The sequence below is a fragment of the Bufo bufo genome, chromosome 3 (genome assembly GCF_905171765.1).
Source record: "Bufo bufo chromosome 3, aBufBuf1.1, whole genome shotgun sequence".
In the NCBI taxonomy this organism is placed as follows: Eukaryota; Metazoa; Chordata; class Amphibia; order Anura; family Bufonidae; genus Bufo; species Bufo bufo.
The window spans coordinates 268,131,156-268,203,244 of NC_053391.1; the positions used below are offsets into that span (position 1 = coordinate 268,131,156).

The window sequence follows — 72,089 nt, forward strand, 5'->3', positions numbered from 1 at the left end:
GCCGGGTGAGACCCTCGGTCATGCTCTGCCAAACAGCCCAATATTCACTGGTACTAATACAGGAATTAAACATTTCAGTCAGACGTTAACTCCGCATATCTCAACAAAGAAAACGTGGCATTTATACGATACCAAAAGCTTAATATCGAAAGGGGAGTCCAGCTTTGAATAACAACGCAGGGCAACGTCCTTCTCAGGCCCACTCAAGGTAATAAATCAGCACGAAGATCTCAAGGCTGCTCAGGCCTGTGTCTCGGCCTTCCAGCTGCCCACTCGTCAGCCTCTCTCGGATCCGTGAAGAACAAGGATTTCCCGCCATCTACAACTCGGAGCCGTGCAGGATACGACATGGAGTACTGAACATTCATCTCCCGTAATTTCCTTTTGACAGCCACAAAGGTAGATCTTTTTTTCTGCAGCTCCGCCGAAAAATCAGGGAACAGAGAGATCCTGGCGTTGTTAAAAGAGAGGTTCTGCGCTGTTCTGGCAAGATTAAGCAGCATATCTCTGTCCTTCCAGTTCAGGAGCCTGGCTAGCAGGGGTCTGGAGGGAGCCCCCGGTGGGGGAGGTCTAGCTGGGACTCTATGGGCCCTTTCTACAGCATATGTCGCTGAGAACACAGCCTCTGGGAATGTAGATTTGAACCAATTTTATATGAAGGACGACGGATCCATACCTTCAGCCTTTTCCGGAAGACCCAGGATCCTGATATTGTTGCGTCTCGATCTGTTTTCTAAATCGTCGCATTTTTGCTGCCATAGTTGAACTCTCTGTTCCAGATCTGAGAGTTTGACCTGCATGGGTCTGGTGATATCTTCCAGCTCAGACACCCTGTGCTCCGTTTCTCTCGCCCTCTCCCTCAGCTGCTGTACATCATGCCTGAGGAGTCCCACATCCACTTTCACCTCCTCTATCTTACTTGTGAGGGAGGTCTGGCACATGGATATCGCAGTAAGTAGCTGTTCGTGGGCCGCTTTAGGCGAGAGTTCTGGCTTTTCCTCACTTTGAGGATCTTGCTGCAGTGACTGGTTTCCGCGGGTCGCATGAGTGCGGGCGTTAGAAGGAGACGCGGCGCCATGTTGTGTCTCGGCCCTAGCATATTCCTTGAGCCGCTCCGCTGCCGCCTGCCCCTTGCTTGGGCTCATTTTACTCCTCCGGGTGTTCCCCCTTCGTTTCTGGACCTGCCACTCTATGTTTGCGGCTGATTAGCAGTCAGGATTGATGAGGATTAAGAACGGGTCTTGGAGCGGCGCTCAGAAGCGTGCGCTCATACCGGAAGTTGGTCACGCCCCCACCTCAGGAATGTTTTTAATGCGACATGGCACCTAAAATCCATGTCTGCCAATTCGGGCCTGCCTGCAAAATCCATATTTTGCTGTTTGCATGCTGTGCACCCAAGCACATATGGGGTGTTGCCATAATGTGGAGAAAATGGGTAACACATACTGAGGTGCATTTTCTGCTATTACCCCTTGTGAAAGTGAAAAAATGTTGGCCTAAAGTCAATTTTTCGAGAAAAAAATAAAATGTTTCATTTTCACAACCAATTCCATGAAAAGCCTTTGAGGCCAAAGTGCTCACTAACTGAATTGGTCTTTTAAAAAAATGGGTTTTGGAAACTTTCCGGAAAATCTAAAATTTGCATCTACATTTCAAAGCCATCTGGCATCCTAAAAAAATTTAATGACATTTACAAAATGATGCCAACATAAAGTAGACATATGGGTAATGTTGATTGATAACTATTTTATGAAACTTTATTCTATTAAACTTTTGTGAATTTCTCCTAATTTTCGGTAAATTTTGATGTTTTTTCTAAATAAAGGAAAAAAATATTGATTCAAATTTACCACTTACATGAAGTACAATGTGTCAAAAGTAAACAATCTCAGACTTGGTTAGATAAGTAAAAGCATTCCAAGTTATCATAACATAAAGTGATCCATGCCATATTTGAAAAACAGGCCTGGCCAGGAAGGTTAAAACAGGCCTGAGGTAGAAGGGGTTGATTTCAGCAAAATACCTCTGGCGTCAAAATGCTCACTCCTCCCCTTAATACCTTGAGTCATTAATAGCATTTATTATCTCACCCCAGAGTCTCTACACTTGTCAGCACAAGATGCATAAATCACCACATTGGACCTCAAATGCTCATGGTGCTCCTTTACTCCTGAGCCCTGTTGTATGGCCAGGGAAAAGATTAGGGTCACATGTAGGGTGTTTCTAAAACCAGGAATCGTGATCCGTGTCCGTTTTTTCATCCGTGGGTCTTCCTTGATTTTTGGAGGATCCACGGACATGAAAAGTGAAAAAAAAAACTAAGTCAAGTTTGCATTGAAAATGATAGGAAAAACGGACACGGATCACGGACGACTATCTTGTGTGCATCCGTGATTTTTCACGGACCCATTGACTTGAATGGGTCCGTGAACCGTTGTCCGTGAAAAAAATAGGACAGGTCCTATTTTTTTCACGGACTGGAAAAACTGATCACGGACGCGGAAACCAAACGGTGCATTTTCCGATTTTTCCACGGACCCATTGAAAGTCAATGGGTCCGCGATAAAAAACGGAAAACGGAACAACGGCCGCGGATGCACACAACGGTCGTGTGCATGAGGCCTAATACTGTAAGAGGGCTTACTTTTCACACTGGCAGACACTGGGCACAAAATATTGGGCACTTGAAATGACACCTGTGGTGTCAAAATGAATTTTCTATTCAGTAAAGAATAAAATTCCACTACTAAATTGAAATGACAATATGAATAATAAAAAAAAAAGTTTATAAAAAAAAAATTCTAATCACCACCTTTCCTCAAAATTAAAATGAATAAAAAAATTAACATCATAGGCAGGACCATGTCCAAAAACGCCCATGCTATTAAATTATAAAAATCTGTATCCCATATGGCAAATGGCCTAACAGAAAACAAAATGGTCAATTTGCTGTTTTTTCGTCACTTCACCTCCCCCCAAAAATTTAATAAAAAGTAATAAAAACTGGTATACATAACTATTATAAATTATATGGCAATGAAAAGAATAAATTTATTTTTTACCATTTTTCCCTAGTATTAAAACACAAAAAAATATATAAATGTGGTATTGTTGTAATTAGTGATGAGCGAATCGACTTCAGAGGAAACATCCAAAGTCGATTTGCATAAAACTTTGTTCTAATACTGTACGGAGCAGTATTGCTCCGTACAGTATCGTGTTCATTAAAGCATTAACCCCTTAGTGATCACCCGTACGCCTTTTTACGGCGGCCCAGTCTAAGCGGTGCACGGGTCCCCGACTCTCACGTGAGAGCCTCGGCCCTGCTCTAACGGCCCAGACCGGCAGGAGTGCCGATCCAGGCTGTTTAACACTTTACATGCCCTGGGCAATGGCGCCCGCCGCATGTAAAGTGCTGCCAGAGGGAGAGGAGTCCCTCTGTCTCCAATCGGCACCCCGCAAATGCAATCCATGGAAAGAAAAATAAAAAAGTTATGGGTCATGGGAAGCGGCAATGCAAAAACATTTTTTTCATTAAAAAAAAGGGTTTTATTGCAAAAAAGTTGTAAAACGTAAAAAAAAAACAATATGTATTTGGTATCACTGTAATCGTACTGACCCAGAGAATAAAGATATTAGGTTATTTATACCGAAAAATGAACGCCGTTATAACGTAAAAACGCAGTAGCAGTATTGCTGTTTTTCCCATCTCCCTCCCAAAAAGAGTTAATAAAAGTTAATCAGAAATCCATTTTGTATGAACATGTTCTCCATCTTGTACATATGTGGGAAAATTAATGAACCAGCTGGCAGGACGTAGGGAGTCTCTGTGTATATAAATCAAATGCTCCTAGCTGCAAAGCCAAGGTAGCAGCCCCCTCGCTTCCTTATCAGAGTCTGACATACAAGAGAGAGTTATACTCCTTGTTAGTTTGGAATGCGCTGCTAACCAGTACTAACTTTGAGATGAGATGCTTCAGAGTCTTAATTAAACTATTAGAAGTGTTTAACCATTAAAGACTAATTCTGTTAGTATGGTACGGAAGTATTGCCTTTTATGAATAACCAATCAAATCATTAGTTTCGCTTTCCACCCCCTTTGGTGGTGTGCCAGATTTGTCTGTTATCCATACTGAAATGTATGCTTTTTAGGGAATAAAGTAGAGTAGTTGATTCAACAAGTGTGTCTGTGTCAGCTCTCTCTTAGTGCTCATAAAACTTAAATTTGGAATCCTGACAATCATAGGAGGAGGGGGGGTTGCCCTAACAGTCAGTAAGACCCAAAACAGGCTGGTCACTAAGGGGTTAAGATGCCATAATCAAGTGTGATTGGCATCTAAACCTTGAAAAACCATGTGGCCAATGGGTCTCTCTGAAGACCTGCAATTCTTATGTTGGCCAGCAGGTGGCAGGCCACCATAAGAAAGGAGCAATTCACATATGAAACATGGTAATATTGAATAAAATAAAAATGATTGAGTGTTGTAGCCTCCTACACTGGCTACAAAAACATAAAAAAGGGGAAAAAAAAGTTTAAAAAAATTAAAAACATAAAATTAAGAAAATATTAAAATTTAAAATCACCTCCCTTTCCTTAGAATAAAATAAATACATACAAAACACAAAAAATATAAACTTCATGAGCATCACCGCGTCCGAAAATGCCCATACTATTAAAATATAAAATATTTTTCCAATAGGGCGTAATGGAAAAAAAGTATCAAAATGGCAGATTCACCATTTTTCCATTGCTTCTCATGTAATAAAATGTGATCAAAAAGTCACACATAGAAAATTGTATCAATAAAAACTACAGATCTTCCCGCAGAAAATGAGCTACACACAGCTCAGTAGACATAACCATAAAAAAGTTATGGGGGTCAGAATATAGTGATATAAAAAAGATAATTATTTTTCAAAGTTTTAATTTATTTTTACAGTATTTAGATATATAAAACTTATACATATGTGGTATCTTTGCAATCTTACTGACCCAGAGTAAGGGCATGGGTCAGTTTTGCTGCAAAGGGAACTCCCGTAAAATAGTGGAGGAATTGCGTTTTTTTTTCTCCCAATTCCACCTGTGACAAACTGTCATTTGCCACTGGGCATTGTAGAAAACTTATGGCTAGCCTCCTGCCCTACGACTATGGCCCCAGGACATATTACCCTTCAAGAACAGTGTAACAGAACTATGCCGCATGTCTGGACTGTTAATAGGACCGAACGCGGTTGGAATTTGTGACAGACCCATCCGTATGGACTAAAAAATGGCACCCAGATAGCTAATTTTATTGTATTTGTGTACTCTGAGCGGCATTCACCTAATGATATGCCCTCAGACTTGAGCTATCTGGGAATATGTTAAATGTCTGTGTTTGCTGTGAGGGTGTGACATTGTGTGTTTGGGTGGGGATTTCTGTCCTGTTGTTCCCACATGTGTATTGGTGATTTCCCTTTGTCCTGAGAGATAATTGAATTGCTCTTCGGGTGTCTCCAGGGCAGAGAGGAGGACACCATGATGCATTGTGGGGATGTGTTGTGTCTGTGTGTCCTGGGTGCTGCGTGTCTGTCCTGTGTCGCAGTCCTCCTTCTGGTCCCCTAGGGGCTTGTACACCAGATGGGGACCTGCATAAATACGGGCGGGTAGCCCTCAATAAAAGTTTCAGTTCTTCTTGATCCCTCAAAACGTAGCCTTGTCTCGTTATTGGAGGGAATTGCTGTATCACGCTGGGGATTGCTATGCTCTGCATATTCCCTAGAGCAGTGGTTCTCAACCTTTCTAAAGCCGTGACCCCTTAATACAGTTCCTCATGTTGTGCTGACCCCCAACCATTAAATTTATTTCCTTGCTACGTCATAACTAATTTTGCTACTGTTATGAATTGTAATGTAAATATCTGATATGCAGGATGTATTTTTATTGCTACAAATTGAACATAATTAAAGCAGAGTAATTAATCACAAAGACAAAATGTTATATATTGTCAAATATTTATTTCTAATTACAAATAAATGAAATTTTGTATTGAAGCATGGTGTATAAATCAGTGGTGCTTCAAGTCCCCCCCAAATAAATAAATCAGAAGTGCTCAGGGTCCCCCAAATAAATAAATCAGAAGTGCTCAGGGTCCCCCAAATAAATAAATCAGCGGGGCTTCAGGTCTCCCCCAAATAAATAAATCAGCGGTGCTCAGGGTACCCCCAAATAAATAAATTAGTGGTGCATCAGGTTTCCCCCAAATAAATAAATCAATGGTGCTCAGGGTCCCCCAAATAAATAAATCAGAAGTGCTAAGGGTCCCCCAAATAAATAAATCAGCGGGGCTTCAGGTCTCCCCCAAATAAATAAATCAGCGGTGCTCAGGGTACCCCCAAATAAATAAATCAGTGGTGCATCAGGTTTCCCCCAAATAAATAAATCAATGGTGCTCAGGGTCCCCCAAATAAATAAATCAGAAGTGCTCAGGGTCCCCCAAATAAATAAATCAGCGGTGCTTCAGGTCCCCCCCCAAATAAATAAATCAATGGTGCTCAGGGTCCCCCAAATAAATAAATCAGAAGTGCTCAGGGTCCCCCAAATAAATTAAGCCTTGCTCAGCCAAATAATTAAAATAAAATTAGCCAGGCTCAGCCAGGCTCAATTAAATCATTGGTGGCAGTGGTGCTCAGCGGCGGTGTCATTAACGAAAAAACTCGGACCTCAGCAGACAGGCGGCCCGACTTACCCGTCCAGACGTCAGGCTCCTTCAAGCACAGGCAGTGATAGGACATCACTTCCTGTGCGCGAGGATAAGGGGCCGCTGCCGTTGTGCGGGCGACCCACAATAGGAAGCCTCAGGCGACCCCCCGGAAAGGGCCGATCGACCCCCAAAGGGGTCACGACCCCTAGGTTGAGAACCGCTGCCCTAGAGCTTTAATCTCTTTCTTCTTGTCCCTGATACCCTCTCCTGGAGGAGAGATCTTTCCCACACGATCCTGAATGCTGGAGGTTCATTCAGGGTGGAAGGAAGACGGCGCGGCTCCAGTTAAGCTACGGCGGTTGTGGAGTCTGCGGTGGTTGTGGTGTCCAGTGCGGTGCTTGTGGTCCTCGCCGCAAGCTAGGAAGCGTCCATTAACGGAAGGTGATCCGTTACACCACCCCATTAGGAATTTTGTTCCTGCTTCCCAGTACATTGTATGCCATATTAAATGGTGGCATTAGAAAGTACAACTTGCCCCGCAAAAACAAGCCCTTATATGGATATGTGAACGGAAAACTAAAAAGTTATGGCTCCAGGAAGATAGGGAAGAAAAATAAAAAAAGGAAATACAAAAAAAAACTCCGGTATCGAAGGATTTAAAAAGTACAATTTGTCCTGCAAATAACAAGCTAAAAGTTATGACTCCGGGAAGACAGGGAGTAAAAAACGAAAATGCTAAAATGGAAAATCACAAGGTCCCAAAGGCGTAAGTGTACTTTCACACTAGCGTTTTTCTTTTCCGGTATTGAGTAGGCGCTCAATGCCGGGGAAAAACTGAGTTTTATCCTAATGCATTCTGAATGGGGAGCATTCCCATCAGGATGCATCAGTTCAGTCTCTCTTACGCCTTTTGGCCGGAGTCTCTCTTACGCCTTTTGGCCAAAAATTCTGAACACTTGCCGGCATGTTCCGGCATGAATTTCCATTGAAATGTATTAGGGTCGGATCCGTTCTTCCGGTCCACGCATGCGCAGACCTTTAAATCTGTGAAAAAAATGAATCCCGGATCCATTTTTGCCGGATGACACTGGAGAGACGGATCCGGTATTTCAATGCATTTGTCAGACCGATCCGCATCTGGATCCATCTGACAAATGACATCCCTTTGCGTCCGGATTTTCGGATCTGGCAGGTCCTCTGCCGCAAGTGTGAAAGTACCCTAAAACATATCCAAAGGCCCCCATTGAGAAAAGTGTCCTTTGGTCATGTTTGTGTACTTCAGAATTTCACACACATAACAATCTAATTTAATTGTACGCAAAATATATTTTTTTAAGTTCCAGAAATTTGCTGCAGCACAGCATATCTGCATCTTGTAAACACACCAAAAAATGGTTATAGAACCCAAAAATGTGCATAGTCTATATTTACAATCAGTTTCATACAGGCATAGTCAGATAAATAGCACATCCCAGGACTGACTGAACTAAGAACTGTGTGCAGCTCCAATCGGACACAATCGGCTGGGCAGAGAGGAGAGAGACCAGTATGGTAACACACGGAACGTTAGAACAGTAAGAATAAAACGCCAGAGACGCAAGCGCAGGGACTTTGTACTCAGTTGCTTTCCGTAGTCTGCGCTGACGTGTCTGTCTGACGTCATCGGTGTGTTTGGCAGTGGAGCAGGAAGAGAAGGCTGAGTACCATGACTAACGGTAAGCCGGTCTCTGTAACGTGGAGAATGGGACAGTCACTGGTCACACATGCTCAGTCCTATTTCCAGCACCCTCCTGTGCATGCGGTCATTTTGCAAAGCAGCCGATAAGATGGCTTCTTACCAGTTCCCGGATACATTAGGCCTCATGCACACGACCGTATTTTGTATGTGTCTGATCTGCATTTTTTGCAAATTGCATGCGGACACGTTCATTTCTATGGGCCATGTGCGTGAGGCCTGAGGTGAAGAAGGAATTAAAAGAACTATATCAAGTATGTAACAGCATATATGGTTTATGTGATCTACTCCTGTTGGGAGTAGCTGGGACCCCTGTAAAGTAAATCCAGAAGTCATTTGGCAGATGTTAGGATAATGACTGATTCCTCTACGTTCCCCAGATCCCTCTGCTCTGTTTATTCCTTCACCGTGACAACAAAATGAAAACTGGTAAAAAGTTATTTAGACCTTTAAAGCGAACCTTTCACCTCATTTTCACTTTATAAACTAGCAACAGTACCTTATAGATTATCTTCAGTGTGTTCTTATACATGTTAGTGCCTCTTTCCTGCGCTGTTTATTCTTGAAAAAATCGTCTTATAAAGTTCACATTTCCTGCTCCAACAGTCACGCAACAAGTCAAGGGGGTATCCCTTCCCTCACCTCTGGCTGTACCTCCCCTGCCCTAACCCCGCCTCTATGCTCTGTAATTGACAGCCGGCGGGACCGCGCTTGTGAATCCTGCGCATGCGCCGTCCTCCTCATTCGCCGCGCGATCCCGTCTTTCTTGCGGACACAAGCGCGATCCTGTAACAGAATCGCGCATGCGCCGTACGCGATGCCTGCCTGTCTGCTCTCCCTCCCGTGCGCGCGCTCCCCTATCTTCAGGCTCCAAGTGCCCCACGTGATCACTGTAGACTTGCCGCAGATGGCAAGTCTACAGTGATCACGTGGGGCACTTGGAGCATGAAGATAAAGGAGCGCACGGGAGGGAGAGCAGACATGCAGGCATCGCGTACGGCACATGCGCGATTCTGTTACAGGATCGCGCTTGTGTCCGCAAAACACATACGGACGTCTGAATGGAGCCTTACAGGTGGGTGATCACCCCATATAGACTCCCTGATCACCCCCTGTCATTGATCACCCCCCTGTCATTGATAACCCCCCCCCCCTGTAAGGCACCATTCAGACATCCGTAGATGGATCGGATCCGCAAAACACATACGGATGTCTGAATGGAGCCTTACAGGGGAGTGATCAATGACGGAGGTGATCACCCCATATAGACTCCCTGATCACCCCCCTGTCATTGATCACCCCCCTGTCATTGATCACCCCCCTGTAAGGCTCCATTCAGATGTCCGTATGATTTTTACGGATCCACTGATAGATGGATCGGATCCGCAAAACACATACGGACGTCTGAATGGAGCCTTACAGGGGAGTGATCAATGACGGAGGTGATCACCCCATATAGACTCCCTGATCACCCCCCTGTCATTGATCACCCCCCTGTCATTGATCACCCCCCTGTAAGGCTCCATTCAGATGTCCGTATGATTTTTACGGATCCACTGATAGATGGATCGGATCCGCAAAACACATACGGACGTCTGAATGGAGCCTTACAGGGGAGTGATCAATGACGGAGGTGATCACCCCATATAGACTCCCTGATCACCCCCCTGTCATTGATCACCCCCCTGTCATTGATCCCCCCCCCCCCCCTGTAAGGCACCATTCAGACATCCGTATGATTTTTACGGATCCACTGATAGATGGATCGGATCCGCAAAACACATACGGATGTCTGAATGGAGCCTTACAGGGGAGTGATCAATGACATAGGTGATCACCCCATATAGACTCCCTGATCACCCCCCTGTCATTGATCACCCCCCTGTAAGGCTCCATTCAGATGTCCGTATGATTTTTACGGATCCACTGATAGATGGATCGGATCCGCAAAACACATACGGACGTCTGAATGGAGCCTTACAGGGGAGTGATCAATGACGGAGGTGATCACCCCATATAGACTCCCTGATCACCCCCCTGTCATTGATCACCCCCCTGTAAGGCTCCATTCAGATGTCCGTATGATTTTTACGGATCCACTGATAGATGGATCGGATCCGCAAAACACATACAGACGTCTGAATGGAGCCTTACAGGTGGGTGATCACCCCATATAGACTCCCTGATCACCCCCCTGTCATTGATCACCCCCCTGTAAGGCTGCATTCAGATGTCCGTATGTTTTTAACGGATCCACGGATACATGGATCGGATCCGCAAAACACATACGGACATCTGAATGGAGCCTTATGGGGGGGGGGGATCAATGACAGGGGGGTGATCACCCCATATAGACTCCCTGGTCACCCCCCTTTCATTGATCACCCCCCTGTCATTGATCACCCCCCTGTAAGGCTGCATTCAGATGTCCGTATGATTTTTACGGATCCACTGATACATGGATCGGATCCGCAAAACACTTACGGACATCTGAATGGAGCCTTATAGGGGGGTGATCACCCCATATAGACTCCCTGATCACCCCTCTGTCATTGATCACCCCCCTGTAAGGCTCCATTCAGACATTTTTTTGGCCCAAGTTAGCAGAATTTTTTATTTTTTTTTCTTACAAAGTCTCATATTCCACTAACTTGTGTCAAAAAATAAAATCTCACATGAACTCACCATACCCCTCACGGAATCCAAATGCGTAGAAATTTTTAGACATTTATATTCCAGACTTCTTCTCACGCTTTAGGGCCCCTAGAATGCCAGGGCAGTATAAATACCCCACATGTGACCCCATTTCAAAAAGAAGACACCCCAAGGTATTCCGTGAGGGGCATATTGAGTCTATGAACTCGCCATGCCCCTCATTGAATACCTTGGGGTGTCTTCTTTCCAAAATGGGGTCACATGTGGGGTATTTATACTGCCCTGGCATTCTAGGGGCCCGAAAGCGTGAGAAGAAGTCTGGGATCCAAATGTCTAAAAATGCCCTCATAAAATGAATGTGGGCCCCTTTGCGCATCTAGGCTGCAAAAAAGTGTCACACATCTGGTATCGCCGTACTCAGGAGAAGTTGGGCAATGTGTTTTGGGGTGTCATTTTACATATACCCATGCTGGGTGAGATAAATATCTTGGCAAAAGACAACTTTTCCCATTTTTTTATACAAAGTTGGCATTTGACCGAGATATTTCTCTCACCCAGCATGAGTATATGTAAAAAGACACCCCAAAACACATTGCCCAACTTCTCCTGAATACGGCGATACCACATGTGTGACACTTTTTTGCAGCCTAGGTGGGCAAAGGGGCCCACATTCCAAAGAGCACCTTTCGGATTTCACCGGCCATTTTTTACAGATTTTGATTTCAAACTACTTACCACACATTAGGGCCCCTAGAATGCCAGGGCAGTATAACTACCCCACAAGTGACCCCATTTTGGAAAGAAGACACCCCAAGGTATTCGCTGATGGGCATAGTGAGTTCATAGAAGTTTTTATTTTTTGTCACAAGTTAGTGGAATATGAGACTTTGTAAGGAAAAAAAAATAAATCATAATTTTCCGCTAACTTGTGACAAAAATAAAAAGTTCTATGAACTCACTATGCCCATCAGCGAATACCTTAGGGTGTCTACTTTCCGAAATGGGGTCATTTGTGGGGTGTTTGTACTGTCTGGCCATTGTAGAACCTCAGGAAACATGACAGGTGCTCAGAAAGTCAGAGCTGCTTCAAAAAGCGGAAATTCACATTTTTGTACCATAGTTTGTAAACGCTATAACTTTTACCCAAACCATTTTTTTTTTTATCAAAGACATGTAGAACAATAAATTTATAGAAAAATTCATATATGGATGTCGTTTTTTTTGCAAAATTTTACAACTGAAAGTGAAAAATGTCATTTTTTTGCAAAAAAATCGTTAAATTTTGATTAATAACAAAAAAAGTAAAAATGTCAGCAGCAATGAAATACCACCAAATGAAAGCTCTATTAGTGAGAAGAAAAGGAGGTAAAATTCATTTGGGTGGTAAGTTGCATGACCGAGCAATAAACGGTTAAAGTAGTGTAGGTCAGAAGTGTAAAAAGTGGCCTGGTCATTAAGGGTGTTTAAGCTAAGGGGGCTGAGGTGGTTAAAGGGAGTCTGTCACCTCCATATGGCCATATACAGTGCTTACATGGCTCTGTAGCACACCTATACAGGATTGTAACGGTACTTTTGTTCTTTTCTTTAGACTTGCACCAGCAGGAAAAACGAAGTTGAATTCATATGCAAATGAGCACCCACAAGTGTCCAGGGGCGGCGTTCAGTGTGTAGGTGCCCAGGCTGCTCTGCCTCTTCCTTTGCCCGCCCTCCAAGTCCAGACCTATCAATGAGGCAAGAGACTTGGAGAGCGGGCAAAGGCAGAGGCTGGGGTGGAATAAAGTGAAAAGAAGGCAGAGCAGCCTGGGCACTTACACACTGAACGCCACCCCTGGGCACTTGCGAGTGCTCATTTGCATATGAATTAAAATAAAGTTTAAAAAATTATAATTTAAAGTTTCAAGTAAAAAAAAAATAAAAAAAAGTGTCCTTTTCGCAAAATAAAGTACAAAATAGGGAAAAAAAGAAAAGTAGACACATTAGGTATTGCCGCGTCCGTATCGACCGGCTCTATAAAAATATCACATGATCTAACATCTCAGGTGAACACCGTCAAAAAATAAAAACTTCTAAAAAAAACCCAACTTTTTGTCACCTTACATCACTGAAAGTGCAACACCAAGCGATCAAAAAGGCATATGCCCCCTAAAATAGTACCAATTCAAAAATACTTTCATTGTGTTAACATAGGCGTGCCGGATGTGCCTGGGCCAGCCTGTGTGGCGAATACTAATGAAGCTCTTCCATTTTGGAAGCGCTCATTAGTACCGGAGGACCAGGAAGCGGTGAACGCTATGTACTTATCGCTTCCTGGTCGTCGACTGTGCAGGGCTACGCATAGCATGAGGAGCTTTGTGACGTCACGTGGGTGCGCCAGTTCAGAGCACAGCCAACAGCAGGAGGAAGAGGATCACGGGCGGCGATTAGCGACGGCATCCAGGAACAGAGAGGTAAGTGTTTTTTTATTTTATAAAAAATGAGGCTGCTGGAGGCATAATGGCTAATGAGAGGCATAAGGGCTGTAATGAGAGGCATAATGGGGGCTAATGAGGCATAAGGGCTGATAATGTGGGCTAATGCGCAGTGTGTGTGTTTGTGCTTTAGGGTGCACACCTATGTGTGTTAAATGTAAAAAAAAAAGTAGATATATTTGGTATCACCGCGTCTGTAACAACCTGCTCTATAAAAATACCACATGACCTAACCCCTCGGGTGGAAACCGTAAAAAAAAAAGTGTCCAAAAATCACCTTCCATCACAAAAAGTGTAATAGCAAGCGATCAAAAAGTCATATGCACCCCAAAATAGTGCCATTAAAATTGCATCTCATACCGAAAAAAAATGAGCCCCTACATAAGACAGTCGCCCAAACAATAAAAAAAAAAAAATATGGCTTTCAGAATATGGAGACACTAAAAAATTTTTTTTTTTTCAAAAATGCTTTATTATGTAAAACTGAAACAAACAACCAAAAAAGTCATATTTGGTATTGTCGCATCCATAACAACCTGCTCTATAAAAATACTACATCATCTAACTTGTCAGATGAACATTGTAAATAACAAACAAATTAAAAAAAACTGTGCCAAAACAGCTGTTTTTTGTTATCTTGCCTCACAAAAAGTTGTAAAATAGTACTAACAAAACTGTCACCTTCTCCCATAGTTCCCAAAATGGGGTCACCTTTTTGGAGTTTCTACTCTAGGGGTGCATCAGGGGGTCTTCAAATGTGACATGGCAACTTAAAATTATCCCAGTGAAATCTACCTTCCAAAAACCATATGACATTCCTTTCCTTCTGCACCCTGCCGTGTGCCCGTACAGCAGTTTACGACCACATATGGGGTGTTTCTGTAAACTACAGAATCAGGGCAATAAATATTGAGTTTTGTTTGGCTGTTAACCCTTGCTTTGTTAGTGGGGAAAAAAATTATTAAATTGGAAAATCTGCCAAAAAAGTGAAATTCGGATATTTCATCTACATTTTTCATTAATTCTTGTGGAACACCTAAAGGGTTAACGACGTTTGTAAAATCAGTTTTGAATACCTTGAGGGGTGTAGTTTCTAAAATGGGGTCATTTTTGGGTGATTATTATGTAAGTCTCACAAAGTGACTTCAGACCTGAACTGGTCCTTAACCACCTCAGCCCCCTTAGCTTAAACACCCTTAATGACCAGGCCACTTTTTACACTTCTGACCTACACTACTTTCACCGTTTATTGCTCTGTCATGCAACTTGCCACCCAAATGAATTTTACCTCCTTTTCTTCTCACTAATAGAGCTTTCATTTGGTGGTATTTCATTGCTGCTGACATTTTTACTTTTTTTTGTTATTAATCGAAATTTAAAGATTTTTTTGCAAAAAAATGACATTTTTCACTTTCAGTTGTAAAATTTTGCAAAAAAAACGAGTTTTTCTCTAAATTTATTGTTCTACATGTCTTTGATAAAAAAAAATGTTTGGGTAAAAAAAAAATGGTTTGGGTAAAAGTTATAGCGTTTACAAACTATGGTACAAAAATGTGAATTTCCGCTTTTTGAAGCAGCTCTGACTTTCTGAGCACCTGTCATGTTTCCTGAGGTTCTACAATGGCCAGACAGTACAAACACCCCACAAATGACCCCATTTCGGAAAGTAGACACCCTAAGGTATTCGCTGATGGGCATAGTGAGTTCATAGAACTTTTAATTTTTGTCACAAGTTAGCGGAAAATGATGATTGTTTATTTTTTTTTCCTTACAAAGTCTCATATTCCACTAACTTGTGACAAAAAATATAAAATTCTAGGAACTCGCCATGCCCCTCACAGAATACCTTGGGGTGTCTTCTTTCCAAAATGGGGTCACTTGTGGGGTAGTTATACTGCCCTGGCATTCTAGGGGCCCTAAAGCGTGAGAAGAAGTCTGGAATATAAATGTCTAAAAATTTTTACGCATTTGGATTCCGTGAGGGGTATGGTGAGTTCATGTGAGATTTTATTTTTTGACACAAGTTAGTGGAATATGAGACTTTGTAAGAAAAAATAATAATAATTTCCGCTAACTTGGGCCAAAAAAATGTCTGAATGGAGCCTTACAGGTGGGTGATCAATGACAGGGGGGTGATCAGGGAGTCTATATGGGGTGATCACCCCCCTGTCATTGATCACCCCCCTTTTAAGGCTCCATTCAGATGTCCGTATGTGTTTTGCGGATCCGATCCATGTATCCGTAAAAAACATACGGACGTCTGAATGGAGCCTTACAGGGGGGTGATCAATGACAGGGGGGTGATCAATGACAGGGGGGTGATCAGGGAGTCTATATGGGGTGATGACCCCCGTCATTGATCACCCCACTGTAAGGCTCCATTCAGACGTCCGTACGTTTTTTGCGGATCCGATCCAATCATCAGTGGATCCGTAAAAATCATACGGACCTCTGAATGGAGCCTTACAGGGGGGTGATCAATGACAGGGGGGTGATCAATGACAGGGGGGTGATCAGGGAGTCTATATGGGGTGATCAGTGGTTGATAAGGGGTTAATAAGTGACAGGGGGGGGGTGTAGTGTAGTGTAGTGGTGTTTGGTGCTACTTTACTGAGCTGCCTGTGTCCTCTGGTGGTCGATCCAAACAAAAGGGACCACCAGAGGACCAGGTAGCAGGTATATTAGACGCTGTTATCAAAACAGCGTCTAATATACCTGTTTTGGGTTAAAAAAAATCACATCTCCAGCCTGCCAGCGAACGATCGCCGCTGGCAGGCTGGAGATCCACTCGCTTACCTTCCGTTCCTGTGTGCGCGCGTTCACAGGAAATCTCGGCTATCGCGGAGAGGACGCGTATATGCGTCCATCCAGAAGAGCAGGGCCGCCGCCAGGACGCAATCCTGCGTACGGCGGTCCTGAGGAGGTTATAAAGTGGATTTTGGAAATTTTCTGAAAAATTTCAAGATTTCCTTCGAAGCCTTCGAACGTCCCCAAAAACTAAAATGTCATTCCCAAAATGATCCAAACATTAAGTAGACATATGGGGAATGTAAAGTAATAACTATTTATGGAGTTATTACTATCGATTATAAAAGTGGAGAAATTGAAATTTGGAAATGTGCAAAATTTTCCAAATTTTGGGTAAATTTTTTATTTATTTTTTATAAATAAAAAGTACAAATATGTGATGAGAAAACAATCTCAGAATGGCCTGGATAACAGGGAAAGCAATGACGCCATGATCCCAGTAGGAGGAAGATTAAAATTCTTCCTTCCTGCTTGGGAGAAGATGGCAGGAAAATGGTTGGTAGGTCTTCTGCGGGAGGGTCTAAGATTGGAATTCTTAAGATATCCCGCAGAAAGATTTGTGATTTCAAGATCTTCTCTCGTAATGCTGCAAGAAAAAAAAAATTAACAAGCAAAAACGTGTTAATTCCTGTCCCAGAGTCAGAGCTAGGGAAAGGTTTCTATTCTACCCTGTTCCTAGTGAAGAAACCAGATGGGTCATACCGGACAATAATAAATCTCATATACCTGAACAAATTCCTGAAAGCCAGAAAATTCAAAACGGAAACCATCAGGTCAGCAATATATCTTTTATCTCCAGGCTGTCATATGGCGGTTCTGGATTTAAAAGATGCCTACCACCATATTCCGATACATCCAGATCACCAGAGATTCCTCCGGGTGGCTGTAAGAACCAAGTCGAGTCCTCTTCACTTCCAGTTCCAGGCGCTTCCCTTTGGCCTTTCCATGGCGCCTCGGATCTTTACCAAGGTAGTGGCGGAGATGGCTTCCTTCATCAGAAGGGAGAACATCACATTTATGCCTTACCTGGACGACTTTCTGGTGGTGGCCCAATCTCAGGAGGCGTGTGTCAGGGCGCTGAATCGGGTGATGGAGGTACTTCAGTCCCTAGGGTGGCTGTTAAACGTCCAGAAGTCCAGGATGCAGCCGTCAACAAGCCAGGTTTTCTTGGGTCTGGTTTTAAATTCCAGGCTGGAGAAAAGTTTCCTCACCAAAGAGAAGGTAGCTGGGGTTCAGGAAGTAGTTCAGAGGGTTCAGTCAGGAGAAGCCTTGTCCATAAGGAAAGCTATGTCACTGTTGGGAGTTCTGACATCCTGCATGCCAGCAGTCCAGTGGGCTCAACGACATTCTCGACAGCTACAGGGGAAGATCCTGGCTGCCAGGAAACGGGCAGGGACATCCCTGGAGTCGATTATAAAATTATCAGACGTAACTCTTTCATCCCTAGACTGGTGAAAGTAGGTAGGGAATTTGACTCAGGGAGTTCCCTGGTCCTTTCCGGAACCAGTAGTAGTAACTACAGACGCCAGCCCCTGGGGATGGGGGGCTCACGTGGAAGATCAGAATTTTCAGGGAGAGTGGTCCCAGGGTCAGAGACTGTTTTCGTCAAATCGGAAAGAGCTACGAGCCGTTTTGCTGGCCTTGAGAGCAGCTCTTCCAATGATCCAGAACAAACATGTGAGAGTGATGTCCGCCAATCGGACGGTTGTCTCATATCTCAATCATCAGGGAGGAACCAGGTCAGATTCCTTACGAAGAGAGACGGAATGGATTTTCGAGGAGATAGAAGGGAGAGTGCTTCATCTATCAGCCATTCACATCAGAGGAGTCGAGAATTCTCGAGCAGACTTCTTGAGTCGCCACAAGTTGCGTCAGGGGGAGTGGTCTCTGAACCCAGAGATTTTCTCCCAGATAGTGGAGTTATGGGGTCTGCCATCAGTAGACATGTTCGCCACGAGGGAGAACAGAAAGGTAGAAAAATTATTTTCCCTCAGTCCAGAGGAGTGCCCATCTGGAGTGGATGCCTTCCTTCAGAGATGGGACTTCCCACTAGGTTATGCCTTTCACCCTCTACAGTTGATTCCGCTAGTGATAAGGAAGATCAGATACGAGGGGGCAAGAGTGATCCTGAAAGCACCCTTCTGGCCGAAGAGGGCATGGTTTTCCCTGTTGAGAGCCATGTCAGTTTCGGATCCGTGGATCCTGCCAGGAATTCCGGACCTGTTGTCGCAGGGTCCAGTGTTCCACCCGGAAGTAGAGTCTCTACATCTTTCGGCGTGGAATTTGAGAGGTAATTTTTAGCTAGTCAGGGATTCTCAAAGGAGGTCATTTCCACTCTAATGAGAAGTAGGAAGGAGGTGACGAACATTATCTATGCGTGAGTCTGGAGAAAGTTCCTGTCCTTTATAGGCGCAGAAGGGGTTTCCTGGGCGTTAGAATTTTCAGTGGTTCAGGTGTTGGATTTTTTACAGAGAGGGTTGTCAAAAAGTACACTGAAGGTGCAGGTGTCAGCATTGTCGGTCTTAGGGAGAAGGAGTTTAGCCATGGACCCTTGGGTCGTTAGGTTTTTTAAGGCAGTTGATAGAATTACGCCAGTGACGGGCTCTAGATTTCCTCCCTGGGATCTTAACTTAGTGTTAAATGCCTAACCAAACATCCTTTTGAGCCTCTAGTTTCTTGCTCAGTTAAATTGCTTACCCTTAAGCTAGTTTTGCTGGTAGCCTTAACGTCAGCCAGGAGGGTTGGGGAGATTCAGGCCCTCTCCATTAACCCCCCTTTTATGTCCATCAGAGAAGACAGGGTAGTTCTCAGACCAGATCCCGGTTTTATGCCGAAGGTTCCTTCTAGGACAAATAGGTCTCTGGAGGTAGTTCTTCCAGCTTTCTTTTCAGGACCAAAAGATGACAGAGAGAAGGAGCTGCATTCCCTTGATGTCAGGAGGTGTATTTTGCAGTATCTGGAAGTAACTAAAGATTGGAGAAAATCTTCCGCCCTATTTGTTCTGTTCGGTGGGGCTAGAAAAGGTAATACAGCCTCTAAGGCATCTATTGCCCGCTGGATCAGAGAAGCTATATCCTTGGCGTATTCAGTGTCCGATGTTTCTCCCCCTGTTTCGGTGAGGGCTCACTCCACGAGGGCAGTGTCCACTTCCTGGGCAGACAGGGCCAGCGTTTCCATTGAACAGATCTGTCGGGCTGCCACCTGGTCTTCTCCGTCCACTTTCTATAAGCACTATAGGCTTCAGCTTGATTCTATTTCTGACCTTCTCTTTGGCACAAAAGTCCTGAGTACTGTCTCCCACCCTGGGGATGATCTCTGAAATCTCTCTCTAAGGTGCTGACGTGGGGAGGGGAAAAAAATTATGATTACACTTACCGGTAATCGGATTTTCCTGATCCCACGACAGCACCTTTTTATTCCCTCCCCCTTGGTGTAGGGCTGTGTGTTCACGGGTGTCGCATAAAAAAAAATAAAAAAAAATGTATGTATAACAATTAAACTAACGTAAAGGGGAGTCCCTCTCATGCTCTGGAAACTCACTGAGGTGGGAGAGTGGCTCCACCTTTTTATGCTGCAGGTTTCCTGTCCTGGGGGCGGAGCCATCTCTCTAAGGTGCTGTCGTGGGGTCAGGAAAATCCAATTACAGGTAAGTGTAATCATCATTTTTCTTGTTACCTTGCCTCACAAAAAATGTAATATAGAGCAACCAAAAATCATATGTACCCTAAACTAGTACCAACAAAACTTCTACCCTATCCTGTAGTTTCTAAAATGGAGTCACTTTTTTGGAGTTTCTACTCTAGGGGTGCATCAGGGGGGCTTCAAATGGGACATGGTGTCAAAAAAAACAATCCAGCAAAATCTGCCTTCCAAAAACCATATGGCATTCCTTTCCTTCTGCGCCCTGCCGTGTGCCCGTACAGCAGTTTACGACCACATATGAGGTGTTTCTGTAAACTACAGAATCCGGACAATAACTATTGAGTTTTGTTTGGCTGTTAACCCTTGCTTTGTAACTGTAAAAAAAATATTAAAATGGAAAATCTGCCAAAAAACTGACATTTTGAAATTGTATCTCTATTTTCCATTCATTTTTGTGGAACACCTAAAGGGTTAACGACGTTTGTAAAATCAGTTTTGAGTACCTTGAAGGGTGTAGTTTCTAGAATGGGGTAATTTTTTGGGTGGTTTCTATTATGTAAGCCTCGCAAAGTGACTTCAGACCCAGAAAATTGGGTTTTTGAAAATTTCAGAAAAATTTCAAGATTTGCTTCTAAAATTCTAAGCCTTGTAACATCCCCAAAAAATAAAATATCATTCCTAAAATGATCCAAACATGAAGTAGTCATATGGGGAATGTAAAGTAATAACTATTTTTGGAGGTATTACTATGTATTATAGAAGTAGAGAAATTGAAACTTGGAAATTTGCAATTTTTTTTACAAATTTTTGGTAAATTTGGTATTTTTTTTTATAAATAAAAATGAATTTTTTTTTACTTCATTTTACCAGTGTCATGAAGTACAATATGTGGTGAAAAAACAATCTCAGGATGGCCTGGATAAATCAAAGAGTTTTAAAGGTATCAGCACTTAAAGTGACACTGGTCAAATTTGCAAAAAATGGCCTGGTCCTTAACCAGCTCAGGACCGCCGTACGCAGGATTGCGTCCTGGCGGCGGCCCTGCTATTCCTCCTGGATGCGCCAGCGCGTCCTCTCGCGATAGGCGAGATTTCCTGTGAACGCGCGCACACAGGAACCAAAGGTAAACGAGTGGATCTGCAGCCTGCCAGCGGCGATCGTTCGCTGGCAGGCTGTAGATGCGTTTTTTTTTTAACCCCTGAAGGTTATATTAGACGCTGTTTTGATAACAGCGTCTAATATACCTTGTCCTCTGGTGGTCCCTTTTGCTTGGATCGACCACCAGAGGACACAGGCAGCTCTGTAAAGTAGCACCCAACACCACTACACTACACCCCCCACCCCCTGTCACTTATTAACCCCTGATCACCCCATATAGACTCCCTGATCACCCCCCTGCCATTGATCACCCCCCTGTAAGGCTCCATACAGACGTCCGTATGTGTTTTGCGGATCCACGGATCCGCAAAACACATACGGATGTCTGGAGCCTTACAGGGGGGTGATCACCCCATATAGACTCCCTGATCACCCCCCTGTAAGGCTACAATCAGACGTCCGTATGTGTTTTGCGGATCCGCAAAACGCATACGGACGTCTGAATGGAGCTTTACAGGGGGGATCCACGGATCCGCAAAACACGGACGCCGCGGATCTGCAAAACACGGACACCGGCAATGTGCATTCTGCATTTTGCGGATCCGCACATTGCCAGAACTATATAGAAAAGGACATGTTCTATAGGCTCTACAAAAAACGCAGTGTTCGCCCGATCAGGCCTGATCTTGTGCGCACACTTGTGTTCAGTCCGCCCCACCGCAGTGACAGAAATTATTTTTTTTTCTGATCACTGCAAAAACACAGTAAAATCGCTGCGGCGCTATAAAAAGACTCACTTTTGAGGGGCATGGCGAGTTCATAGAAGATTTTTTATTTTTTTTTTGGCACAAGTTAGCGGAAATTTATTTAATAATTATTTTTTTTTTCTTACAAAGTCTCATATTCCACTAACTTGTGACAAAAAATAAAATCTCGCATGAACTCACCATACCCCTCACGGAATCCAAATGCGTAAAAATTTTTAGACATTTATATTCCAGACTTCTTCTCACGCTTTAGGGCCCCTAAAATGCCAGGGCAGTATAAATACCCCACATGTGACCCCATTTCGGAAAGAAGACACCCCAAGGTATTCCGTGAGGGGTATGGTGAGTTCATGTGAGATTTTATTTTTTGACACAAGTTAGTGGAATATGAGACTTTGTTTAAAAAAAAATTAAAAAAATAAATAATTTTCCGCTAACTTGTGACAAAAAATAAAAACTTCCATGAACTCACTATGCCCATCAGCGAATACCTTAGGGTGTCTACTTTCCAAAATGGGGTCATTTGTGGGGTGTTTCTACTGTCTGGGCATTCTAGAACCTCAGGAAACATGACAGGTGCTCAGAAAGTCAGAGCTGCTTCAAAATGCGGAAATTCACATTTTTGTACCATAGTTTGTAAACGCTATAAATTTTGCGCAAACCAATAAATATACACTTATTGCATTTTTTTTTTATCAAAGACATGTAGAACAATAAATTTAGAGAAAAATTTATATAGAAATGTAGTTTTATTTGAAAAATTTTACAACCGAAAGTGAAAAATGTCATTTTTTTGCAAAAATTTCGGTCAATTTAGATTAATATCAAAAAAAGTTAAAATGTCAGCAGCAATGAAATACCACCAAATGAAAGCTCTTAGGCCTATTGCACACGACCGTATGGCTTTTTCAGTGTTTTGCGGTCCGTTTTTCATGGATCCGTTGTTCCGTTTTTTGTTTCCGTTGTGTTTCCGTTTCTGTTCAGTTTTTCCTTTCCGTTTTTCCGTATGGCATATACAGTATACAGTAATTACATAGATAAAATTGGGCTGGGCATAACATTTTCAATAAATGATTCAGCAAAAAACGGAACGGAAACGGAAGACATACGGATGCATTTCCGTATGTGTTCCGTTTTTTTTTGCGGACCCATTGACTTGAATGGAGCCACGGAACGTGATTTGCGGGCAATAATAGGAAATGTTCTATGTTATAACGGAACGGAAAAACGGAATGCATACAGAGTACATTCCGTTTTTTTTGCGGAACCATTGAAATGAATGGTACCGTATACGGAACGCAAAAAACGGCCAGTAAACGGGAAAAAAAAAACGGCTGTGTGCAGGAGGCCTAAGTGAAAAGAAAAGGAGGTAAAATTCATTTGGGTGGTAAATTGTATGACCAAGCAATAAACCGTGAAAGTAGTGTAGTGCAGAATTGTAAAAAGTGGTCTGGTCATTAAGGGGGTTTTAAGCTAGGGGGTCTGAAGGGATTAAAAAATGTCCACCTTTAAAACCAGATTTTTAGTCTTTCCCATTTTGGTGATTTTATGAAGATATGTGCATGTAACTTTAGGCCTAAGGTTGGGCTCATATCACTGTTCTGGTTTCTGTTAGAAGAACAGAAAAATAAATTTTTATTTTTAAGGGGTTATCCAGTTCTAAAAATGGCCCCCACTCCCTGTCACTCCTGATCCCTGCACGGCCGCCACTACATCTTCCCGTCACACGGATGAAAACATCCGGCGATAGGGAGATGCGGCTGTGCAGGGATCAGGAGTGATGCAGGGAGTACGGTAAGTATGATCTATTTGAGGGGCCCGGGCATTGTGGGGGCTATTTTTAGATTTGGATAACCCCTTTTAAGCATCCATTGTGCTCATTTTGCTTCCTTTTTTGTCACTTCCATCAGAGATCCATTATTTTAAATGGGGGGGGGGGGGGGCCTTGAGCACAACAGATGCCTCAAAATGCAATACATTTTGGTGTAAAATGTGCCTGTATGTGTATATAAAGCGCTGAGTAGCATTTTTGGCAAAGGGGTTAAAGTTGTTTTGGGGTAGAATTTAGAAATTGCTCTGGAAGATTTTAGTGTTCAGTTTTAGAACTTTCATTATTGATGAAATTTTTTTACTGCCTTTCAGCCTACACCTTGGATGGACTTCTGGTCTTTGCTCTGCTTTTTGTCTGTACATGTGCTTATTTCAAGAAAGTTCCACATTTACGTTCTTGGCTTTTGTCTGAGAAGAAAGGATTATGGGGAGTTTTCTATAAAGGTAAGTGTTTGGATTTTTATTTTAAATCACTGTTTCTTGAAATTGACCACCTGTATCTTAAAGGGTTTCTCCAGATTTGGAAAAAGAGCCCCCCCCAAAACCTAACCACACCTGTCTATGGACATCGTATGGTATTCCAGTTTTAGGCCGCATTCACACGACTGTGATAAATGGCCATTTTTAGAGACAGTCGAAGTCTATGGGGCTATCTACATGGCTATTTCTTTCCCTTAACAGCCAGTGAATAGCAGCTGTGACAGAATAGGGCATGTCCTATTTTTTCCGTTTCCATAGCCAGACGGACCCCATTAAAATCAATAGGACTGTTTTTAATGGCTGCTTATACAGGAATGCACCCATCTTAACAGCTGTACACTGTGTGAAAATGGACCTTTCAGAGGTTAAAAAAACAAAAAAAAAACACTTGAATGTGCCAGAACACTGGCTCCTCACCTGAGGCAGCAAGACCTGTGCTCCCATTGTGATGTCACATGATCTTGATGGGCACGCAGGTCCTGCTGCCTGAAGTGAGGAGCGAATGTTTCAGCGCATGCAAGTGGTTAAGATAAGAAGTATTTTTTATTGTTTTTTTTTGTCTGCACTAAAGGGGGCAATTTATAATACCAGGGCCACAAAGGGGGCAATTTATAATACTGGGGCACGATAGGGGCATTGTCTATACTGGGGTCACTTGGGGGCATTATACTGGTGGGCAATTATATACACTGCTCAAAAAAATAAAGGGAACACTTAAACAACACAATGTAACTCCAAGTCAATCACACTTCTGTGAAATCAAACTGTCCACTTAGGAAGCAACACTGAGTGACAATCAATTTCACATGCTGTTGTGCAAATGGGATAGACAACAGGTGGAAATTATAGGCAATTAGCAAGACCCCCCCCAATAAAGGAGTGGTTCTGCAGGTGGTGCCCACAGACCACTTCTCAGTTCCTATGCTTCCTGGCTGATGTTTTGGTCACTTATGAATGCTGGTGGTGCTTTCACTCTAGTGGTAGCATGAGACGGAGTCTACAACCCACACAAGTGGCTCAGGTAGTGCAGCTTATCCAGGATGGCACATCAATGCGAGCTGTGGCAAGAAGGTTTGCTGTGTCTGTCAGCGTAGTGTCCAGAGCATGGAGACGCTACCAGGAGACAGGCCAGTACATCAGGAGACGTGGAGGAGGCCGTAGGAGGGCAACAACCCAGCAGCAGGACCGCTACCTCCGCCTTTGTGCAAGGAGGAACAGGAGGAGCACTGTCAGAGCCCTGCAAAATGACCTCCAGCAGGCCACAAATGTGCATGTGTCTGCTCAAACGGTCAGAAACAGACTCCATGAGGCTGATATGAGGGCCCGATGTCCACATGTGGGGGTTGTGCTTACAGCCCAACACCGTGCAGGACGTTTGGCATTTGCCAGAGAACACCAAGATTGGCAAATTCGCCACTCGCGCCCTGTGCTCTTCACAGATGAAAGCAGGTTCACACTGAGCACATGTGACAGATGTGATAGAGTCTGGAGACGCCGTGGAGAACGTTCTGCTGCCTACAACATCCTCCAGCATGACCGGTTTGGCATTGGGTCAGTAATGGTGTGGGGTGGCATTTATTTGGAGGGCCGCACAGCCCTCCATGTGCTCGCCAGAGGTAGCCTGACTGCCATTAGGTACCGAGATTAGATCCTCAGACCCCTTGTGAGACCATATGCTGGTGCGGTTGGCCCTGGGTTCCTCCTAATGCAAGACAATGCTAGACCTCATGTGGCTGGAGTGTGTCAGCAGTTCCTGCAAGACGAAGGCATTGATGCTATGGACTGGCCCGCCCGTTCCCCAGACCTGAATCCAATTGAGCACATCTGGGACATCATGTCTCGCTCTATCCACCAACGTCACGTTGCACCACAGACTGTCCAGAAGTTGGCAGATGCTTTAGTCCAGGTCTGGGAGTAGATCCCTCAGGAGACCGTCCGCCACCTCATCAGGAGCATGCACAGGCGTTGTAGGGAGGTCATACAGGCACGTGGAGGCCACACACACTACTGAGCCTCATTTTGACTTGTTTTAAGGACATTACATCAAAGTTGGATCAGCCTGTAGTGTGTTTTTCCACTTTAATTTTGAGTGTGACTCCAAATTCAGACCTCCCATGGGTTGAAAAATTTGATTTACATTTTTTAATTTTTGTGTGATTTTGTTGTCAGCACATTCAACTATGTAAAGAACAAAGTATTTCAGAAGAATATTTAATTAACTCAGATCTAGGATGTGTTAGGCTACTTTCACACTAGCGTTCGGGGCTCCGCTTGTGAGCTCCGTTTGAAGGCTCTCACAAGCGGCCCCGAACGGATCCGTACTGCCCCAATGCATTCTGAGTGGATGCGGATCCGCTCATAATGCATCAGTTTGGCACCGTTTGTCCTCCGCTCCGCTCAGCAGACGGACACCCGAACGCTGCTTGCAGCGTTTTCGTGTCCGCCTGGCCGTGCGGAGCCAAACGGATCCGTCCAGACTTACAATGCAAGTCAATGGGGACGGATCCGTTTGACATTGACACAATATGGTGCAATTTCAAACGGATCCGTCCCCCATTGACTTTCAATGTAAAGTCAGGATTATACCATCAGATCGGAGTTTTCTCCAATCCGATGGTATATTTTAACTTGAAGCGTCCCCATCACCATGGGAACGCCTCTATGTTAGAATATACCATCGGATTTGAGTTACATCGTGAAACTCAAATCCGACAGTATATTCTAACACAGATGCGTTCCCATGGTGATGGGGACGCTTCAAGTGAGAATATACTGAGAACTGTGCACATGACTGCCCCCTGCTGCCTGGCAGGTGCTGCCAGGCAGCAGGGGGCAGACCCCCCCCCCTCCTGTATTTAACTGATTGGTGGCCAGTGCGGCCCCCCCTCCCTCCCCAGTATTAATTGTAACCAGTGCGGCCCCCCTCCCTCTATATTCATCGGTGGCCAGTGCGGATATTAAATATGACTCATGAGCAGTGCGGTCTCCCCCTCCCTCCCTCCCCAGTATTAAATATGAGCAGTGCGGTCTCCCCCTCCCTCCCCAGTATTATATATGAGCAGTGCGGTCTCCCCCTCCCTCCCTCCCCAGTATTAAATATGAGCAGTGCGGTCTCCCCCTCCCTCTATTCATTGGTGGCCAGTGCGGATTCAAAGTATTGTGATCAGTGCGGCCTCCCATCTCTCCCCCCCCCCATCATTGGTGGCAGCGGAGAGTACCAATCGGAGTCCCAGTTTAAATCGCTGGGGCTCCGATCGGTTACCATGGCAGCCAAGACGCTATTGCAGTCTTGGCTGCCATGGTTACTTAGCAACAAATAGCAGCATTATACTTACCTGAAGAGCTGCGATCTATGTGACCGGCCGGGAGCTCCTCCTACTGGTAAGTGACAGGTCTATAGGCAATGCGCCGCACAGACCTGTCACTTTACCAGTAGGAGGAGCTCCCGGCCGGTCACATAGATCGCAGCTCTTCAGGTAAGTATAATGATTCTATTTGTTGCTAAGTAACCATGGCAGCCAAGACTGCAATAGCGTCTTGGCTGCCATGGTAACCGATCGGAGCCCCAGCGATTTAAACTGGGACTCCGATCGGTACTCTCCGCTGCCACCAATGATGGGGGGGGGGGGGGGGGGAGAGAGGAGAGGCCGCACTGATCACAATACTTTGAATCCGCACTGGCCACCAATGAATAGAGGGAGGGGGAGACCGCACTGCTCATATTTAATACTGGGGAGGGAGGGAGGGGGAGACCGCACTGCTCATATTTAATACTGGGGAGGGAGGGAGGGGGAGACCGCACTGCTCATATTTAATACTGGGGAGGGAGGGAGGGGGAGACCGCACTGCTCATGAGTCATATTTATTATCCGCACTGGCCACCGATGAATATAGAGGGAGGGGGGCCGCACTGGTTACAATTAATACTGGGGAGGGAGGGGGGGCCGCACTGGCCACCAATAAGTTAAATACAGGAGGGGGGGGGGGTCTGCCCCCTGCTGCCTGGCAGCACCTGCCAGGCAGCAGGGGGCAGTCATGTGCACAGTTCTCAGTATATTCTAACTTGAAGCTTCCCCATCACCATGGGAACGCTTCTGTGTTTAGAATATACTGTCGGATCTGAGTTTTCCGAAGTGAAAAATCAGATCTGAAATAAACTGTTATGCAAACGGATCCGTTCTGAACGGATGCAAGCGTTTGCATTATAGGAGCGGATCCGTCTGATGAAACATCAGACGGACCCGCTCGAACGCTAGTGTGAAAGTAGCCTCATTTTTGTGTTCCCTTTTATTTTTTTGAGCAGTGTATATACTGAGGGTACTGCAGGGGTTGGTATTAAAAAAAAAAAAAAAACAGATACATTTTCAGTTTTTCATGGCCATTAAAAAGGGATGAACTTCATTGACTTAAAAAAAAAAAAAAAAAAACCCTTGCAATGCCCTTTTTAATCATGCCTTCACAGTGCCCTCAAGACATCTCATGGCCCCCATCGTCCCCCTGTATATATGGCCCCATAGTGCCCCCTGTGTGTGAGTATGTATATATATCACACACAATCTTGCAAAATGAGGCATCAAGACCTAATGCTCCCAGTGTGATCATGTCATCATGATCCTGGGAGTGTCAGGTTCTTTTGCCTCCAGCATGGAGCAAGTGTTCCCAGGAGTGCCTGTGATGAGGTGAATATATTTTTCTTTGATGCACAAAGATCACTGCTAAATGCCATCCTGCACATGTTCATGCTAAACATGTAGAGGCCCGCCATATACAGTCATGTCCATAAATATTGGGACATCGACACAACATTTTTGGCTCTATACACCACCACAATGGATTTGAAATGAAATTAACAAGATTAGCTTAAACTGCAGACTGTCAGCTTTAATTTGAGGTTATTTAAATCCAAATCATGTGAACGGTGTAGGAATTACAACAGTTTGCATATGTGCCTCCCACTTGTTAAGGGACCAAAAGTAATGGGACAGAATAATCATAAATCAAACTTTCACTTTTTAATACTTGGTTGCAAATCCTTTGCAGTCAATTACAGCCTGAAGTCTGGAATGCATAGACATCACCAGACGCTGGGTTTCATCCCTGGTGATACTCTGCCAGGGCTCTACTGCAACTGTCTTCAGTTCCTGCTCGTTCTTGGGGCATTTCCCTTCAGTTTTGTCTTCAGCAAGTGAAATGCATGCTCAATCGGATTCAGGTCAGGTGATTGACTTGGTCATTGCATAACATTCCACTTCTTTCCCTTAAACTATTGGGTTGCTTTTGCAGTATGCGTTGGGTCATTGTCCATCTGCACTGTGAAGCGCCGTCCAATGAGTTCTGAAGCATGTGGCTGAATATGTGCAGATAATATTGCCCGAAATACTTCAGAATTCATCCTGCTGCTTTTGTCAGCAGTCACATCATCAATAAATACAAGAGAACCAGTTCCATTAGCAGCCATACATGCCCACGCCATGACACTACTACCACCATGCTTCACTGAAGAAGTGGTATGCTTAGGATCATGAGCAGTTCCTTTCCTTCTCCATACTCTTCTCTTCCCATCACTCTGGTACAAGTTGATCTTGGTCTCATCTGTCCATAGGATGTTGGTCCAGAACTGTGAAGGCTTTTTTAGATGTCGTTTGGCAAACTCTAATCTGGCCTTCCTGTTTTTGAGGCTCACCAATGGTTTACAGCTTGTGGTGAACCCTCTGTATTCACTCTGGTGAAGTCTTCTCTTGATTGTTGACTTTGACACACATACACCTACCTCCTGCAGAGTGTTCTTGATCTGGCCAACTGTTGTGAAGGGTGTTTTCTTCACCAGGGAAAGAATTCTTCGGTCATCCACCACAGTTGTTTTCCGTGGTCTTCCGGGTCTATTGGTGTTGCTGAGCTCACCGATGCGTTCCTTCTTTTTAATAATGTTCCAAACAGTTGTTTTGGCCACGCCTAATGTTTTTACTATCTCTGAGGGGTTTGTTGTGTTTTTTTCAGCCTAATAATGGCTTGCTTCACTGATAGTGACAGCTCTTTGGATCTCATCTTGAGAGTTGACAGCAACAGATTCCAAATGCAAATAGCACACTTGAAATTAACTCTGGACCTTTTATCTGCTCATTGTAATTGGGATAATGAGGGAATAACACACACCTGGCCATGGAACAGCGGAGAAGCCAATTGTCCCATTACTTTTGGTCCCTTAACAAGTGGGAGGCACATATGCAAACTGTTCTAATTCCTACATCGTTCACCTGATTTGGATGTAAATACCCACAAATTAAATCTTGTTCGTTTCATTTGAAACCCATTGTGGTGGTGTATAGAGCCAAAAATGTTAGAATTGTGTCGATGTCCCAATATTTATGGACCTGACTGTAGATGTGATCCGCATGTGGAGCCATCTTGTGTACAGGCTGGGTTACACATCATACTAAATCACTTTTGCAGAGAAAACTGAATTTAAAAGAAAAACCCTTTTAAGTTCTCTGTCAAATGTATCTTTTGTTGCCAAGGTTTGGCTGGGTTCACATCTGCGCTTGTGAACTTCGGCACTGAATCCGGTCACTGTATCCAGTGTATCTGCTGGCTTTCAGCCGGACAAAAAATACTACACAAACCATATTATATCTGGCCGAAAGCTGGCATATATACCAAAAATGGGTAGGATCCCATTACAGCGAATGGGGATCGGGCAGTGCTCGGTGGTATCCTGCTATGCCGGTTATGTTAAACTCAGCCGGGACAGACTGCAGGATTTCATAGTGCAGCTATTCAATACAGTCTGTAAGACAACAGTTTAATTAATCTCTTAAATTGTGCAGGGGTGTAATACAGATGAACTATCCTCAGGTTAGGTCATAATATCAGATCGGCAGAGCTCCGACTCCTGGCACCCCTGCAGATCAGCTTTTGAAGGGGTTGCAGGGATTGTGCAAGCGCTGCTTCCTCTTAAAAGTTTATCTGCATGCCACTATAACCATATACACTGCTCAAAAAAATAAAGGCAACACAAAAATAACACATCCTAGATCTGAATTAATTAATTATTCTTCTGAAATACTTTGTTCTTTACATAGTTGAATGTGCTGACAACAAAATCACACAATAATAAAAAAATGGAAATCAAATTTTTCAACTCATGGAGGTCTGTATTTGGAGTCACCCTCAAAATTAAAGTGGAAAAACACACTACAGGCTGATCCAACTTTAATGTAATGTCCTTAAAACAAGTCAAAATGAGGCTCAGTAGTGTGTGTGGCCTCCACGTGCCTGTATGACCTCCCAACAACGCCTGTGCATGCTCCTGATGAGGTGGCGGACGGTCTCCTGAGGGATCTCTTCCCAGACCTGGACTAAAGCATCTGCCAACTCCTGGACAGTCTGTGGTGCAACGTGACGTTGGTGGATAGAGCGAGACATGATATCCCAGCTGTGCTCAATTGGATTCAGGTCTGGGGAACGGGCGGGCCAGTCCATAGCATCAATGCCTTAGTCTTGCAGGAACTGCTGACACACTCCAGCCACATGAGGTCTAGCATTGTCTTGCATTAGGAGGAACCCAGGGCCAACCGCACCAGCATATGGTCTCACAAGGGGTCTGAGGATCTCATCTCGGTACCTAATGGCAGTCAGGCTACCTCTGGCGAGCACATGGAGGGCTGTGCGGCCCGCCAAAGAAATGTCACCCCACACCATTACTGACCCAATGCCAAACCGGTCATGCTGGAGGATGTTGCAGGCAGCAGAACGTTCTCCACGGCGTCTCAAGACTCTGTCACGTCTGTCACATGTGCTCAGTGTGAACCTGCTTTCATCTGTGAAGAGCACAGGGCACCAGTGGCGAATTTGCCAATATTGGTGTTCTCTGGAAAATGCCAAACATCCTACACGGTGTTGGGCTGTAAGCACAACCCCCACCTGTGGACGTCGAGCCCTCATATCACCCTTGTGGAGTCTGTTTCTGACCGTTTGAGCAGACACATGCACATTTGTGGCCTGCTGGAGGTCATTTTGCAGGGCTCTGGCAGTGCTCCTCCTGTTCCTCCTTGCACAAAGGCGGAGGTAGCGGTCCTGCTGCTGGGTTGTTGCCCTCCTACGGCCTCCTCCACGTCTCCTGATGTACTGGCCTGTCTCCTGGTAGCGCCTCCATGCTCTCCACACTACGCTGACAGACACAGCAAACCTTCTTGCCACAGCTCGCATTAGTATGCCATCCTGTATAAGCTGCACTACCTGAGCCACTTGTGTGGGTTGTAGACTCCGTCTCATGCTACCACTAGAGTGAAAGCACCGCCAGCATTCAAAAGTGACCAAAACATCAGCCAGGAAGCATAGGAACTGAGAAGTGATCTGTGGTCACCACCTGCAGAACCACTCCTTTATTGGGGGTGTCTTGCTAATTGCCTATAATTTCCACCTGTTGTCTATCCCATTTGCACAACAACATGTGAAATTGATTGTCACTCAGTGTTGCTTCCTAAGTGGACAGTTTGATTTCACAGAAGTGTGATTGACTTGGAGTTACATTGTGTTGTTTAAGTGTTCCCTTTATTTTTTTGAGCAGTGTAGTTCTCTTATGGGACTTGAACAAGTGATCTTTTGATCGATTTTACCATACACTGTAGTAATACTACCAATACTACTACTAAGATACCAAAAGATTGGCCATCAATATCAGGAGTACAGAAAACCCTTTTTGTACAAGTTAATATGCCATACAGCAAGACAAGAGACAAGTCGGATAAAAACTATTTATATACCAATTTGTGTTTCATTGCAAGAACCTAAACGGACTCTTGCAGGGGTGCGACGAATCCCCAGTAATGTCTCTTGCTTTCTGAGCCACTCTTCTTTCAGCCTCAATGCTAGGTAAAGAAGCCCCAATAATCCTCTCAGCTACCTTTACCACAATTGCAAATTTATTTATTTTTTTCTCCATATTGTTACAGCCTCCATACCATAAAGTAATACTATTACATAACACACTTTCTACTGTACCTTAATAAAAAGTTTTAAGTACAGATGGACCAAAAGAAGATTTCTTTAACCCTTTCCTGACAGTGATTTTCAGTTTTTGGGTTAAATTTTTTTTTTTTCTCCTTGCCTTCCCGGAGCCATAACTTTTTTATTTTTTGTTCACATAGCTATATGAGGGCTTGTTTTTTTGCGGCACAAGTTGTACTTTTTAACACCATGATTTAAAGAGGTTATCCAATGTCTCCCAACAGCTCCCCCCCCCCCCCCCCCCCCCATGTGCCAGGCCCCTCACAGGTAATAATATTCTTACCCCACTCCCTGTGCTGCTCCTGGTCCCGCATCGCCGCTGCTGCTGCTTCTCCCTGTACACGGATGAAAACATCTGGTGTCGGGGGAGCAGCAAATGGCAGGCGGGGATGGGGGACGAGCCTCTCTAGCATCGCGGGTGACACTAGGGAGGCTCGTCCCCGCCTGTCATTGGCTGCCGCCCCTTCCCCCCCCCCATCACCAGATGTTTTCATTTGTTTACAGGGAGAAGCAGCAGCGGTGGTTCGGGGACCAGGAGCGGCGCAGGGAGTGGTGTAAGTATATTACCTGTGAGGGGCATGGAACATGGGGGGGCTGTTGGAGACATTGGATGACCCCTTTAATATTACATACAGTGTAGTGGGAAGTGTGGAAAAAATTCCAAATACGGTGAAATAAAAAAACAATTTGGTTTTACAGGTCTTATTTTTACAGCATTCACTATGCAGTAAGATTGACTTGTGCTCTTTATTCTCCTAGCTAGTATGATTATGGCGATACCAAATATGTATAGTTTTTCTTGCATTTAACCCCTTCAGAACTTTGCCATTTTTCACCTTAAGGATCAGGCCGTTTTTGGGAAATTTTGTTTTTTCGTGACACATTGTACTTCATGATAGTAGTAAATTTCAGTCATAAAAAAAAAATATTAAATTTAAAAAAAAAAATAGAAAAATTCGCAACTTTCCAAATTTCAATTTCTCTGCTTTTAAAACAGATAGTGATACCTCATATAATAGTTATTACTTTACATTTCCCATATGTCTACTTTATGTCTAGATTATTTTGTGAATGCTTTTTTATTTTTTGGGGACGTTAGAAGTTTAGAAGCAAATCTTGAAATTTTTCAGAAAATTTCCCAAACCCACTTTTTAAGGACCAGTTCAGGTCTGAAGTCACTTTGTGAGGCTTGCATAATAGAAAACACATATAAATGACCCCATTGCAGAAACTACACCCCTCAAGCAGGGGTGTGGAAATAAAAAAAAAAAAACTACTTGTCGAAGGACTAAAGTGGGGGCTCAATCTACTTGTCCCTCATGACCATCTACTTGTCCTGAACTTATACTAACGTTATACTGTATGGGGGCGGGGGCCAAAAGGAGATGTTATACTGTATGGGGCAGGGGCCACAAGGAGATGTTATGCTGTATGTGGCGGGGGCCACAAGGAGACGTTATGCTGTATGGGGGCAGGGCCACAAGGAGACGTTATGCTGTATGGGGGCGGGGGCCACAGGGTGACGTTATACTGTGCGGGGGCAGCCGCTTGGTGACGTTATACTGTATGGGGGCCACAAGGAGGCGTTATACTGTATGGGGGCCACAAGGAGACGTTATACTGTATGGGGGCAACAGGGAGACATTATAGTTTATCAAGTGCCACGTGCAGTGCAGATTGCAGGCAGGGCCAGAGCCTCAGAAGACAGACAGCACAACCTTTATTTCTGACACCCCTGCAGATGAGCGTTCCTCCTGGAGCCTGTTCACATCGCAGCTCCCGGTCTGACCTGCAAGCGCTGACTGGGGTCACATAGCATTATACTGATTTATGATGCTATGTAACCCTTACAGTTCTGGAATGTATTGGATAACACTGACATAATGTTGTCAGTGTTATCCAACACATTCCAGAACTGTAAGGGTTACATAGCATCATAAATCAGTATAATGCTATGTGACCCCAGTCAGCGCTTGCAGGTCAGGCCGGGAGCTGCGATGTGGACAAGCTCCGGGAGGAACGCTCATCTGCAGGGGGCCGTGGGGTCTCTCACTCCTCTTCTCCCATCTTGGCCTGCAATTACTCAGTCTCTGGAGACGGTGTGCTGACTTACTGTGCGCTCCTGTGCTGGCAGGTGGGCGGAGACTTCGATACAGGAGCCGGGAGGAGCGGGGGCTGCCTGCAGGAAGTGATATGTACAATGCAGGGGCAGGCTGACATAGATGTAGGAGCGGTCAGCTCGCGGCTAGCATATGACCGCTCCTATTACTGCCCAACCGACATGTCCCTGCTACTTGCCCGCACAGGGCTAAACAACTGTTCAAACTACTTGCCCGGCGCCCGGAACTGCATGTCCCGGGCGTCGGGCAATAGGAATTCCACACCCCTGCCTCAAGGTATTCAAAACTGATTTTACAAACTTTGTTAACCCTTTAGGTGTTCCACAAGAATTAAAGGAAAATGTAGATGAAATTTCTGAATTTCACTTTTTTGACATTTTCCATTGTAATCCATTTTTACCACTAACAAAGCAAGGGTTAACAGCCAAACAAAACTCAATATTTATTGCCCTGATTCTGTAGTTTACAGAAACATCTCATATGTGTTTGTAAACTGCTTTACGGGCACACGGCAGGGGACAGAAGGAAAGGAACGTCATATGGTTTTTGGAGGGCAGATTTCACTGGGATAATTTTAAGTTGCCATGCCACATTTGAAGACCCCCTGATGCAACCCAAGAGTAGAAACTCCAAAAAAAAGATCCCATTTTGGAAGCTACGGGATAAGGTGGCAGTTTTGTTGGTACTATTTTAGGGTACATATGATTTTTGGTTGCTCTATATTACACTTTTTGTGAGGTAAGTTAACAAAAAATAGCTGTTTCGCACTGTTTTTTATTTTTTGTTATTTACAGTGTTCATCTGACAGGTTAGATCATGTGGTATTTTTATAGAGTAGGTTGTTACGGACGAGACGATACCAAATATGACTATATTTTGGTTGTTTGTTTCAGTTTTACACAGTGGCGTAGCGTGTGTTGCCAGTAGGGGTGGGCGATATGGCCTAAAATTTATATTGCGATATAATTTTAAGCATGTGCGATATGCGATATATATTGCGATATATTGTTTTCTATATGGGGGGGGTGTTTAAACTTTTTTTTAACTTTTTATTTAATAACTATTAGCCTCCTTAAGGGCTAGAACCCTTGTCATATTCACCCTAATAGAGGTCTATTAGGGTGAATAGGACTTTACACTCTCCCTGCTGCCCTGTGTTTTGTGCACACAACAGCAGGGAGCTGACCATGGCAGCCAGCCTCTCATGTGCCCCCCAGCCTCTCATGTGCCCCCCAGCCTCTCATGTGCCCCCCAGCCTCTCATGTGCCCCCCAGCCTCTCATGTGCCCCCCAGCCTCTCATGTGCCCCCCAGCCTCTCATGTGCCCCCCAGCCTCTGATCTGCCCCCCCAGCCTCTGATCTGCCCCCCCCCCAGCCTCTGATCTGCCCCCCCCCAGCCTCTGATCTGCCCCCCCAGCCTCTGATCTGCCCCCCCCCAGCCTCTGATCTGCTCCCCCCCCCCAGCCTCTGATCTGCTCCCCCCCAGCCTCTGATCTGCTCCCCCCCCCAGCCTCTGATCTGCTCCCCCCCCCAGCCTCTGATCTGCTCCCCCCCCCAGCCTCTGATCTGCTCCCCCCCCCGCCTCTGATCTGCTCCCCCCCAGCCTCTGATCTGCTCCCCCCCCAGCCTCTGATCTGCTCCCCCCCCCAGCCTCTGATCTGCTCCCCCCCCCAGCCTCTGATCTGCTCCCCCCCCCCAGCCTCTGATCTGCTCCCCCCCCCAGCCTCTGATCTGCTCCCCCCCCCCCCAGCCTCTGATCTGCTCCCCCCCCCAGCCTCTGATCTGCTCCCCCCCAGCCTCTGATCTGCTCCCCCCCAGCCTCTGATCTGCTCCCCCCCCCAGCCTCTGATCTGCTCCCCCCCCAGCCTCTGATCTGCTCCCCCCCAGCCTCTGATCCGCCCCTATGATAACTCAAACCCACCCCCCCTCCCCAGTATTAATCATTGGTGGCAGTGGCCACAGGGTCCCCCTCCTCACCCCCCCCCCCCCATCATCGTGGCAGTGGGCAGTTCCGACGATCGGAGTCCCAGCAGTGTAATGCTGGGGCTCCGATCGGTTACCATGGCAGCCAGGAGTCACGCTACTGAAGTCCTGGCTGCGATGGTATGTTAGTGAGCAGCATTTTACTCACGTGCGCCGTGGCCGCCGGTCGCTCCTTCTTCTCATAGATCTGTGCGGCGCATTGCTAATGCTATAAGCATTAGCAATCCGCCGCACAGACAGAAGAAGGAGCGCCCGGCGGCCACAGCGCACGTGAGTAAAATGCTGCTCACTAACATACCATCGCAGCCAGGACTTCAGTAGCGTGATTCCTGGCTGCCATGGTAACCGATCGGAGCCCCAGCATTACACTGCTGGGACTCCGATCGGAACTGCCCACTGCCACCAATGATGAATGGGGGGGGGGGACCCTGCCTGTAGGATATGGCCGGCACATTCATTGGTGGCGCAGTGGCCACAGTCCCTCCCCTCCTCCTCCTACTCTGTCTTCATTGGTGTTCAGCGGCAGCCGCGCACAGTGGGGAGGGACTCCCTCCTTCTCCCTCCACTGTGCCGGCCGGCTCAGGAGAAAATGGTGCACGCAGAGAGCACGATCATATCGCGGTCCGGCGATATGGCGAAAATCCATATCGTGGCCCAAATTTATATCGCCTATACCGCCCACCCCTAGTTGCCAGCACCCGCGGCAAGTTAAGTATTGCGCCCCTGACCTGTGGCCACGCCCCTTTTTTTCTCTCCAGATAATCTAGTATATATCACCTGCAGTCTTATGTAACACCACATATAACACAGTGATAACTCTGTGTACAGATAATGTAGTAGATGGGTGTGAGCCCCCAGAATTCAGAACACACACAGTGTGACCTAAAGTTTGGGGCCAGGCTGCTACAGTGTGGGCCAAATTCTATATCCACCCTCCCATCACTACAGAACATACAGGGTAATACAGCGCCCCATACTTCTTAGTCTACTTTCACACTAGCGTTTTTATTTTCCGTTTGTGAGATCCGTTGAGGGCTCTCACAAGTGGTCCAAAACGGATCAGTTTTGCCCTAATGCATTCTGAATGGAAAAGGATCCGCTCAGAATGCATCAGTTTGCCTCAGTTTCGTTTCCATTCCGCTTTGCAGGCGGACACCAAAACTAGCACTATTTTTCAGCCATTTGTCGTCTCTGCAGTTTGACAAAAAAAAAATTTAGTTTACTACTTTTCCATTATCCTTCCATCTTCTGGTCAAATCATCCTACCATCCCCAATACTCTGCCTGCTGTGCTTCCCAATATTATACTGCAGAAACAGATAAACCCCCTGATAATAGTAGTACCATGCAGATAGTGCCATTTAATAATTATTGGCACACAGTGCCCTAAAAAAACTGCACCCAGCAAATATTGCCTCTGACACTAATAGTGTCAACATAACGTCCCCCAAAAATAATTGTGGTAAGCTGATACTGTGCCAAGGTGCCACCACAGTAATAGTGCTCCCAAAAGTCCCAACAATAGGAATAATTCTCTGCTAGAGCACACATGGTAGTAATAGTGATCCTTCAGTGCCCCCAACATGTCCCCACTGTGCCCCAGAAGTAATAATGCTCCCATAGTGCACATACTAGTAATCATGTTCCCCCTAGACCCCCTGTAGTAAATCACCGCTCATCTGAACAGCCCCATTGAAATGACTGGGTCGGGATTCAGTGCGGGTGCAATACGTTCACCTACCGCATTGCACCCGCGCGGAAATCTCGCCCGTGTGAGCGCAGCCTAAAGGTATTTGTTGGACGTTCGGCCTTTACGCACCTAGGCTGCAGAAAAGTGTCAAGCATGTGGTATCGCCGTACTCACAAGAAGTAGGGCAATGTGTTTTGGGGTGTATTTTTACATATACCCATGCTGGGTGAGAGAAATATCTCTTTAAATTGACAACTTTGTATAAAAATTTTTAAAAAGTTGTCATTTACAGAGATATTTCTCACACACAGTATGGGTATATGTAAAAATACACCCCAAAACACATTGCCCTACTTCTTCTGAGTACGGCGATACCACATGTGTGACACTTCTTTGCAGCCTAGGTGCGCAAAGGGGCCCAAATTCCAATGAGTACCTTTAGGATTTCACAGGGCTTTTTTACGCATTTGGATTCCAAACTACTTCTCACGCTTTAGGGCCCCTAAAATGCCTGGGCAGTATAAATACCCCACAAGTGACCCCATTTTGGAAAGAAGACACGCCATGCCCCTCACGGAATACCTTGGGGAGTTCATAGAAGTTTTTTTTTTTTTTGGCACAAGTTAGCGGAAAATATATATTTTTTTTTCCTTACAAATTCTCATATTCCACTAACTTGTGACCAAAAATTTTTTTTTTACATGAACTCGCCATGCCCCTCAAGGAATACCTTGGGGTGTCTTCTTTCCAAAATGGGGTCACTTGTGGGATATTTATACTGCCCTGGCATTTTAGGGGCCCTAAAGCGTGAGAAGAAGTCTGGAATCCAAATGTCAAAAAATGCCCTCCTAAAAGGTACTCATTGGAATTTGGGCCCCTTTGCGCACCTAGGCTGCAAAAAAGTGTCACACATGTGGTATCGCCGTACTCAGGAGAAGTAGGGCAATGTGTTTTGGGGTGTCTTTTCACACATACCCATCCTGTGTGTGAGAAATATCTCTGTAAATGGCAACTTTTTCAATTTTTTTTTTTTATACAAAGTTGTCAATTTACAGAGATATTTCTCTCACCCAGCATGGCTATATGTAAAAATACACTCCAAAACACATTGCCCTACTTCTCCTGAGTACGGCGATACCACGTGTGACACTTTTTTGCAGCCAAGATGCGCAAAGGGGCCCAAATTCCAATGAGTACCTTTAGGATTTCACAGGGCATTTTTACGCATTTGGATTCCGTGAGGGGTTCATGTAAGATTTTATTTTTTGGCACAAGTTAGTGGAATATGAGACTTTGTAAGAAAAAAAAATAAAAATAATCAATTTCCGCTAACTTGTGGCAAAAAAAAAAATCTTCTATGAACTCGCCATGCCCCTCAAAAGTGATCTTTATAGCGCCGCAGCGATTTTACGGTGTTTTTGCAGTGATCAGAAAAAAAAAAAACTTCTGTCACTGCGGTGGGGCGGACTGAACGCAAGTGTGCGCACAAGATCAGGCCTGATCGGGCAAAACAGCGTCTAATATACCTTTCTGGTGCGATTATTTTAACATCTACAGCCTGCCAGCGAATGATCATCGCTGGCAGGCTGTAGTTTAACTTCAGAGCTGCCCGCCGCTGTGAACGCATGCGCTCGCGCTCACGTGAAATCTCGGGTCGTGAAATCTCGAGATGACGCCAATAGGCGTCGCTGAGACCTGAGAGTGCCGCCGCACTGACGCCTTTCGGCGTTAGTGTGACGGCAAGAGGTTAAGTAACGTCCACATATGAAGTGCATGTACATTGTCCTTAAGGGGTTAAATACTGTATTCTGACCCCTCCCATAACTTTTTTTAGTTATGTAAACGGAGATGAGAGGGCTAATTTTTTGAAGGACAATCTGTAGTCTTTGCGAATACCATTTTGGCGTGTGTATGGCCGTTTCACAGTTTTTTTTATTTTTTCCGTTATGCCATTCACCATATCAAGTTTTTTTTAAATATATATATTTTAATAGTACGGGCATTTTCGCACACAACTGCCCATTGTTATTATTATTTTTTTTTTGTTAGTTTATTTCGATTTTTATATATATATATATATATTATATATTATATATTATATATTTTTTTTTTATTATTATATTTTTAAAAACATTTTTTTTTAAGTCCCCAAGTGGAACACAACTTATGATCAGGGAGGGCACTGGCAGCGTGACGTAGGAAGTTACGCTGCCAGTGCCCTCCCTGCCTCCTGCCGCCAGCCTGCTATGATCGTAAGTAAAGGCTGCTGGATTGAACATATTTATAGTTAAACATTGCCTGCCTGCAGTTACAGTAGATACCATTAGTACAGTGAGCGGGGCCCAGTGCAATAGAATACTGTGACTGGACCGGGCCCCGCTGCCATTACAAAACTAAAGGCCGGCCCCCAGCCCCTCCTCCCCCCTCGCTGATGCACACGCCGGCCGCGCTGTGCAGCTTGAGGTCGGCGGTGTATCCATGTAAAAACGGCAGCTTTCCCCCTATATGATGCACTGCCATTTTCCTCCCACTTTTGGGGGGGGGGGGGGGGGGGGAGTGCGTCTTATAGGGCGAAAAATACTGTGTACATTTATGAAAAATAGAACTGCTGGTAACAAGAACCTGTTACATACAAAAATTAACCAAGGTAACCAAAAAATCCTGGATAATCACTTTACAGGTAATAGTAATTTAAAATGTATTTCACAAATGCCAGAAGTCTAGCTAGCAAAATGGGGGAGCTGGAGTGGCTGAGACATGGTTGGAATTTTCACATGACTGAGATGTTAATATTGAGGGTTTTACACTATTTAGGAAAGACGGTCAATAGAAAAGGTGGTGGTGTGTTGCCTGTATGTGAGGAGTGATCTGAAGACTAGTGTGAAAGAGGCAATTGTGGGTGAGGATGGTGAGGATGTGGAAACCTTATGGGTGGAAGTTCAAAGGAATATAAACCCTGAAAAAAAGAATACTTGGTGTAACCTATAGACCCCCTAACATCACAGAGGAGATAGAAACGCAACTGTATAACCAAATAGAGCAGGCTGCACAGGCTTGTACAGTGGTCATAATAGGAGATTTTAACTTCCCAGACATTGACTCAATCGCAAAGGGAGAAGATTCCTCAACTTGCTGCAGGACCACTTTATGGGCCAGTTTGTAGAAGCTCCCACTAGGGGCGATGCTCTGTTGGATCTGATAATCTCAAATGATTCAGAGCTTGTTGGAAATGTTACTGTTCGAGAGACACTAGGTAATAGTGACCACAATATAATTATATCTCCCCTAAACTATAAGAAGCAAACTCTGTCAGGCTGAGCAAAAACACAGAATTTTAAAAAGTCTAATTTCCCTGGGTTGAAGGCAGAATTTCCCTAGTCGTCTCCATGACACCACATTCTGAGACTGGCTTCTTCTGATAGGAAAGGGAAAACACAGAGCGGTTTAAATCCCACCCCACCAGTGTTTTTCCTGTCGTACCAGGATAGGAAGCAGGAGAGGTGCATGGAGGCTCTTTTGGGGCCCACCTGTAAGGCATATATGCAGGCCGAGGTCGGACCCGCAGTGCGTCTCTCCCTCCTCTTCTGGTGGCCTGTGCACGGGCGCAACCTGTTGCGATCCCATGCAAAGATTCCCCTGCGGCGGTCCAGGCGGGCTTCATGCAGAGGGGAAGGAAGATCAAAGCCAGAGCGACACTAAGATGCGTTCCCTCCTGCCGCCGGCATTACGTCAGACGCTGGGGATGGGGCCGGACGTCATGACGTCATCTCCAGGCGCCGCAGGTCACAGGAAACCCGATAGAAGCCTGGTTTACATCACTGTATCCGACACTTGGCATTGTGCTTGGTAATGTAAACTTATGCCACACAGTTTCCGGTATGCTGTTTTTTGTGCAGATGTTAAAGACAGAGGCGGTCTGGAACTGGTATATAACTTTACTGATTGGGCTGCACGGTGGTTCAGTGATTAGCACTGGGGTCCTAGGTTCGAATCCAACCAATATGTGCATGGAGTTTGTATGTTCTCCTCATGTTTGCGTGGATTTCCTCCAGGTACTCCAGTTTCCTCCCACGCTCCAAAGACATACTGTTAGGGAACGTAGATTGTAAGCCTCATTGGGAACAGCTTAATGCTAATGTCTGTAAAGCACTACAGAAAATGCCAGCGCTATATAACTGCCACTTCGGGGCTGGGTACCTTCCACTTTTCATTTAGACCTCATGCACACGAACATAGAGGCACATTTATTAAAACCATTGTTTCATGCCGGCCTTAAAGCCATGCATTGGCAGTAGATCCACCAGTGTTATGAAGAGGCCTGCACCTCTACATTATTTCGTCAGATCCAGCGTTGCTTCTAAATGTAAGATAGCTTCCGAGCCGTCTTACATTTACACCATTTCCTACACCTAAGGCTATTTTCACACTCGTGTTTGGTGCGGATCCGTCATGGATCTGCACAGACGGATCCGTTCAGAGCGGATCCATTTGTATTAGCTTTAACATAGCAAAGACGGATCCGTCTTCCGGATCTGTTTTCTATTGTGCCAGATTGTGTAATATAAAACGAATCCGTCCCCATTGACTTACATTGTGTGCCAGGACGTATCCGTTTGGCTCAGTTTCGTCAGACGGACACCAAAACGCTGCAAGCGGCATTTTGGTGTCCGCCTGCAAAGCGGAATGGAGACGAAACAGAGGCAAACTGATGCATTCTGAGTGGATCCTTGTCTATTCAGAATGCATTAGGGCAAAACTGATCCGTTCAGGGCTCTCACAAGCTGTCCAAAACGGATCTCACAAACGGAAAGCCAAATCGCCAGTGTGAAAGTAGCCTTAAAGGGGAGTAGAAAATGATGAATGAGACGGGCCTGCTGGCCGTTCCGCACCATACCCACGTTTTTAGACCTGGTGTGAGTGGTGAATATTCGCAGATTGAATCGCAAAGGTCCTTTGCGCCACAATCTGGGCCAGAAATACACCTAATTTGGGAATATTTCTGTTTAACAAATTGCCCCTGTTTGTTTAACAAATTGCTAGGGATCGACTGATTATCAGTTTTACCGATATTATCGGCCGATATTCGGGATTTTGAAAGTTATCAGTATCGGCATCTATTTTGCCGATATTCAGATAACGAATCGAGAACAAGGATCGCGCTGCTCTCAGCGCGATTCGTGTTCCCGCAGCAGCACAGGCAATAAGGAAGCAGTGTCTCCCTCCCCCTGTGCTGCTGCCACCAATGAGAGGAGGGAGAACAAGAGGAGGCCACTGTGCCACCAATGAAGATAACTCTATCATTAATTCATATACAGGAGGCGGGAGCTGGCTGCAGAATCACATAGCCGACTCCCGGCCTCTATAAATGCGATCTGCGGTAGTCGCACCTGAGGGGTTAACTGCCACGGATCGCAGCTAGCGCTCAGAGGTCGGGAGCCGGCTATGTGATTCTGCAGCCAGCTCCCGCCTCCTGTATATGAATTAATGAGAGAGTTTTCTTCATTGGTGGCGCAGTGCCCCCCCCCCCCCAAGCACCCCAGTATTAATCATTGGTGGTGCAGTGCGCCCCCCCACCCCAGTATTAAAAACATTGGTGGCGCAGTGCCCCCCCACCCACCCAAGCCCCCCAGTATTAATCATTGGTGGCAGTGGCCACAGGGTCCCCTGTCTCCTCCTCCTCAGTCAAAACAATAGCTGATCTTAGGGAGACCAGCTACAGAAAACACTGTGGAGCATTAATTAAGAGTCTCGACACAGCAATCCAAAGTGCAAAGCTCCCTGGGAAACAGTGATATGCAAAATAACTGTGGAGCCCCAGTTATGGGTCTTCAACACAGTGAAAGCCAGATATCCCTCAAAGGAAGGAAAACCGAGCAACGGGGTGTCCCCATTACAGAGATCACCAAATCCACCATATTAAGTGGCCCCTATGTCAAGACCCATAACTGGGGCTCCACAGTTATTTTGCATATCGCTGTTTCCCAGGGAGCTTTGCACTTTGGATTGCTGTGTCGAGACTCTCAATTGATGCTCCACAGTGTTTTCTGTAGCTGGTCTCCCTAAGATCAGCTATTGTTTTGTTTGAGTAGTCTCCAAGGCATTGCTCCCGGTTAGCCAGAATCCTACTCCACACTGATGAGGGGCAACACCCCGAAACAGCTGTCTGTGGATGGATAACCGGCTTAGGTTTTCCCTGTCACATCCTTAAAGCTTGTAAAAGAGCGGGATCTTGACATAGGGGCCACTTAATATGGTGGATTTGGTGATCTCTGTAATGGGAACACCCCTTTGCTCGGTTTTCCTTCCTTTGAGGGATATCTGGCTTTCACTGTGTTGAAGACCCATAACTGGGGCTCCACAGTTATTTTGCATATCCTCCTCCTCAGTGGCAGTTCCCATCGGAGCCCCAGCAGTGTAAGCCTGGGGCTCCGATCGGTTACCATGGCAGCCAGGACGCTATTGAAGCCCTGGCTGCCATAGTCAGCTCCCTGCTGCTGTGTGTACAGGGTAGCAGGGACAGTGTGAGGTCCTATTCACCCTGATAGGCTGAATAGGACAAGGGCTCTAGTCCCGAAGTGGTCTAAAAGTTAGTAAAAAAAAAAAAATAATAATTAGAATTAAGTATAAATAAAAAAGAAAGATTTACAAAAACCTACACGTTAACAATAAACATGTTTATTTTCAGCAGATTTGCGTAGGATTTAAAAAAAAATTATATATGAAAATTCACAGAATATCAGTATAAATTATCTGCTATCGGCCTGAAAGTTCACAGATTATCAGTATCGGCTCTAAAAAAAATCAATATCGGTCGATCCCTACAAATTACCCTTGTAATTTTTTCCCGCATCAGATACACATTTTTTGCAGATGGAATGCAGGCCCATTCATTTCAAAGGTGCCACATGTCTGTCCCACAAAAAGATAAACGTGTCCTATTCTTTGCAGACAAAAATGGACATTTTGAGAATAGGCCCAGAGTAAACTGCGGGCTGCACGCGTACAGTATTCGTATTTTGCGGTTTACAGACCACAAAATACATAGGGTCGTATGTATGAGGCCTTAAACATAAGAGGTATCCACTGATCAGACATCGTGGATAGCTGAAATCTAAACCATGAGCAACCTCTTTAACAATAATACAACATTTGCTATTTACACTAGGGTTTTTTCGATACCAAAAGTTTGGTTTCGATACCATAAAAAAGTATTGCAATACTCGATACCATTCGATACCACGCGGAAAAAATAAAACGCCCAAAAAAAGCCGTGTGCATTCCGCATTTTATGCAACGTCCGGCCCATAATCGAACAGTCCTATCCTATTTTTTGGGGGGGACAAGGTGACTAAAAAAATGGTGAATCGCGCAGTTTTTAGGCCTCTTTCACACCTGCGTTGTCCGGATCCGTCGTGTACTCCATTTGCCGGAAGTGCCCGCCGGATCCGTAACACCGCAAGTGAACTGAAAGCATTTGAAGACGGATCCGTCTTCAAAATGCGTTCAGTGTTACTGTGGCACCCAGGACGCTATTAAAGTCCTGGTTGCCTTAGTAGTAGTGGGGAGTGGGGGAGCAGTATACTTACCGTCCGTGCGGCTCCCGGGGCGCTCCAGAATGACGTCAGGGCGCCCCATGCGCATGTATGACGTGATCCATGCGAGCACGTCATCCATGCGCGTGGGGCGCCCTGACGTCACTCTGAAGCGCCCCGGGAGCCGCATGGACGGTAAGTATACTGCTCCCCCGCTCCCCACTACACTTTACCATGGCAAACAGGACTTTAGCCTCCTGGCAGCCATGGTAACCATTCAGAAAAAGCTAAACGTCGGATCCGGTAATGCACCGAAACGACGTTTAGCTTAAGGCCGGATCCGGATTAATGCCTTTCAATGGGCATTAATTCCGGATCCGGCCTTGCGGCAAGTGTTCAGGATTTTTGACCGGAGCAAAAAGCGCAGCATGCTGCGGTATTTTCTCCGGCCATAAAACTTTCCGTTCCGGAACTGAAGACATCCTGATGCATCCTGAACGGATTTCTCTCCATTCAGAATGCATGGGGATAATCCTGATCAGGATTCTTCCGGCATAGAGCCCCGACGACGGAACTCTATACCGGAACAGAACAACGCAAGTGTGAAAGAGCCCTTATTTAATTTTTTTCTTTTACGGCGTTCACCGCATAGGAGAGATTTTTTGAATATTTTAATAGTTTGATCTTTTCGGACGAGGCGATTATGTAATATTTTATTTATTGTTTATATATTTTATATGTAAAATTGGGAAAGGGGGTGATTTATACTTATAAAAAATAACACACGAGAATGGATGATATATATGGAATATCGGATGGTAGCAGGTGTGTGGTGCATTTATAGAAGCCTAATAGTGAGGGGGTTACCTGGAATTAGAATGTGGCTGTATGGGAAGATTGATGATGGACTATGATGTTATATGGAACATCGCTGATTGGAATTAGATGATGGTGGATGGCTTATTTAGGAGTAATGTGGTGCCGACACCCCGAGAGTGATGACTAAGGCCTCTTTCACACTACAGTATTTTGCGTTCAGTATACTGGACGTTTTTTGAGTTCAGTATACGGAACAGATACTGAACCATTCATTTCAATGGTTCAGCAAAAAATACTGAAGTGTCTCCGTGTGCATTCCGTTTCAGTATTTCAGTATTTCCGTGCCGTGGAAAGATAGAACATGTCCTATGTTTGTCCGCAAATCACGGTCCGTGGCTCCATTAAAGTCAATGGGTCCGCAAAAAAACGGAATGCATACGGAAGGCATCCGTATGTCATCCGTATGTCATCCGTTTTTTGCGGATCCGTCATTAACAAATGCTAGGCCCAGCCCACTGTGGCCATGTGTTTCTTGTTGCCAAACTTTGGCTGAGCACAAATACAGGTGGCTTCCGTTTTTGATCCGTGAAAAACGGACCGTATACGGGAACCATACGGAAACCATACTGAAAGGTTTTTGCGGACATACTGAACGGAAACGGAGACACAACGGAACCCAAAAACGGGACAACGGATCCGTGAAAAACGGAACGCAAAACACTGAAATGGACATACTGTAGTGTGAAAGAGGCCTTAGGAAGATGTTTTAGGAGTGTGTCCTGCCTTAAAGGGATTAGGGAGGGGGGGGGGGGGGGGGGGGGGGGGGGGGGGGGGGGGGGGGGGGGGGGGGGGGGGGGGGGGGGGGGGGGGGGGGGGGGGGGGGGGGGGGGGGGGGGGGGGGGGGGGGGGGTGGGGGGGGGGGGGGGGGGGGGGGGGGGGGGGGGGGGGAGGTATGGGTTTATTTGTTTAGGATGGATAATTGTACTCACATTGAAAATACTTTTGATACCAGAGTTTATATGTGGATTTATGCAATGTCCTATGTAGATATGTGTAATATAATGTATATATTATATACTATATATGACAGATAATGTATACATTTGTGGTCTACAAAATATCATGTTAATGTGATAAAATAAGACTGGAAAATGTTAATAAAGAAACATCTGATTTAAAAAAAATAAATAAATAACAATGTTAATAAAGAAACATCTGATTTAAAAAAAATAAATAAATAACACACCAAAATATATATTTTTTTTTTTATTATTTTTTTTAATTTACAGTTTATTTAATAACTATTTCCCCCCTTAGGGGCTAGAACCTGGGATCTTTTAATCCCTTTTCTATTCACCCTAATAGAGTTCTATTAGGGTGAATAGGATCTTACACTCTCCCTGCTACCCTGTGCATAGTACACACAGCAGCAGGGAGATTACCATGGCAGCCAGGGCTTCAGTAGCGTCCTGGCTGCCATGATCGGAGCCCCGCAATTACATTGCTGAAGCTCCGAGCAGAAGTTGCCACTGCACCACCAATGAGAGGAGGTGAGGGGACTCTGTGGCAACTGCCACCAATGATTTTAATACTGGGGAGGGCGCACTGCGCCACCAATGTTTTTAATACTGTGGGGGGTGCGGCACCTGAGGGGTTAATTGCCGCGGATCGCAGCTCTCTGTCAGAGGCAGGGTGTCGGCAATGTGTTTCTGCCGCCTGCATTTGTAATGTATTAAAGGGAACCTGTCACCTCCAAAACACACATAAAACCGATATTACCTTACAGTAGCCCCCAGTGTGTTCATAATCATGTGTTTCATTCCTCCATCGGTTGCTGCGTACTTTATAAAAACCGGCTGCTATCGTCTCACTGCGCATGCGCCGGCCATTTCCATCGTGCACGCACCTAAGTAATTTTAAAAAAATAAAATAGACAAATTTGGTATTGCCGCGTCCGTGACATCCGGCTCTATAAATATATCACATGATCCACCCCGTCCGATAAACACCATAACAAATAAATAAATTAAAACTGTGTAAAAAAAAAAAAAAAAAAAAACATTTTTTGTCACCTTACATCTCAAAAATGGCAACACCAAGCAATCAAAAAGGCGTATGCCCCCCCAAAATAGTACCAATCAAATCGTCTCCTCATCCCGCAAAAAATGACTCTATATAAGACAATCGGTCAAAAAAAAAAAAAGGTATGGCTCTAACTATGGAGACACTAAAACATTTTTTTTTTTTTTTCGTTTAAATTGTGTAAAACTTAAATAAATAAGAAAAAGTATACATATTAGGTATTGCCACGTCCATAACGATCTGCTCTATAAAAATGTCACATTACCTAACCCCTCAGGTGAACGCTGTAAAAATAAATAAAGAAAAACTGTGCTAAAACCACCATCATTTTTTTTTTTTTTTTTTTTCTGTCACCTTGCCCCATAAAGTGTAAAAAAAATAAAAAATGGTGCAATAATTGTACCAATAAAAACTTAAACTCTTCCTGCAAAATACGAGCCCCTGCACAAGAAAATCTTCAGAAAAATAAAAAAAATATGGCGTTCAGAAAATGGAGACACAAAAACATACATTTGCTTTATGTAAAACCGAAACTAAGAAAGTAGACATATTTGATATCATTGTGTCCGTAACAACCTGCTCTATAAAAATAGCACATGAGCTACCCTGTCAGATGAATGTTGTAAAAAAATAAAACTGTGCCAAAACAGCCATTTTTTTTTTTTTTTTTTTTTTTACCTTGCTTCACAAAAAACATAATATAGAGAAATTAAAAATCATATGTACCCAAAAATAGTACCAATAAAACTGGCACCTTATCCCCTAGTTTCCAAAATGGGGTCACATTTTGGGAGTTTCTACTGTAGGGGTGCATCAGGGGGACTTCAAATGGGACATGGCATCTAAAAACCAGTTGAGCAAAATCTGCCTTCCAAAAACCATATGGCGCTCCTTTTCTTTTGCACCCTGCCGTGTGCCCTTACATCAGTTTACGACCACATGTGGGATGTTTATGTAAACCACAGAATCGGGGTAATAAATATTAAACTTTTGTTTGGCTGTTAACCCTCGATGTGTTAAAGAAAAAAAATGGATTAAAATGGAAAATCTGCCAAAAAAGTGAAATTTAGAAATTTCATCTCCATTTTCCTTTAATACTTGTGGAACACCTAAAGGGTTAAAAGTTAGTAAAATCAGTTTGGAGTAACTTGAGGGGTGTCATTTCTACAATGGGGTCATTTATGGAGGGTTTCTGCTATGTAAGCCCCACAAAGTGACTTCAGAACTGAACTGGTCCTTTAACCACCTCAGCCCCCTTAGCTTAAACACCCTTAATGACCAGGCCACTTTTTACACTTTTGCACTACACTACTTTCACCATTTATTGCTCGGTCATGCAACTTACCACCCAAATGAATTTGACCTCCTTTTCTTCTCACTAATAGAGCTTTCATTTGGTGGTATATCATTGCTGCTGACATTTTAACTTTTTTTGTTATTAATCGAAATTTTACGATTTTTTTGCAAAAAAATGACATTTTTCACTTTCAGTTGTAAAATGTTGCAAAAAAAAAAAACGACATCCATATATACATATTTCTCAAAATTTATTGTTCTACATGTCTTTGATAAAAAAAAAATGTTTGGGTAAAAAAAAAAATGGTTTGGGTAAAAGTTATAGCGTTTACAAACTATGGTACAAAAATGTGAATTTCCGCTTTTTGAAGCAGCTCTGACTTTCTGAGCACCTGTCATGTTTCCTGAGGTTCTACAATGGCCAGACAGTACAAACACCCCACAAATGACCCCATTTTGGAAAGTAGACACCCTAAGGTATTCGCTGATGGGCATAGTGAGTTCATAGAACTTTTTATTTTTTGTCACAAGTTAGCGGAAAATGATGTTTTTTGTTTTTTTTCTTACAAAGTCTCATATTCCACTAACTTGTGACAAAAAATAAAAACTTCCATGAACTCACTATGCCCATCACGAAATACCTTGGGATGTCTTCTTTGGGGTCACTTGTGGGGTAGTTATACTGCCCTGGCATTCTAGGGGCCCTAATGTGTGGTAAGTAGTTTGAAATCAAAATCTGTAAAAAATGGCCGGTGAAATCCTAAAGGTGCTCTTTGGAATGTGGGCCCCTTTGCCCACCTAGGCTGCAAAAAAGTGTCACACGTGGTATTTCCGTACTCAGGAGAAGTTGGGCAATGTGTTTTGGGGTGTCATTTTACATATACCCATGCTGGGTGAGATAAATATCTTGGTCAAATGCCAACTTTGTATAAAAAAATGGGAAAAGTGTCTTTTGCCAAGATATTTCTCTCACCCAGCATGGGTATATGTAAAATGACACCCCAAAACACATTGCCCAACTTATCCTGAGTACGGCAATACCACATGTGTGACACTTTTTTGCTGGGTTCACACGAGCGGATGCCACGGGTCTTGGCACTCTTTCACGGAGCGGATGCCACGCACGGCATCCGCTCGTGTGAACCCAGCCTTTTGCAGCCTAGGTGGGCAAAGGGGCCCACATTCCAAAGAGCACCTTTAGGATTTCACCGGCCATTTTTTACAGATTTTGATTTCGAACTACTTACCACACATTAGGGCCCTAGAATGCCAGGGCAGTATAACTACCCCACAAGTGACCCCATTTTGGAAAGAAGACATCCCAAGGTATTTCGTGATGGGCATAGTGAGTTCATGGAAGTTTTTATTTTTTGTCAAAAGGTAGTGGAATATGAGACTTTGTAAGAAAAAATAAAATAAAAAATCATCATTTTCCGCTAACTTGTGACAAAAAATAAAAAGTTCTATGAACTCACTATGCCCATCAGCGAATACCTTGGGGTGTCTTCTTTCCAAAATGGGGTCACTTGTGGGGTAGTTATACTGCCCTGGCATTTTAGGGGCCCAGATGCGTGAGAAGTAGTTTGAAATCAAAATCTGTAAAAAAAAATGCCCTGTGAAATCTGAAAGGTGCTCTTTGGAATGTGGGCCCCTTTGCCCACCTAGGCTGCAAAAAAGTGTCACACATGTGGTATAGCTGTACTCACGAGAAGTTGGGGAATGTGTTTTGGGGTGTCATTTTACATATACCCTTGCTGGGTGAAAGAAATATCTCGGCAAAGACAACTTTTCCCATTTTTTTATACAAAGTTGGCATTTGACCAAGATATTTCTCTCACCCAGTATGGGTATATGTAAAATGACACCCCAAAACACATTCCCCAACTTCTCCTGAGTACGGCGATACCACATGTGTGACACTTTTTTGCAGCCAAGGTGCCCAAATTCCTTTTAGGAGGGCATTTTTAGACATTTGGATCCCAGACTTCTTCTCACGCTTTAGGGCCCCTAAAAAGCCAGGGCAGTATAAATACCCCACATTTGACCCCATTTTGGAAAGAAGACACCCCAAGGTATTCAATGAGGGGCATGGCGAGTTCATAGAAAAAAAAAATCTTTGGCACAAGTTAGCGGAAATTTATTTTTTTGGGTTTTTTTCTCACAAAGTCTCCCTTTCCGCTAACTTGAGACAAAAATTTCAATCTTTCATGGACTCAATATGCCCCTCAGCGAATACCTTGGGGTGTCTCCTTTCCAAAAAGGTGTTATTTGTGGGGTGTTTGTTCTGCCCTGGCATTTGAGGGTCTCCGCAATCATTACATGTATGGCCAGCATTAAGAGTTTCTGCTATTCTCCTTATATTGAGCATACGGGTAATGAGATTTTTTTTTTCTGTTCAGCCTCTGGGCTGAAATAAAAAATGAACGGCACAGATTTCTTCATTCGCATCGATCAATGTGGATGAAAAAATCTCTGCCAAAAAAAAAAACGGAGGGGAAAGGCGTCTGCCAGGACATAGGAGCTCCGCCCAACATCCATACCCACTTAGCTCGTATGCCCTGGCAAACCCGATTTCTCCATTCACATCAATCGATGTGGATGAATAAATCATTGCCGGGATTTTTTATTTTTTTTTATATATATACAAAGTGTTTGCCAAAGCATATGAACACCGCCGCCTCCTCAGCTCATATGCCTCGGTAAACATATCTTTTACTGCAGAGGAGAAATCTCGTCTTGCAGCGCCGCATACACCGACTTTTGTGTAATCTGACAGCAGCGCAATGCTTCTGTCAGAATGCACATCAGTGCTGCAGCTAGTCGATCGGTTGGTCCACCTGGAAGGTAAACAAAACAAAAAAGAAAAAACCATGCCGCAACGCAATAAGTTTTATTAACTTTATAATAACTTTTGAACGGAACATATAAACTTTATTTAACTTTTTGAACTGAACGTTAACTTTTTTGCTTACTGGTGTTTTTTTTGTGTTTTTTTTTTTTTAACCTTTTATAGGACAAACCTCTCCTTCCCCATGGGACAATGTGCAAAGCGCAAATCGCCCAAAGATGTGGCGAAGTACATTATGCACTTTATCCCAGGTGAAAGGAGAGGTTTGCAGCAGCTGTGAGTGAAAGGGCCCTAATAGCCCTGTGTGCCTGTCCTGTGAGATGCAATCCCTATGCTAAGTGTACCTGTGTGTGGTACTTCCGGAAACACTCTCCAAAGCATAGGTCAGGGCAGTCAGGACAGAAATAGCGGGTGTCACGCCTTATTCCACTCCTGCTACAGACACGACATATTTTTCGGGGTGACGGTTGGGTTGAGGTACCGGCAACGACACTGGGGAAATGTCGCTCATGTAGACGGCTAACTACACTGGTGGTTGGGGCCACGGAACCTCCTGGATACAGGAGGTTCTCGATGATCTCTTCCTGAAATTTGAGGAAGGATCGTGTTCTCCCAGCCTTACTGTCGAGAACAAAACTATTATATGCAGCCAATTGAATTAAATATACAGACACCTTCTTATACAAGCGTCTGGTGCGTCGGGAAACTAAATACGGAGACAACATCTGGTCATTGAAGTCCACCCCTCCCATGAGCGCATTATAGTCGTGGACACAGAGGGGCTTTTCAATGACACGGGTTGCTCGCTCAATTTGTATTGTCGTGTCTGCGTGAATGGAGGAGAGCATGTAAACGTCACGCTTGTCTCTCCATTTCACCGCGAGCAGTTCTTGGTTACACAAGGCAGCCCTCTCCCCCCTTGCAAGACGGGTGGTAACGAGCCGTTGGGGGAAGCCCACGCGACTAGTTCGCACGGTGCCACAGCAGCCAATCTGTTCTAGGAACAAATGCCTGAGGAGGGCCACACTTGTGTAGAAATTGTCCACATAAAGATGGTACCCCTTGCCAAATAAGGGTGACACCAAGTCCCAGACTGTCTTCCCACTGCTCCCCAGGTAGTCAGGGCAACCGACCGGCTCCAGGGTCTGATCTTTTCCCTCATAGATCCGAAATTTGTGGGTATAGCCTGTGGCCCTTTCACAGAGCTTATACAATTTGACCCTATACTGGGCGCGCTTGCTTGGGATGTATTGTTTGAAGCCAAGGCGCACCTTAAAGTGTATTAGGGACTCGTCTACGCAGATGTTTTGCTCAGGGGTATACAAATCTGCAAATTTCTGGTTGAAGTGGTCTATGAGGGGCCGAATTTTGTGGAGCCGGTCAAAAGCTGGGTGGCCTCTGGGACGGGAGGTGGTGTTGTCGCTAAAGTGCAGGAAACGGAGGATGGCCTCAAATCGTGCCCTGGACATAGCAGCAGAGAACATGGGCATGTGATGAATTGGGTTCGTGGACCAATATGACCGCAATTCATGCTTTTTGGTTAGACCCATGTTCAGGAGAAGGCCCAGAAATTTTTTTAATTCGGAAACTTGGACTCGTTTCCACCGGAAAGGCTGGGCATAAAAGCTTCCTGGGTTGGCGGATATAAATTGAGTGGCATACCGATTTGTTTCTGCCACGACTAAGTCCAAGAGCTCCGCAGTCAAGAACAGCTCAAAAAATCCCAGGGCCGAACCGTTCTGAGCTGTCTCAACCCGAACTCCAGACTGGGCGGTGAAAGGGGGAACTACAGGTGCGGCTGAAGTTGGGGACTGCCAATCAGGATTTGCCAGCACCTCAGGGACTCTAGGGGGTCTATGGGCCTGTCTGTGCGGTGGCTGCGACGGGGTAACTATTGCACGTGCCACCGTACCAGCTTCGACTGCCCTTCTGGTGCTCGCCACTTCACCATGTTGTACGGCAGTGCTGGTACTAGGTCCAGGGAGGGCTGCGCTGCTGGTGTATGCCTCACCACGTGATCCGACAGCGCCAGCCCCACTCTGCTGCTCTTGAAGCGGATCCTGCGCAACCTGTGGTCTAGCGACACTGGGCCGGGTACGCCTGGTGCTATCAGGACCTCAACCTCCTCGTCCGAACTTTGGGTCAGACTGCCACTGCTTTCTACAGGTTCATATTCTGACCCGCTAGATTCGTCAGATGAAGGTTCCCATTCCTCATCCGACTGGGTCAGAAGCCTGTAGGCCTCTTCAGAAGAATACCCCGTTTGACATTTGGACTACTAAATTTAGGGGTATTCCCTGAGACTACCCAAGAAAAAAAGCAAGGCTGTCTTACAAATGGGAGGCTAGCGATGTACCGGAGGCCGCTGCGATTGATAAAAAATATCAAAACTAATTTTTTAACCGCCGCAGCGCTTAGAAAGTGATTGTGCAGTGATCAAAAAAATATATATTTTTTGTCACTGCGGCGGGGCGGGCGTGTGTGAACGCACGTGTTCGCGACCGATCAGGCCTGATCGGGCAAACACTGCGTTTTGGGTGGAGGGCGAGCTAAGGTGACACTAATACTATTATAGATCTGACTGTGATCAGTTTTGATCACTTACAGATACTATAAAAGTACAAATGCTGATTAACGATACGCTAATCAGTGACTGCGGTGCGGTGGGCTGGGCGCTAAACAATCGCTAAACTACCTAACCAAGGGACCTAAACTATCCTAAAACCTATCAATACCAGTGAAAAAAAAAGTGACAGTTTACACTGATCACTTTTTTCCTTTCACTAGGTAATTGACAAGGGGTTAATTGGGGTGATGGGGGGTGATCTGGGGCTAAGTGAAGTGTTTGGTGTGTACTCACTGTGATGTCTGCTCCTCTGCTGGAACCAACCGACGAAAAGGACCAGCAGAGGAGCAGAGAAGCCATTTAACACATTATATTTACAAATATAATGTGTTATCTGGCTTCTGATTCGATTTTTTAAAAATCATCAGCTTGCCAGCGACGATCATTGGCTGGCAAGCTGATGAAGTGACCCCCCTCTAACTTTTGCCGGCCCGCGATGCGCATGCGCGGGCCGGCTTTGAGCGAAATCTCGCGTCTCGCGAGATGACGCATATATGCGTGACTGTGCGCAGAGCTGCTGCCTTCGGAACGCGATCCTGCGTTAGGCGGTCCGGAGGCGGTTAAAGTTGACTTTGGATTTCTTAAAAATTAAAAAAATTGCTTCTAAAATTCTAAACCTTCTAGTGTCCAAAAAAAATAAAATTACATTACCAAAATGATGCCCACATAAAGTAGACATATGGGGAATGTTAATTAATAAATATTTTATGAGGCATCGCTATCTGTCTTAAAAGCAGAGAGATTCAAACTTAACAGTTAATTTTTTTTAACATTTTCGTTTGTTTTGGATTTATTTTTATTTTTTTATAAAGGTAAAACATATTGACTCAAATTTACCATTAAAATTAAGTTCAATGTGTCACGAGAAAACATTCTCTGAATGGCTTGGATAAGTAAAACCGTTCCAAAGTTATTACCACATAAAGTGACACATGTCAGATTTGCAAAATTAGGCCTGGGCAGGAAGGGGGTAAATGGCCCGGTTTGGAAGTGGTTAAGGGTACTTTCACACTTGCGTTATTCTTTTCCGGCATAGAATTCCGTCAAAAGGGCTCTATGCCGGAAAAGAACTGATCAGGCATATCCCAATGCATTCTGAATGGATTGAAATCCGTTCAGTTTGCATCAGTATGCCTTCCGTTCAGTCACTGTCGGGTGTTTTGGCCGGACATAATACCGCAGCATGCTGCGGTATTATGTCCTTCCAAAACGCCTGATCAGTCGCCGGAATCAGACCCAAACTGCTGATTTCTACCTCACCAGGCACTGCAGTGTATTCGTACATGGCGGTCATTCAGATAAATGGCCATCCATGCAATCGACGGATGGGTTGAGTTGTCAGGGTGGCTCATGGGGGTCTCAAGCAAGAGACTCTATGGCATCCATAAATTGTTTAACCCTTCAATTTAACCCGGATCCGTCTACAAATGCTGTCAGTTGTCACACTGATCGGCGGATCCGGCAGGCAGCTTCGACTACGGAACTGCCTGCCGGATCACACTAACGATAGTGTAAAAGTACCCTTAGAAAGTTATTAAAGGAGTTCTCTGACAGTTGGTAAAATCTTCAGTGGAGCGAGCAGGCTGCTTATAAAACAAAAAAGCTGAACTTACCTGCTAAAGATCCCTTTGGTCCAGACACAGTGACTGGACCAGCCTTTACTGGTGAGCTCAGCTTCTTTCTTAGTTTTCTAAGTCTGCCTTTTCCCCTGCAGATTTTACAAACTATCAGACAGACACTTTAACTTTATTTTCATAGTATGATATTCCCTTTGAACACCAGGTGGCACCAGTGTCCACTTCGGCCTGTTGAGTTGTGCTGTTAGAGACCCATGCTTGTCACTCTTCCCATGGATACTATATTTGACTACCAGAAGAGGAAAGAGATTTATTGTAGGCTATATTTACAGCTACCGGAGGAAGAAGGAGACTTATTGGTGGTAATGTGGAATATAGAGTTCAATGGTGTAAGGACTCTGCTCTTTCTGGGAAGATATAAAATTCATAAAAGTAAAATTTTATTCCTACCACCAACAACCCTCTCCACGTTTGGGAAAAGAAAGCAGCAATGCTCTATGGATATGTCATTCATTATACATATTTATTATAGGGAGCCAATACATAAAACAGTAAAAACATCCATGAAATAAAACAATAAATACAATGAATATTTACCTCAAATAATCGCAGGAAAATCGTGAATCATAAAAATATAAAAATCTTATAGAAAATCGTGAGCTTGTAAAAAATCGCATATAATGATCCCCACAGTGTTCGTTGAGCGATTCTATTTGTAAATAATCGCAGATGTTTTGTGAACCAAGAATGTCAATTCTTATCTCCAGCCTAATGGGAGGCTCCAAATAAATCGCATGGAAGACCTTAGTGTGCAAGGCAGTATAATATCACACGCTGTCCAGATTCAATCCCACTAGCTTATTCGGATCATCAGATATAGTAATAGTCGTGAAGGATATCTCTTGCCATATGTCGTCACCAGTTCGATATTTCAATCGAAATTTCTGCCGATCTTACCCTACGCGGCGTCCCACGTGGTATGGAGTTTTAAACGTGACTTCTCACGTGACTCCTCGGCTTGGCAGCTGTAAAGTCTCGGACCCTTATGTATATTTTATGTAGTTTTTACAATATGTCTTTTATATCAAGGATAGACTATATATAGGAATCTGTTATTGTGAGACCATTTGACCCAAGGACTGGAGGTGAATCAATGTGGGTCGTATAGAGATAATAATGGTGATAGGATTCCAGACCGGATTTCTCTTATGTCCCAATTAGATCAGTTCCACCCACAGCCTGCCTTTGGGGATGTATAAAAGGTTGTGAAGTGCTCACTGTCACCACCACTGAGGAAGGGGTGTATACCCTGAAACGCGTCTGGGTCTCCTGGGACAGTGAGCCGTTCCCCATCAACCAGGATTTATCGATAGAAGAAGGATACAGTCGGGAGATTTTCCCTTATGAACTATTGCCATTTGTCTCGATACTAGAGGCAGGATCGTAAGAAGGGTCCGAGACTTTACAGCTGCCAAGCCGAGGAGTCACGTGAGACGTCACGTTTGAGACTCCATACCACGTGGGACGCCGCGTAGGGTAAGATTGGCAGAAATTTGGATTGAAATATCGAACTGGTGACGACATATGGTAAGAGATATCCTTCACGACTATTACTATATCTGATGATCCGAATAAGCTAGTGGGATCGAATCTGGACAGCGTGTGATATTATACTGCCTTGCACACTAAGGTCTTCCATGCGATTTATTTGGAGCCTCCCATTAGGCTGGAGATAAGAATTGACATTCTTGGTTCACAAAACATCTCCTGCGATTATTTACAAATAGAATCGCTCAACGAACACTGTGGGGATCATTATATGCGATTTTTTTTTTTTTTTACAAGCTCACGATTTTGTATAAGATTTTTATATTCTTATGATTCACGATTTTCCTGCGATTATTTGAGGTCCATATTCATTGTATTTATTGTTTTATTTCATGGATGTTTTTACTGTTTTATGTATTGGCTCCCTATAATAAATATGTATAACGAATGACATATCCATAGAGCATTGCTGCTTTCTTTTCCCAAACGTGGAGTGCCCCTCATTTTCTATTGCCTCTCTTAAACTACCCTACCACCCCTCTCCAATAGACAACATAAAAAAGGAATTGTAATATTCTAATGCTTTATATTTCTTTTCCAGCTGCCGTAATTGGATCTCGTCTGCACTTACCGGTTGCTCTGTCCTGTTTTGCCATGGCCTTCTATGTCTTGTTTATAAAGTGAAACTGTGATATCTTCAATTCGTCTCTGTTCTATCTCCAGCTAAGGATATATGGAAAATGGAGAAGGGAAACCTGACTGCATGGCTGAAGACATGAACTGAACTCAATGACACTGTCCTGGAATATACTGTATATTAAATAGAATTTTCATGTACGTCATCAATGATTCTGCAAGAAAATGCAGATGAATTTCTTGTTTCTTTATAAAACTTTAGCAGGGCCTATATGAGGTTGAGACTAGGGTTGGGCGATATACCGGTATCACGATATACCGCGGTATTAAAAAAACGGCGATATGGCGATATCGCCCTTTCCTAAATACTACGGTATTTAGTGACGTCATAGAAGCGGTCATGTGCGCTGACCGATTCTAAATCTGCGGCCGCATGCCCCAGCATGAACCGATACGGGACATTTGCAGAGTACTTGTACTCGTGCAAATGTCCCCGATACCTGCTGGCCGCTTGCGGCGGCGCTCTTAGCAGTTTGGCCGGCGTGGGGGAGGGAAGGAATTCTGTGACTCGCATTCCCGGCACCCGACCTCTGAGATGACGCTGTGATCCGCGCAATTAACCCCTCAGGTGATCACAGCGTCCTCTCAGAGGTCGGGTGCCGGGAATGTTCTTAAGTCCCTGCATTGGTGGCAGTGGGCAGTGCCCCCCTCCTCCCTCCCTCCCCAGTATTAATCATTGGAGGCCACAGGGTCGTCCCCCCATCATTGGTGGCAGTGGGCCCCCCTCCTCCCTCCCCAGTATTAATCATTGGAGGCCACAGGGTCATCCCCCCATCATTGGTGGCAGTTTGCAGTTCCGATCGGAGTCCCAGCAGTGTAATGCTGGGGCTCCGATCGGTTACCATGGTAGCCAGGACGCTACTGAAGCCCTGGCTGCCATGGTATGTTAGTGAGCAGCATTATACTCACGTGCATCGTGGCCGCCGGGTGCGCCTTCTTCTCATAGGTCTGTGCGGCGCATTGCTAATGCTATAAGCCTTAGCAATGCGCCGCACAGACAGAAGAAGGAGCGCCTGGCGGCCACGACGCACGTGAGTATAATGCTGCTCACTAACATACCATGGCAGTCAGGGCTTCAGTAGCGTCCTGGCTACCATGGTAACCGATCAGAGCCCCAGCATTACACTGCTGGGACTCCGATCGGAACTGCAAACTGCCTCCAATGATTAATACTGGGGAAGGAGGAGGGGAGGCCCACTGCCACCAATGATGGGGGGATGACCCTGTGGCCTCCAATGATTAATACTGGGGAGGGGGGGGGGGCCCACTGCCACCAATGATGGGAGGGGGACCCTGTGGCCACTGCCACCAATGATTAATACTGGGGGGAGGGCACTGCCACCAATGATGGGGAGGGGGGAAGTTACCAGAGGGGGCTGATAAGAGTGAGGGGCTGATCAGAGGCTGGGGGCTGTTTTTTGGACTTTTGGTCAGTGGTCACAAAATAAATGTGTTATTTATTTAATTGTTATAATTGGTATTGGTGAGTACTTAAATAAGAGTATCGGTACTCGGTCTAAAAAAAAATTGTATTGGGACATCCCTACTATAAACCACTCGTTCTGGTACAGAATTAACCCTGTAATGTTTTTGTTGTTACTAGAAGTCAATTGACTAGTTAATGACATAAAAGTATAACAATTAACGTCTCCTTGTGGCTGCCCCCATACAGTATACGGTAACGTCTCCTTGTGGCTGCCCCCATACAGTATAACGTCTCCTTGTGGCTGCCCCCATACAGTATAACGTCTCCTTGTGGCTGCCCGGCTGCCCCCATACAGTATAACGTCTCCTTGTGGCTGCCCGGCTGCCACCATACAGTATAACGTCTCCTTGTGGCTGCCCCCATACAGTGTAACGTCTCCTTGTGGCTGCCCCCATACAGTATAACGGCTCCTTGTGGCAACCTCATACAGTATAACGTCTTCTTGTGGCTGCCCCCATACAGTATAACATCTCCTTGTGGCTGCCCCCATACAGTGTAACGTCTCCTTGTGGCTGCCCCCATACAGTGTAACGTCTCCTTGTGGCTGCCCCATACAGTGTACATCTCCTTGTGGCTGCCCCCATACAGTATACATCTCCTTGTGGCTGCCCCCATACAGTATAACGTCTCCTTGTGGCCGCCCCATACAGTGTAACGTCTCCTTGTGGCCGCCCCATACAGTATAACGTCTCCTTGTGGCTGCCCCCATACAGTATAACGGCTCATTGTGGCCCCAAGTGTTTTTTCTTCTAAATGGGCATTTATCGCGATATATATCGTTATCGCGATAAATTTTTTAATATCGTTATCGTGGGAATATTTTTGATATCGTCCAACCCTAGTTGAGACCTTTTCTTAGAAATATTAAAACAAGTTTAAATTGGTTGTTGAAGATTAGATTAAATAATGCAATTTTTAAATCAGAAACTGCATCATATTCCTCCATGGTCTGTGTATCCATTTCAATACCGGTGAACGGAGTAGAACTGCAATACTAGATAGTCCATTGACACGTCTGGTGCTGTTTCTGGAATAACGCAGGCTCCACAGATATCTTTGGAGCATTTCTACTCCTCCCTGTTTATGTTGTCATAATATTGAAGTCAGCTAGGTTGTCTTGTGAAGCATTCAGCTACTAGGTCCACAGTAGCATTAGGAGATTGGGCCGCCTGTTCCGACATAAATCCCCCCCCCCCCCCCCCCTCCCCTGTGCAACTGAGAAGGAAGGGGAGAAGAAAGAGAAGAGAAGGATTCTCTCTGCTTATAAAGAATCCGTTCATAGTTTATTAACCAGATTTATCCAGTTATTTACCTCTGGAGTATGATGTGCAAACCAACTCCGACTAATCAAGACCCTGGCCAGTAATAATAATCTACCTAACAAGATCTTTTTATATTTATAATTATGGTTATCTAGGGAAGAAAAATCATTCAATAAGAACAATTGGGGCTCAAAAGGAATCCGTATTTTCAGTTTTTGTAGAAGGACATTATTAATACCATTCCAATAGGCTCCAAGTTCTGGGCAAGCCCAGATCATGTGCAAGTAGTCCGCTCCTAGAGTATCGCAGCGAGGACATTTAGAAGTATTTCTTAGTCCGCACTTATTTAGCCAAATGGGAGTAACATATAATCTATGGTGAATATTGAACTGTATTAGAACATGATTAAAGTTATGGGATAATAAATGGGAATTAATTACTAAAGATACTTCCCCACCCTACCAATTGTATATCCCCCAGGCCCTTTGTCCCGGCGATTGTGTCTCTCCAAAGCGTGATTTAAGTAATAGTTTATATATATTTGAAATCTTCATTCTTTGTGAAAGATTCCCTATCCACCCATTTAACAGAGAAACATTATCTATTTCTAATAGTGATTTGTCGTTCAAACTGAAAAGTGCTGACCGAAGCTGGAAATACCTAAGCCATAAAAGATTCCCTATATTATGTGATAATTCCACAAACGACTTAATCTCTCTATTCTCAACAACCTGTGTGATATAAAGAATCCAGTGTTTTTGCCAAAATTGATCTCTTGCTATACCTTCTAAGGACTGTAAGTGAATATTATGCCAAAGAGGCGTGAATGTGAGTGAACACTTTACCCCCAATCATGCTCTAGTAGTAGCCCAAATTTTGAGTAATAATTTTATAGTCTCTTTATGGCCCTGATCTCTATTGATCGATAACCCGGATTCCAGAAGCGTAAATATGTTATTATACGGGGAACTTCTCACTAACCTGCTTAGGAAGATACTATTTTGCCATTCCTGGCACGTCCATAGCTGAGCAGCAATAAAATAACCCTTAAAGGAGGGGAGATTTAAACCCCCCCTGCTCCAAAGGTTTATATAAATATTCCAATTTGAGCCGCACACGTTTCCTTCCCCACACTAGGTCGTTAATTATTCTTTCCATAAGTTTAAAATATTTATCCTCTATCCAGATAGGTATATTCCTAAGAACATAAAGGATTTGAGGTAGAATCACCATCTTGACCAGTGATACTCGATCCGCCCTAGATAGGGGAAGTCTCAGCCAAATCCCTATTTTTGTCCTAATTTTCGTTATCAGTGGGATCAGATTGAGTTGAACGCAGTTTTCAACCTTGGGAGATATAGTCATACCCAAGTATTTAATGGTGTCAACGACATCTAGATGGGTAGTCAAGGACTCCATCTGGGAAAGAGGGTCTATAGGCATCAAACTTGTCTTTGACCAGTTTATGTCTAAGCCTGATACCTCACCAAATAGTTTCACCATCCCCATGATTCTTGGTATAGTTATTTCTGTACTATCTATAAAAAAGAGGACATCGTCTGCATATAGGGAAATGCGATCCTCCACACCCAATACTCCAAAACCTCTAACCTGGGCGTCCTCCCTAATAACCAGAGCCAGAGGCTCAATATAAATGTCAAATAGGAGTGGTGATAATGGACAGCCCTGGCGAGTACCTCTATTTAGGTTAAAACTACTACTAAGGCTCCCATTAAGACTCAGCTTAGCCGTAGGGCAGGGATGGCCAACCTGAGGCTCTCCAGCTGTTGCAAAACTACAACTCCCATCATGCCTGGACAGTCTACAGCTATCAGCCTACAGCAGGGCATGGTGGGAGTTGTAGTTTTACAACAGCTGAAGAGCCGCAGGTTGGCTATGCCTGCCGTAGGGGATATGTACAGTAGTTTGATCATATTTATAAATCTCTCCCCAAAACCCATCCTGGCCAGAACCTTCCAGAGGAATCGCCACTCCACCCTGTCAAAGGCCTTAGAGGCATCCAGTGACAGGATGGAGCGAGCAGACCCCCCAGGTGCCTGTATATTGGCATAGAGCCAGTGAAGATTGTGATGAGTACCCTTTTTTGGAATAAAACCGTTCTGATCTGGATGAACAATGGAGGAGATAACCCCCGCGAGTCTTGTAGCCAGAATCCTCGCCAGGAGCTTTACATCCGCGTTCAGCAGTGGGATCGGTCTATACGATCCCAAATCTGTAGGGTCCTTACTAGGGTTGAGCGATATACCGGTATCACGATATACTGCGGTATTAAAAAAAACGGCGATATGGCGATATCGCCGTTTCGTAAATACCGCGGTATTTCGTGACGTCATAGAAGCGGTCATGTACGCTGATCGCTTCTAAATCTGCGGCCGCCCGCCCCAGCATGAACCGATACGGGACATTTGCAGAGTACTTGTACTCGTGCAAATGCCCCCGATACCTGCTGGCCGCTTGCGGTGGCTCTCTCAGCAGTTCGGCCAGCGTGGGGGAGGGAAGGAATTCTGTGACTCGCATTTCCTGCACCCGACTTCTGAGAGGACGCTGTGATCCACGCAATTAACCCCTCAGGTGATCACAGCGTCCTCTCAGAGGTCGGGTGCCGGGAATGTGGGCAGTGCCCCCCTCCTCCCTCCCTCCCCAGTATTAATCGTTGGAGGCCACAGGGTCGTCCGCCCATCATTGGTGGCAGTTTTCAGTTCCGATCGGAGTCCCAGCAGTGTAATGCTGGGGCTCCGATCGGTTACCATGGTAGCCAGGACGCTACTGGAGCCCTGGCTGCCATGGTATGTTAGTGAGCAGCAATATACTCACGTGCGTCGTGGCCGCCGGGCGCTCCTTCTTCTGTCTGTGCGGCGCATTGCTAATGCTATAAGCCTTAGCAATGCGCCGCACAGACAGAAGAAGGAGCGCCCGGCGGCCACGACGCACGTGAGTATAATGCTGCTCACTAACATACCATGGCAGCCAGAGCTTCAGTAGCGTCCTGGCTACCATGGTAACCGATCGGAGCCCCAGCATTACACTGCTGGGACTCCGATCGGAACTGCAAACTGCCACCAATGATGGGGACGACGACCCTGTGGCCTCAAATGATTAATACTGGGGAGGGAGAGAGGAAGGGGGGCCCACTGCCACTAATGATGGGGGGACGACCCTGTGGCCTCCAATGATTAATACTGGGGAAGGAGGGGGGGGGCCCGGGCCCACTGCCACCGATGATCGGGGGGAAGACCCTGTGGCCTCCAATGATTAATACTGGGGAGGGAGGAGGGGGGGCCGACTGCCACCGATGATCGGGGGGAAGACCCTGTGGCTTCCAATGATTAATACTGGGGAAGGAGGGGGGGCCCACTGCCACCAATGATGGGGGGATGACCCTGTGGCCTACAATGATTAATACTGGGGAGGGGGACCCTGTGGCCACTGCCACCAATGATTAATACTGGGGGGGGGGGGGGGGCGCGCACTGCCACCAATGATGGGGGGGGGGGAGACCCGGTGGCGACTGCCAGCAATGATTAATACTGGGGGGAAGGGGCACTGCCACCAATGATGGGGAGGGGGACCCTGTGGCCACTGCCACCAATGATTAATACTAGGGGGGGGGGTTACCAGAGGGGGCTGATAAGAGGGAGAGGCTGGGAGGCACATGAGGGGCTGATCAGAGGCTGGGGAACTGCCCATCTGCCCCCATACAGTGTAATGTCGCCTTGTGGCTGCCCCCATACAGTGTAACGTCTCCTTGTGGCTGCCCCCATACAGTGTAACGTCTCCTTGTGGCGGCCCCCATACAGTGTAACGTCTCCTTGTGGCTGCCCCCATACAGTGTAACGTCTCCTTGTGGCTGCCCCCATACAGTGTAACGTCTCCTTGTGGCTGCCCCCATACAGTGTAACGTCTCCTTGTGGCTGCCCCCATACTGTATAACTTCTCCTTGTGGCTGCCCCCATACAGTATAACGTCTCCTTGTGGCTGCCCGGTTGCCCCCATACAGTGTAACGTCTCCTTGTGGCTGCCCCCATACAGTGTAACGTCTCCTTGTGGCTGCCCCCATACAGTATAATGTCTCCTTGTGGCTGTCCCCATACAGTATAACGTCTCCTTGTGGCTTCCCCCATACAGTATAACGTCTCCTTGTGGCTGCCCCCATACAGTATAACGTCTCCTTGTGGCTGCCCCCATACAGTATAACGTCTCCTTGTGGCTGCCCCCATACAGTATAACGTCTCCTTGTGGCTGCCCCCATACAGTATAACGTCTCCTTGTGGCTGCCCCCATACAGTGTAACGTCTCCTTGTGGCTGCCCAGCTGCCCCCATACAGTGTAACGTCTCCTTGTGGCTGCCCCCATACAGTGTAACGTCTCCTTGTGGCTGCCCCCATACAGTATAACGTCTCCTTGTGGCTGCCCCCATACAGTATAACGTCTCCTTGTGGCTGCCCCCATACAGTATAACGTCTCCTTGTGGCTGCCCCCATACAGTATAACGTCTCCTTGTGGCTGCCCCCATACAGTATAACGTCTCCTTGTGGCTGCCCAGCTGCCCCCATACAGTGTAACGTCTCCTTGTGGCTGCCCCATACAGTGTACATCTCCTTGTGGCTGCCCCCATACAGTATAACGTCTCCTTGTGGCTGCCCCCATACAGTGTAACGTCTCCTTGTGTCCCCCCCCCCCCCCCCATACAGTGTAACGTCTTCTTGTTGCCCCCCATACAGTGTAACGTCTCCTTGTGGCTGCCCCCATACAGTATAATGTCTCCTTGTGGCTGCCCCCATACAGTATAATGTCTCTTTGTGGCTGCCCCCATACAGTATAATGTCTCCTTGTGGCCCCAAGTGTTTTTTTCTTCTAAATGGGCATTTATCGCGATATATATCGTTATCGCGATAAATTTCTTAATATCGTTATCGTGGGAATATTTTTGATATCGTCCAACCCTAGTCCTTACCTTTTTTGGGGATTAGTATTTATCACGGCTTCTGACATTGAACCCGGTAGGGTCCCCTCCACCACCGAATCAGCAAAGACCCCCAGCAGTTTTGGAAGAATAGAATCCTTGTATTTAATATAGAATTCATATGGTAGTCCATCTGACCCGGGGGTGGAGTTACCGGAACAGAGTTTGATAGCCCCTTCAAGCTCCTGAATTGAAAGGTCAGCGTCGAGTACCCTCCTTTGAGCCGAAGTAATAGTGGGAAAAGTAATACCATCAAGATAGACATCCATCATTTCATCCGTTATCCTGCAATCGGCTCTATACAGCTCTGAGAAGTAGTCCAAAAAGGCTTTCTCTATAGGGTTTTGTCCAGTAACTATCCTCCCATTAGCCAGTCGGATACTGTCTATATGTTTCTTGGGATCCTGGTTCGAGATAACCCTAGATAAGAGTTTGCCCGGACGCCCTGATTCTGTGAAATACTTTTGCCCCTTAAAAAATAAACTCTGTTGGGCCTTCTCCAATAAAAAATTAGAGTATAGTTGTGTGGTCTTATCCATAGTTTCCCTATTTCCATCTGTCCTATTTATATAGAAAGATTGAGTAGCTAAGGAAACTTGTTCTTTTAAATTTTCCTCCTTTTCCCCATACTCCTTTCTCAGGTTGGCGATATTGCTAACCATTATTCCCCTCATATAAGCCTTGAAGGTGTCCCATACTACTTGTATAATTAACCTCCCATAATTGGTTAATTTCCTTTTGTATTATTTCATGATTCTTTATTACTGATAACCAATAGGGGTTAAGTCTAAATGGAGACCACCCTATTTGTTTATCATAGGTCAGGCAGAGCTCAAGGAGTAGGGGGAGATGATCCGAGAGTGACCTGGTCTCATACTTCATTAGTTTAACATACCGCACATATTTTTTTATTAATCAAAGCATGGTCTATTCTGGACAGATCTTCCTAATTTACTGATACATGAAAAAAACGTTCTCCCCTGTCCCAAACTTCCCCAAACATCCTCGAACCCGGCCTCTAGGCAAAAGCGTGCCAGGGGGGATCCCTGAACAGAGGCATCTCCCCTGCCCACCATAGAGACCCTATCGACCACGGGATTGATAACACAATTAAAGTCACCCATAATCAATGTGAGACATTCAGGCCATTTTTCCATAAATTTTAGCAGAGAAATAAGAACTGAAAAGGCAAATGGGGGTGGGATATAGACAAAGGCCAAGATACACATCTTCCCCGCCAACTTACAGTATAGGAAGACAAATCTCCCCTGGTGGTCAACAGAGGATGCCTCGCACTTATTCTGTGAATAAAAACTGACACTCCCCTAGAATGACTAGAGAAGATAGAATGGTACGTGTGCGCAGCCCATCCCCTGGTGGCCACCCTGGAGGTCTCCCCAGTAAAATGTGTTTCTATCAAACATACAATGGCTGGGAGATGTAAGCGCATCAGATCAAAAAACGCTTGTCTCTTTCTCCTATCCCCCAAGCCCCTGACATTCCAAGTGAGAATTCTTATTGACATTATAAGGAATAGTTAACGAAAGGAGAAAAAAAAACACACTACTCTTCCCCATATTTGACACATCACAGCCCCCCCAACCATCCCCCCCCACTCCAAGTAATCCACCGCATAAAGCAGCAGATCTCTCGTCTATGACCATCCCCCCCACCCCTCCACTCAACGGCCCGACCGCTGCTTAAAGAGAACAGGGAGAATAAAAAGCATCATCTATAAACTAATGATCCCTTGTTACCGCCAGAGCAATTGGATCACATCATTTCGTTCAAGCCACTCCGCAGCTTTATCCGGCGTATCAAAAAATACAGTCGTTAAAAATAATCCGGAGTTTGGCTGGGAAGAGAAGTGAATACTTAATCTCCCTTTCTCTTAATCTCTTTTTAACAATATTAAAGAAGCGTCTCTTTTCTTGAACATCTTTTGAGAAATCTGGAAAGAAGGCCAGTCTATTTCCATCATAGAGAACAGGGGGACAGTCCCTCGCCCGCCTCAATACTATGTCCCTGTCTCTTGAAGTCAGCAAGGAGGGTCCGTAGTTGTCTCCCCGAAATTGATTTACCGCCTGGGACTCGGTGGGCTCTTTCTACTAGAAAAAAATATGAAAAATGTTCTCTCCCAAAATTTTCAAGCATCAACGTCTGTATAAATTGAGTGGGGTTCCTGTCTTCAGCACCCTCTGGGATCCCCAGGATTCTTACATTGCACCTGCAAGATATATCTTCAAGATCCGCCACCTTTTTTTTGAAGGAGGTTAAAGTCTGTTTTAAAGTTGGACATCTCAGTGTTTAATTCTTTATATTCATTTTGAATAGTAGCCATAGAGCTCTCCACATTATTAACCCTATCTCGAATTTTGGACAGATCGTCCCTTATCAGTCCCACATCAACTTGAATTGCGCCAAGCTGAGTTGTAATGGACTGTATTAGGTCCCCATTCTGCTTTACCGCCAGTAAGATTTATTTTAACGGTGAGGGATTGGGGTTGATAACGTCTTCTCTGTCCATTCCCTCCGCCCCTAGGGGGTTCCCGGAATCTTTTTGTACTTCGGATTCCATCACTTCAGAATTCTCATTCTTTTTAGAACTGCTGTCTTTCTGCCCGCCTCTAGTGTTGACCCTGGGGGACCTTAAAAATTGATCTATCTTTCCTTCGGAGGATTTAACGGCCGATTTCTGCCCAGAAAAATCGACAGAGCACCTACTTGCTTTGGGTGCCATTTCCCCTTTTTATTTTATAAATCTTTTTTTTATTATTTAATTATTTTTTTATTTTTTAATGAGTTTTCTGAACTCTCCTTTTCCTTCTCTCTCTCTCTTTCTCAGGAGGTTTTTTTTATTTTTCTCTCTGCCCCCACGAACAAGAGTTAGTTTTTTTTTTTTTTTTTTTTTTTTTTTCCTTTTCTTTGAACTCTTTTCTTCCCCCCCGCAGAGTCCAATGCTTTTCTGTAGGTGCAGTGTACCGTATAGACCAGGGGTACTCAACTGGCGGACCGCGGTCCAAATACGGACCGCGGCCGCCAGTTGCTTGGACCCCGGCCATCCTTCAGAGCGCTCCTCCAATCGATTCAGTTCAGTGATCCGATCCGTTTGAACCGGCTCAGCTCAGTCACAGCACACAGCAATGCTGACAGAGACGCTCAGCTCACCTCACGCTGGCAGCAGGAGCCTGAGGGAGGGACTCGGGAGGAGTCAGTAATATGATCTTAGAGTGGAAGCTGCTTCTGCCAGCCCCACCCCTCCCCGCCCACCAACCAATCACCGACCAGAGCTGAGGGGGCGAGGCAAGCACAGCACACTAGCAGCTCTGACTCCAGTCCTCGGAGTAGTGCAGGGTCAGGGAGTCTAAATGAATGGAATGAGTCAAAAGAATCTAAAGATCCGACTCAGTCAGTGACTTATTCCATTCATTGAGTTAAAAGAGCCGTGAGTCAGACTGTAGAACAGGTCACACTGAGGCTGTCGGCTCTTGTTGCAGCAGTGATAAGATTAAGGGACAGGAGCAGAGAGATAAGAGAAGGGACAGATGACACAGTGCAGCACATAGTTTTCCCTGTGCATTCACATTTCACATCACTTGGTTCGTTGTACTACTGTCAGTGTCAGACTGTTGTCACTGTGGGGAACAATGCACAACAGACAACAATTCACATTGCACACCACAGTGACAGCTTCCTCCTGTCCGCCTGTCCAACGTCAGCCTCAGCTTCCCTTTACTATAAAAAAATCACTCTTCCTGACTCACTCAATACTAATCAGAGACGAGTTCAACTTCAGAGAGCTGAAGAGCCGACTCACTGCAGTGTCACTGACTGAGTCAGCAGCTGCGCATGCGCACCGGCACCTAGAGTCTTCAGTTCACTTGCGAGTCAGCTCAGCAGTCTGACTCGCCAAGTGAACCGAAGATCCGATTCTGATCCGAATGAGCTGATTCAAATGAACCGATTCACCTAAAAGATCCGAACTTCCCATCACTATCTCCTGCACACTGTGCCGTGCAGGAGGAGGAGCTTACCGGCGCACTTCCTCCTGTCCCAGAGCGCAGTGAGACAGGCCGGCTCCCTCCACATATAGCGCTCCTCCTCCTGCACACTCTGGTACGTGCAAGAGGCGGAGCTTACCGGCAAACTTCCTCCTTCCCAGGGGCGCAGTGAGAGACGGCTCCCTCCACATGCAGGCACCAGCGCTTTCTCCCTCAGCGCGCTCACAGGTCCCTCCTCCCCTGCAGCAGCGGCAGCACATAAGGGAGCTTCAAGCTCCAAAGGACACTTACGTGCTGCTGGAGAGGGGAAGGACATCACCACTGCCACCAATGAAATAAATGTCACATTTGGAAAGTAAGGGGTGCGTG

At 45.2% G+C, this 72,089-nt stretch overlaps 1 protein-coding gene across 1 annotated transcript; it reads left to right on the forward strand.

Annotated features, from left to right (window-relative positions):
• Positions 1 to 8,314: 8,314 nt before the first annotated feature.
• TMEM167B (transmembrane protein 167B) lies at positions 8,315 to 60,200 on the forward strand. Its single transcript, XM_040424135.1, has 3 exons — positions 8,315 to 8,398; positions 23,999 to 24,130; positions 59,893 to 60,200. The coding sequence occupies exons 1-3, from the start codon at positions 8,389 to 8,391 to the stop codon at positions 59,973 to 59,975; spliced, it is 225 nt and encodes a 74-aa protein (XP_040280069.1). The 5' UTR covers positions 8,315 to 8,388; the 3' UTR covers positions 59,976 to 60,200.
• Positions 60,201 to 72,089: the final 11,889 nt, after the last annotated feature.

What these genes read in the sequence shown, in the direction of transcription:
- TMEM167B (XM_040424135.1), top strand. An exon ending in ATGGGGAGTTTTCTATAAAG is followed by an intron (nt 24,131 to 59,892) that starts GTAAGTGTTTGG and finishes TTTCTTTTCCAG; the next exon opens with CTGCCGTAATTGGATCTCGT.